Consider the following 72,089-nt stretch of genomic DNA (forward strand, 5'->3'; position numbering starts at 1 on the left):
GCTAATACATACTTTTGTTGTAGTGCACCATCAATCGCGAAACCCCCGTGCACAACCACCCTTCACCACGTTCACCTCCATGGACACCATAAAACCTCCATCTCCATTGCCCAGAAATCTCCCCAAATCGTGTTTCAGTTCATCTCCTTCCACCACCACAGAGACCCAAATCAGAAAACTAAAACCACCCAAACCTTCATCGCGATCTCTTCCATCATTAACCAAATTCGCACAAGAATCGCAAACCTACAAACAGAAACTGGATCGAACCATCATACTCATCGCGCATCATCAACACAGAAACGAAATCACTGAAATCGCCAATCAACCCTTCTCTCTATCGCGAAACCCATGGAACAACAGTTGTGAATCGCATTAGCCATCGCATACCACTGTGTTTTGCCCAGGGAAAAAGAAAGGCAACTAACGTCAAGGAGAAGCTGACGTTTGCATTTAAAAAATCCAACGTGGTAAACGATAGAAAGAAAAGATGTCAACACATGGCCAGACGTTAGGCACGTCAGCTTTTTTTTTTAACGCCGTTAGTTTTGGAGGACCAAAATTAAGCTTTCCTTAAGGAGGAGGACTAAAATGTATCTTACTTTAAAAGAGGGACTAAAAACAAATTCGCTTGACAGTTAAGAAACTAAAAACATATTTAACCCTATAAATTATAAATCATTTTAAATAAAAAAAATTGAAAAAGTGGAAGTCTGTGGAGATGCACGACTTCAAAAAAAGAAGTCATTGTTTTTTTATTAATTTAAATGGTTTATATTTAATATTTTTGTTAATTTAAATTTATAATAAAAAAAATTGTTATTAATTAATTATAATTTGTAAAAAAGTATACTATAATAATAAAAATTCAAAAAAATAGAAATATAAATTTTTTGAATTTTTAATTAGATAATTACAATAATTATAGTTATAAATTATTTAATTGAAATTATTTTATAAGAAATTTAATTTAATTATAAAAAATAATTAAAATCATAAAATTTATTTATTTAATAATATTAAAAAAAAATTAATTATTAATTAAATAAAATTAATAAAAGAAATTAAAAATTAAAAAGAGTAAAGATGTGTGGGGTGTACGACTTCTCTTAAGTCGTCAATCTCCTACGATTTCAAATTTTTTATATTCTTTTTATGAAAAAAAGAATGGTAATCAATTATCATGTCCTAAAATCGATTTTTAAGTGTACGATTTTACCTTTGATCACGGTGTCAGAGTGAAGTTGTATACTGAGATACAACTTCTTCCGTATGAGCTCTCACTACTTATCTATTTTTCGTAATTCAAAATTTTTTTTGCCTAACCGATAATTTATATTATAATTTTACCTAATTTCGTGCAAAAACAACTTGCAAGACAGAGATAAACAAAAACGTGCATGAGAAACGAGAGATAAATAAATAGATACAACATCAGATTGACCTAAACTAGATCGTAAGACTTTTACGCTCGCACAGTTCGCGGCATTAATTTGTACGGTTTAAGAGTGGGTCATGTCTAAATTAAATCGAATTAAATTGAAATCATTTTTGAGATGTAATTCCTATCAAATTAATTTGATTAGACGGGAAAAGAATAGTTACGTGGAGAGAATTAAATGAAAAGAATTTGGCATTGAGTAATTGTTAATTAATACATAACAGAAATTGATATCGATCTTGAATCCAGTTAAACGAGTGTACCCCATCCTGAAACAGGTCTGGAATGTTATAAATTGTAATTATAATATTAGTGAGGATTGGAACTTGAAATGTTATGATGAAAGCGAAGTGGAAGAAGGCCAACGTCACACAACCTTCCATAACAACGTTGGAAGGTACAATGGTAATGACGCGGAACAAGGTTTGAAGATTCCTAGTCTCATTCTTTTCCAACTTTATCACCCTTTTCATCACTCTGACTTTTTTCTTAGAATATATATTTTTCTAATAAAGAATTATATATGTTTTTTACTGCGTATGAAAGCGAGGGATATGGTTATTGAAGAGAAGAGGGTCTGTGCTGGAGAATGGGTCAGCAATTGGACCTCTCATGGTTACCCTTTGAACTGGTGGATTCCTTCCTATGACCAAAGACTAGTCCGAGTACACAAAATCCACTCCACTTTTCTCAGTCAAACTTTCCTTTTCCTTTCTATTTTCTGCGCTTTCCCACCCTTCAAAAATCCCATATAACTCACCTCATCGCTAACCCTTTTCTCTTATGCTTTTGTTGGGTACATGGACAACATGGACAACATGGGAGACCCAAAGAACATCATACAAGAACTGCTACAAGGTTTGGAGTTGGCAAGGCAGCTACAAGTGCATCTCCACACGCCTTCTTCGTCCCGCGAAACCCGTGACCTCCTCATCCACAACATCATATCCATCTTTGAAAAGGCACTTGAAATGGTAAATTGGAAAGGTCCGGTGCCTGCCGGTGAGTCATCACAACTGCCCCTGGCAGCCGCAATCCGAATGTCAGACTCACCTATCAGCAGTAGTCCCCAAAGTGAAGACTCTGAGAGAGATTTGAAGGACCAAGACAACAATGCTTTCAAGAAAAGGTATATCTAATACCAATGCATATATATCTATCTATGCACCACCTTGCCTTTGCTTTTGTCATTTCATTGACTTCATCAACTTCTTTCCTCACAGAAACACTTTGCCCAGATGGACAAAAAGGATTCGGGTTACACCGGGAATGGGGGTGGAAGGGCCTCTTGATGATGGACATAGTTGGAGAAAGTATGGTCAGAAAGACATCCTTGGAGCCATGTACCCCAGGTAAGAGATCTTTAATATACTGTTATATATATAGTGTTGAACTAGATTTGTATGTATATATATATAACTATGTACTTTGTTCGTTTGCAGGGGCTATTACAGATGTACCCACAGAACTGTGCAAGGTTGCATGGCAACAAAGCAAGTGCAAAGATCTGATGAGGACCCTACAATTTTTGAAATCAATTACCGAGGAAATCACACATGCACGGTGGCCCACAGCACGGGTACTTCTTCAATAATTCCACTAGAAAACCAAGAACCAACTCTGAACAACACAAATCAGCAGCAGAATATCTTGCAGAGCCTTGAGCAGCAACCAAATGATTTACTTTTGAGTCTCCGAGACGGGTTGAGAGTCCAAACACAAAACCTTGATTCCACTGACCCATCATTTTCTCCATTCCGTTTCCCTTTATCAACAAACATGGAAAACGAAGGTCAGGTTTTCCCTCCTCATGTTCTTGAAAATTTCACTTCTCCTTATATGTCACCTGCTACATCCGGAATCAGCCACTTTTCTGTGTCTCCAACTGGGGTGAACAATTTTGGAGGGAACCAAAATTTGTCAACTTTTGAGTCTCATATCAATGACATGATCCCTGCTGTTACTTCTGCTCCAAACTCAGCAGCTGTTGCTTTAGAGTTTCCTTTCGACCAGTTTGGATTTGATGGTCAGAACCTCAGATTCGGTAACCCATGATTTTTCTGCCGAGTATACTCAATCAACTGAAATTGAATGAAAGTCAAAATCTATTATTTTTTTAAAATAATAGAATTAGAAGCATATGATGAAAGTGGAAAGATATCAGCAGGTGCTGTACGGTAACATTCTATAATTATATGACCCTTTTGAAAAAAAAAAGGCTTGTGTGTTTGTGTCGTAGGAATCTGCAATTCTAAAATTGCTTAGTCATTAAGAACTTTCCTTCATAATGTCAAGTTATCACAAACTCTTTTCTAATTTTTTTGGCTTTAATATCAGGATTTAACTTTATTCACAAAGGTACCTATTCAGTGGAAACTGGATGGTGAAAATGGTCATTTTCTCGAGTCAGAGGAAAGGGGAAAAAGATCTAAACCATTGTATTTCCTTCCAATTCTCTACAAATAAAATAAACAATCAGTTTCTACAGAACAGGTTAAGGTATCTTATCTTTGACCGTTGAAACGTTGACGCGGACAAACACAAAAACTAAAAGCTAACAAGATTAATGATATTTTGTTGAACAGTGATTTTAGTTGTGATTTTAGTTGTACAGTAGCGCTTTACACATTAAGTCGTAACTTGGATTGAAAATAAGAAAGGAAAAACTAGGGCTACAAATAAAAAAGTGGGTCTAACATTTATCCAGCAATATTGTCAAGGGAAATTTGAAAATACTTTTCCACAAACTATTATTCTTGAATTTCTGCTGACTATACTATTATGTTGCATGATTTTTCAAACTGAATTTCAAAGTTAATATTTCCTTAAAAATTAAAATGTGTGTGAAGAATTATGGGATATATAAACATTTTAATCTCTGATTTTTCACTTACGGTCAATTTACCTTTTATGTATATCATGAACAAATTCAAATATTACTTTAAACAAATATTCTTTGCTTTTTCACTTAGTGTCGTGAAAAATTAAATGAATTCGATCTCCAAGATTCACCCAAGTTGGATATCTCATGGTCTACAAAATATTTACGAATATACTTCAAATAATTGATCGTTGAAGTTCTGGCATCATTGACAATGAAATCTAAACTCATTTTTGTGAATATATATTTTTAGAGTATTTTTATATACTAAAGTAAAAATAAAAGATAATTATATAGAAATACAAATTTGTCCAGATGCAATTTGTAGTATTCAAATTGTGTGAAATTTAAATATATTTTCTTCACATAAAGAAGTTTGGTAAATATTACCCGGTCAAACAAAATGTTTCCTTGCAGTCCCTAAAAATTGCTTTCCACCACAAATGAGACAGGCCACCACAAATAATTGAGGGTTACTCCCTACACCACCCCACATTACTCTCTGTACCATCATATTTTTTAAAAATTTTAAAATATCCTTTATATTTTAAAATATCGTACACCCCCACATTTTTTCTTCAACGGATGTCGACATCCATTAAGGTTTTAAAATTCATTAATTTTTGAATAAACCTCAGAATCCATAATGAAATTACAGTAGAATAGTCCTATAAGCTTAGCTTTCTATGAATGGAGTGAAATACATGGTAAAATAAAAGTGAAAGGAGTGGTGGATGATTGCTTCCAATGGAGTAGTCTGAGTGAATGAATGAGTTATGATTTTCGTCTCCCATTGGTCTCTTTATATAGTGTTGGGCTTGGACTATGAGTATTTTGTTGATAAGATATTTCCTATTGATATATTTTCATATTAAATCAATTATCTTAAAATTATCAACTGATTTATCTCTTAAATTCCATTCATGTCCTTCTTAAGTTTTCAAAATTACAAAAAAGCCCTTGAAAGTTTCTTTAATTGTCCTTTAGCTCCTTCTGAATTTCTTAAAATTGTACCAAAGCCCCTTAATTGACCATCTTTGACCAAATTCAAACAGTTTTGACCAACTTTGGCTCAGATGGACGTGGCCAATAAGTCCTTGCCACGTGCAGTCCCCTTTCGATCCAAGTTTTTGAAGATTTAGGGGAATGGGAACTCTATGCCGCTGTGGAGAGGATGGAGGCACGACCTGCTTGCGCCACGACGTCACGCGAAGGAAAATGATTTTCATATGAATTCTAAAATATATGAACTGCCAAAACTGGTTTTCTACTTTTATATAAAAAAACACTAAAAGGACGTCAGAAAATGCACTTTCTGATGTCAATTAACCTTAGAAATGGTAATTTCTAACGTCAATTTACTATCAATCCACCCATTGGTCGCCTTCAAGTTTATGAATCTGGACACTACTGACAACTTTGTGAACTTAGTTTAACTTGTATACAACGAAGTCTTCGCATTAGTAGACATCGTTTCATACACATGCGCTTGGACGAAAGATTTTCCACCAACATCATAGATAAAATGTCCTTTAATTTGTTTTCTTCTAGTCAATCTTCCATGATGGAATCCACAACATGTTTAGTTTGAGAGACACTTGGGAAGTCTATTAATTCGCCGTGTCATGTTCATGTTGTATAACTTCAAAGGAAATCATCACAAGTAAGGTATCCCTAATTTCGGTTGCATTCAACTTTCTCCCGTTCAAACAATTTAACAAATACATCTAAACTTCACTTCATCATCACTTCTACCATCATTATATTAAACAAATTGTATAAATTATTCAACTCCTTTCTCATACTCAACATTGATGTGTAGTGAATTAATCAAATCTCAATACATACATATATATTGAAATTTTTTAAACAATTTCAGTAATATTTAAATGAATGATCACCTCGCTTTTGTATCGAACGTGTGACTTGACAACGGGTCGGGTCGGGTCGGACATGGATAATGCCTACCCGCTATTTAATTCGCAACAAAAAAATTCACTTGTTATTCGTCCTATTACTCGTCGGATACCCGTTTAAAAATTATTCGCAGGTATTTTAAAATCCGCAAGTACTCGTCACCCACATATATCTAAAAAAATATATTTTATAAATTTTTAAAATAAAATCTAAATAAAATTACAAAAATAAAATAAAAAATATAATATAGATTATAGATTAAAATTTAATTTTAATGAAATTTAACCTAATTCAAGAAGATTTATTTTTTTGAGTTTATTTGTACATATTGGTTTTGATATTGTTTTTCAGGTTACACGTGATTATAAAAGCACAAATAATATGCATATGAATATCAATACAGATACAATTAGAATTTTAAGATATGTAATATATATATATATATGTAATATATATATATATATACTAGTAAACTATTAAAAGGTGATTAATCTTTTTAAACTCTCTTGAAAAATTCAAGATTTAATAAATATAAATTATTAGTACTATCTCATTTTATATTAACTTTTAGAAAATACAATTTCTTTAAAAAAAATTATTAGAAACACTAAATAATTTTTGTATTAAATCTCAAACGTGAAAACTTAGGCCAGCTCGATACAACAACAATCTTAAATAAAACAAAATAAATCGATATTATTAAGCATATAATGAAACACATATCTAATATAAAAAAATAAATTTTTCATTACCAGCAATAATTATAGGCTTATACTAAAACTAAATTTTCAAGATAATAATACTAAATTTTCAAGATAATAATAGCAACCTCGAGACGTGAACAACAAGGACAATGCAATCTTTGATGCGTTTTAAAAAACTAATCAATTCCACCACAATGTAACAATATCTGGACAACAATGACTCCATAGAAACCGAAACTTTACCAACAAAGAATCAAAGGAATACATGAACTCCACCAATAACATAAAAAATTGATATAAACACTCACGATTTCACTGATTGGATGTTGGGCAGCACAAAGAATGGAAGTGCGAGGTTGAACCGCAACGCAGGAAAGTTTCGTGAAGAAGAATAAATGATGAAGATGAAGAAGAAGAATAGGAAGAAATTGCGAAGAAGAAGAATATGAAATGACAAGGATAAAAAAAAAATCACGAAACAGAAGAAAAAGAAGAAACTGCAATACTTTGGATTATTATGATCACTATGCAACTTTCATGAATATTAACCCTAGATAGAATTTTAAGCTTCAGTTTTAAAATAATCTAAATCTAAAACTCTGCTTTCAATGACAATCTTGAAATTTTGATGAACCTTTAGCTCTCAGTTATTTAGAACTTGAAGTCTAAAAGTTTTTATGCTATAATTTTCTCAATAATAAGGTTTATACCTTTTTCTCAAATAAAATAATTAAGAAAGAGAGAAAATTTTAAAATTTTAACGAAGCTTTAAGTCTCAATTTTTAAACAATCAAAACATAAAATTTGATAAACTTTAACTTTTCAAGAGTCGGAGTCTATAAATTTGCAAAACTTTTAAAATTGTTACCACGTTTTTATATGTGTCGTTTATTATAAGACTGAATGATATAAAGGTTATTTTAAAAGCCAATTGCCCTAGTGAAAATAATTTAAAAAATAGTTAGACCAATTATTTTTTTATTTATTTCATATATCTCTTTCATTTTTTAATTTGTTTCAATCAACTTTTTAAGTTTTATTTAATTTTATCTTTATTTTTTTATTCATTTTTTTGGTGAACATTAGTGTTCCGATAAGAAAAAAGAGGGTAAATAATGTAAAAGTGAAAAGGATAAAGTTAAAAACCAAAAGAATGACTGAGAATGTAATGCTTATATATATTTTGCAGCTCCTTAAATGCAATTAGTTTTGAAAGTAAAGATAAAACGGAGCACACCAAACTCAAATTTAAGCAGCTTAAAGTTGCAGCAATTAGTTGTGGAGGAGTGCTTAAATTTTGGAAATGGAAATATAATTAATTCATAGAAAAATTAAAGCTTGACAGTGGTCAATTACAGGAGAGCAGTCACTATACTAAGAACTACCTAATACTTGTCATGGAATTACACTACCGATTGCTGTAATAAAAATAAATAAGAAAGAAAGAAAGAAAATGATAAAAAGGTTGCAATTAAATCGAGTCTTCCCATCACTTCTCTGTTATTTGTACAGCCACGTACGTACAACACAGTAAGAGAAGAGAGAGAAATGCATGAATGGTGATGTTTGGTGTGGATTCTGGACAGGCATTACTCATCTTTATAGTAATTAGCAGAATGTTTGCTGGATTTGTTGAGCCAATTCTTCTGCACTCAGTTGGCATTCAATTCCAATCTATATACATACACACAAAGACATATCAGTAGTGTTAAAGAAACCACAATATTTAATAGACAACCTAAATTCACCTACTAAATATTCTACACATATGTCCTATCATATGCTGCTATATAAATTCCATACATGAATAATTCTCCAATTTAATAATTTAAATCAAAATCTCAACAATTTATATATTTGTCTTTTTGGCCATACTATGGGGACAAATATGTCGGAATGGAGCCTGGCCTCCCCATTCATGCAGTGAAAAAATATACAGTCAGTGTATCCATTTCTTTTATATCTTGCAATAAAGAACTACACAGTAGATAGCATGCAAGAAAAATAATTGATGTTAAGCAATCATTAAAAAGGAAATATGTTTTTTCATTGAGTAAGTGTGATTTTACACTTCATTGTAAATTAAAATTAAGACGTTGATAAAAACAATTGTCTTCACACTTTATCTTTAAACTTTAGTCATATATATATATATATATATATATATATATATATATATATATATATATATATACACACACACACATATGTGTGTGTGATGTAAATATAAGAACATAAACAATGAAGAAAACAAATGAAACAAACAAATATCTTGTGATAAACAAACAAATGAAAATCCAAGTGTGATAAAAGAAGAATATCTTGTATATGAGTTTATTTGACACTTTTACAACGTCATATATAATAAATATTTAAATATAATATTATTATTTTCATGTCTTATAACAAGAAATGTTTTCACTTAATGATTATACACGCACACAATGCAATGAATTTTAGTTAAATATAAATCTATAAGATAATTTACAGACATTTAATGTTAAAGATATTTCAATATTTCAAGTGGTCTATTTTACTATTTTTCATATATAAAAGGAGAAACTAGGTGAGACATATTTGAAGAGAAAAAAAATCTTAAATAAGAAACTTAATGTTAAAAAATGTTTTTCTTTTTAAAATGAACATTTTAGCCTCTTTTCCTCTTTTCCATTATTTAGGTAATGAATTGAACAATATTAAGAAAACAGAGCTTTTAATTTCAAATGAATTTTTAAGTAAAAACTGACTTATAAAAAAAATCATATTATAAACTTAAATTTTAAAGTGATTTAAAGGTAGGTATCCAGCTGGCATCGAAAGAACAACTAAATTTTACATAAGACAGACTTCACCATTTCCTCCTCATGTGACAAGGTACCATTGAAATTCATCATTGTCAGTCTTCCTTTTCATTTTCCATTTTCCATTTTTCATTTTCAATTCCATTTCCATAACACAAGTACTTAATCAATAATGTTCATATATGTGGTGTTTTACGTCTTTAACGTACGAACCTCATTATTATTAAATCAAGGAACCTATTATGAACATGAACAGAACACAGGGTTATGCATTCCAAGAAATAAGAGGATTATTAGCCGTTAACTTTTGTGTTCCAATTCGAAGTGTACCTTGATAGTGAATGAGTTTAGCATGGTATCATCAGCAGCACAATTAATGTTGACATGGAGGATTTCTAGCGCAAGATCTTCAAGTGCTGTGATTATCTTCAGAGCCTGTCCGGGAATTCGTTGAGACACCGTTTTGAGAAGAACGTGGGGCCCTGAAAACTTGACCTCCACATCAGCAGTGGCGGATTTGGAGTTTGCAACAAGCTCGTTGATGTTGTCGTTGATGGAGGAATTAGCAGAAGAAGTGGGAGAAGGGTCGAGAGAGTTGGACATGGTTGGTGAAATCATGTTGTTGTAGCCTTGTTGCAACCTTGGCCTGTAAGGACTTCCTGGTTGTGGAGTTCTTGGGCTAATGGGCAAGTTTAGTCTCGGGCTCAGAGGTGGTTTCCGAGGACTCAGAGGTGAGGGCCTTGGGCTTGAAACCAGCCTAGGGCTTAGCACTTCACTGTAAACTTTCCTTTGTTTCTTGGCCTCCAGGGCTTGGAGCACTTGCTGCAACTCGTTGATGTAATCAACCACACCTCCGATTATGGATGCTTGATCTCCCTAAAGCATAAACCATTGAAAAGAATTTAATATACTCATACGTTACAAATAATAATGTAATTAAAAGTCAACTAATTCAAGGAAACAAACTTGTGGTAGCTTTACCACAAACATCTATTTATAAGGGATTCAGAAATGCAAGGTGCACTTAATTTAATCTGTAAAGAACACTTTACACTGTAATATGAAACCAGTAACCATATATATTTGAAGTTATGTTTTTGTAAGATAAAACTTTAAACAAATAATGAATAAATACCCTAAATTTTCAATCATCTCGCTTGAAAGATGAAACAAAGTTTTGTTTCAAATTTAAACACGCAAGGCAAGCTATACGCTAAAAAAGACAGCTCACGTGCAACTCTGTACCAATGTGTCACATGAGGAGCTTTTAATGTTGCTCTCCGTTAAGTAATTAGTGTTTTATTTCAGAAATCCGTAGTAACTCTTAAATAAATATTTATTATGCATATTAGTGAGAAAAAAAAATAACGATAATTAAACAACAATACTCAAAACAGTCGAAAAAACGGTATCCTACTTTTCTAAGAAAACCTTTCAAGATAAAACTTGATGGTTGAAGAGATGTAAAAGAAAGTGAATATAAATAAAATAAAGACGTACCCGTTTGACATAAAAGCAAGGCATAAGCGACCTCAATACAGACAAGTGTTCATTCATCTGCTTTCTCCGGTTGCGTTCAACGGTGATGTGAGACATCCTTTGTTGTCCATCCGGGTTTGCTTCCTCTGGCGTGGTAGGAGTAAGCTTCTGTCTCTTGGTTTTTGATGAGGTTTCAAACTCAGTTTCGGAATAATCTAGTGGAGCACTTGACGAGGTAGACTTTTGAGACACCAATCTGGAGACATCCTCGTTCTCTTTGGAGACAGCAACAGTTTCTTCGTTAATGGGAGGGAAATGGGTGAAGTCCGATTCTAGGCTCTCCAAAATGGCGAAGAGATCGTCCCCACCAAAGTGGTCGCTCCCAAACTCTTTGTCGTCGAAAATGTCACATAAGTTGTCGTCCATGTTTGGAGGCTTTAGGAGTTTCCAATTGGATGGATGGATGGAGTCCGGGAAACCTGCGACGGAAGAGCCGGAAAAATGTCTTTGAGTGGGAAAGAGAATGAGAAAGTTTGGAGTGAGAAAGGGACACACAAAATGAGGTTTGTCAAGATCAAGGAAAAGGGTAGCGGAGAGTGAAGACTGAAAAGGAGTAAATATATGAGAGGGGTGCTGATGTGATAGTGACTAAACGATCGCCATCAACTACTACTGCTGATTGATGTTATGGTCCCTTTTTGAAAAGATGTGGTTTAAACCGTTAGATGCCTAGGGATTGATACAATCTCACGGGCTGAAGCCGAAGCAGAACAGAAACAGCAGTATCAGACTGTGCCAGTATTCAAAACTGAAAATTTTTGAGAAGGGAGCTTGAGAACGGAGAATAACTTGCATGTATTCTAAAGTACATAGTAATGATAAAGGTGTTGTGGTCTATAAAACAAGTGATGATATAGTTGCTTTTGGACTGTTAATATAATGCAAGTTTTAGATAGTTATTTGGCTCTTACAAGCACTCTCAGTTGATGTTATGAGCATATATATGGCCAATGAGAGTGTGGTTTTTACTATTAAGGACAGGAAAGAGGGGTCAAGAATCGCTGCGCATCCACGTTAGAATTCCCACTCATTAATATACCTCTACGTTACAATTTCCACTCATAAATACCTCTGCTCTCCTTCATTAATATGTCACTGAATTGTTTTAAAATTTGGGAAGGAACAGTGAATTATTTAAACTTGAATTGATGTCCATTAAATTTCTGGATGCTTTTTGTAATGAAGTTCAACACCATTTTGCAGGTAAGTACTGTAATTTCTCAGCATTTTATGAATGTCATTTGCATTAAAAATACCGGTCTTTCTGTGTGATATGGATGGTGCCGCTCGTTTACTAGTTTGTAATAAAAACACATCGATAAGGGAGAATTAATTAATTCCGCGTTTGGGTACATAAATATAATGCTATACTAACATAAATATTCTATATTTTTTATATATAAAAAAAAACTTAGAGACAACTGTAAACTTTATCAAAACCGATAAAAAAAATCCTAGATTATGATGGTTAATCGCCTTAATTTGCACTTTCCGCCATGAATTTTAACTTTCATGTAGGATTTGTTTTTATGTTTTTATTCAAAATTGAACTTCTTTTTAGTGAGTTGTGTACTGAGATAGGTTTTTGGAACTTATCATTGAAGATTGATCAGTCATTTGCATATTCCCTTTTCTTAGGAGATTTTTTTTTATTAAGTTATATCATATTGCTGTATCTGAATAATATATTGGAAATAGTTTAGTTTTGGAGCATTATTTTTTTGGTTTTATATAACTAATTTAGTTAATAATGATGAACGGGATATAAATTGATGTTAAACACGTGAACAATTTGTTTGATTTAATAATCTAACGAGGGGAAAAGAATTCTAAATAACTTTGGTAATCTTTGTTTTATTTACTTAGATGTCGAATCTTAGTAAACCTTGTTAGATTACTAGTTTTCTCCATATTTGTAAGACGTTGAAGCCCTTAAAAAATGTCTATATTTGTGTTAGAGTTTTGCATTATAAATTAATCGTGATATCATCATACAAGTATAGTAGTTTTTGTTTAAGACGATATTGAATCTTTTAATATGGATTTTCACGAATCTTGAAATGATAAGACTTTATCTTCTTATAAATAATTCAATTTAATATATGAGTTCGTTGTAAAGTATAAAATATTTGATAAAGGGTAATAATGTATAAAGTTGGTAAAAGTTAAGTTTGATATTGAGAACTTATTAGATGACTTAAGCGATTGACTTCATTTGAATGTAAAGTAAGAACTTGCTAAAAAAATAAGTTAGTATTATAAATATTATTTATTTTGATATTTCAAAACTTAAAAAACGAAAGAGTTAAGTTGTCATTAAATCTCATAAAAGGTAAATGTTATATTATGTCATATAGTATAATGTTTACTTATATTTAAATATAGTTTGTTACGTAATGAAATGAAAACTTACATTTAATATAATTATAGTTTATATAACTACTTGATGTTATGATTCAATGCATAGTATAGTTGGTTTCTTATATTTTATATCATAACTAGACATAATCGTGATGTATAACATGACTAGTTGCTTAGTTTTTTAATAAAACTTCGAGTTATTGTGCGACATATATAAAATAACTTATTACTTATTCTTTTTATTAACTCTAGACTTATACCATATAAAGTGTGATGTTTAGAGGTGAATATCCATTATTACTGAAGGTTTATGCTTAATAAACATACAATATTTACCTTTTTTAATTTATGCAATACAGTATCTTATAAAAAATGAATTGTTAGAAACACAAGATAGCTAAAAATAATATAGGTGTGTGAGGTCGAGTTTAAAGTCCTAAAAAATGAGTTACAAATACTCAAAGCTGAAGTCAAATATAACTTTATATTTAAAGTCAAGCTAAACACAATGAAACTAAGTTAAATATACTCTAGTCTTGTAGTAAATTAAACATATTCAATGTGTAAAGTAAAGCTAAGAATAATTTAAACTTTGAACTGAATAAAAATGTTCGTGTATAACAATTATGTTTTTTTTTTAAATAAAGAAAATACAAAAGAAATGCAAAAGGTAACTAGGACGTGAACCTCTTTATGGGGAATGGAGTTGCAAGGAATGGCTAAAACGGTTATTTATGCAAATTCAAAAGTGAAGAATATTCAGCATGAATGAAATCCAGTTCTCAGTGAGAGATGCACATAAAGTGTGGATACTGTCCTTCCGAGTTCCACGCAACCTTTCTTTTCTGTCTGAAAAAGCCTGCACATGTAAAGCTGAGACTTTGTGACTTGCAGAAAGTCACACCTTCTAAACATCGACAACATTAATTTCCATTACCATTATTTGGTCAAAAATGTCATCAATCCCTCAACACTATTTATCAATCAAACAAGACACTCCATGACTTATAAAATAACTTTATTTTCTTTAATTATTTGTAATTGTATTATCTATTTATAAAATTAGACCTAATTATATTAATTTATTAATTTTTGACATTAAATTGAAGAAATTGTTTATCACAATAACATGTCATTCATAACCACAACAAAATCCTAACTAAATTCCACGATCAAATACTTCTCCTACTAAATATAGATTTTCACGTATAAACTCTTTAGTAATGTTACATCATTAATTAAAGATAAAATTAATATACAACATATAATTGGTTATAAATTTTATTTTACAAGTTAATTTTGTAAGATTAAATTAAATTTAAAATTTATTTTTTAATATAATATTAGTGAGTAAAAATTTATGAAGAAGATATAGTGGAATTTCTAAATTAATAAATAATAAAATCAATTTACAATGGAGGTAAACCTTTCTTTATAGGATGATTCAATTTGAAAAGAGGTAAAATTTAGTATATATTTTTTTAATCTATTTTAATTCTTTATCTTTGTTATTTATTTTGTATATTTCCTCAGCCAAACATTTTTAACTTTCATTTTATTTTCCACCTATTTTTTTTGCTTGTTCTTATCATCATGCACTAGTTTTTGTTCTTTATATACCAATGAAATATACATATTTATAGTATTTTTAATATAGTGTATATTGTTTTAGTTTTTAACCAATGACATAATAGAACATTGATCCTTATTTAATTTGGTCAACTTCTGCTTTGAGCTGACTTTGTGCTGTAGGTTGAACTACATTTAAAAATTATTTCACAAATTAACAACAATTTGTAGGTATTAATCAACTAAAAACTAATTACATTTACTAAACCAATAACAATGTGCATAGCTATCCAAATTTCCTTTCAGCACCTCTTTGTATTTGGTGTCTCCTCCTCCTCCAGAACAATAGTTCTGAGTTTTTTTTTCTCCTTTGAAATAAATAGATTTTATCAACACCGTCTTACAATAAAAACTCAAATAAAATGTTATGAAGACCCATTGCTAATATCCATTGTATACCTGACATATTTGTGTTATGTTCAAGAATAACTTATAACTTATGGATTTTAATCAATTAAAAATTAGTATTATTTAAATCAATAATATGTATATATCTTCTGAGGGAGTAACAGGAAACTGGATAAAATATTTATCATGGAAATGTTACTGAGTTATACATCCATTTTGTTAATATAATAGTGCAATTTACTCTATGCTTTTATAGAGAGAGAGATGTCTTATATATTATGGGTTGATAGTTTAAAATTAAATTAGTTGATCAATACTAGGATATGCTATGATAGGATGCTGTATAAGAATAAATTATATTGATAGGATTATTAATAGAGATTTGTCACTATTTTTTTAAAATATATAAATATGAATAATATTTAATTTTTTATATTAAATATTATAATGTGATCACCTTATTCTTCTATCTGTCTACATTTATTAAAACACATTTACATTTTTAAGCAACTTAAAAGACTTATTTTCATCTTTTTTTTTCTTTTGTTTATGTTGTTTGAATAACCTTTCTTTTGTTATATATTTTTCATTCTCTTTTTTCATTATTCTATTTATTCAATATTCATCAAATTTATGAAAGTATTTCCTTCCTTATCACAGCTTATATTACACTATTCTCTTAATGTATTTTTCTTAAAAAAAATATTAAATCATTTATATGACACACATTATATATTTTTATTTACTTTTAATATTTTTATTTATTTATTTTTTATAACATAATAATCTTTAACTATCAATTTCAAATGTTTAATGGTGTAATTGCTTAATTTATTAGATAACCTTTTTTTTTCTCTTTAGTTACAAATTTTATTTCATTTGAAAAAAAAAATTGCATAACATTTCATTTTCTCTCTCAACATTTACCTCCTTTGATATATACCCATATTATTTAAATAATTGAACTTTTTTTCTTCAATATTTTACAAAAGTAATACATGTAGTAGTTATTATAAAATTTTGATTATTTACTACTATTTTTTTAAAAAAATTATTTAATTAATATTTCAAATAGACAGGAATAAGTATGAATGAGAGTACATATACTTATATTATTTGATATATATTATTTAATACGAAGATACAAATTTCATATAAAAAAAGGGGACAAGAGTGAATATGAATTCTTGAAAGAACATATATTTTTATATTATTTATAACTACTATAATATGTGTAGCTTTTTTAAGCGTTACAGGGTTTACGGTAAAACTTTCGCAAATGAAAATTTATTTTCACTTTTAAAATATTATATTTTCCTAGATACATTATCTATAATAATAGCATATAAACGTGATTATATTTTTTTTATCGTACATATTTAGTATTTTTTATTTTATTTTTAATTAAATTAAAAATTAAAATAAATCATCTAAGTATTGGAAGTAAATATAGACACGCTTGCAGAGACTAATAGTTTTATATTTTTTATTTAATTATTATTTTAATATTTTTTTTCTTAAACAATTAAAAATTAAATTGATTGAATATAGAGAGTAATTCTTCCAACCCTTTTACAAACTAAAACGAATTGATCCTTTAACATGTTTAACTGATAATATATATATACATATATATGTATATATATACATATATATGTATATATATACATATATATGTATATATATACATATATATGTATATATATATATACATATATATATAGTGATAGTTCTACTTACGTTCTTTTATGTATAAAAGAAAGGTTTAATAGGTTCGGAAGTTCCTATATTTGCGGGTTAGTTTTAATTGGGTCCTTCAATTTTGGAAGTGATCAATTGAGTCCCTGTTTTGGTAAAATTGAATCAATAATGTCCTTGCCGTTAATTTTAGTAAACGGTGTTAAATTTCTAGCGAGGTGGCATGCTGAGGTGGCTTTTAATTAGCACGTGGCACGTTGTGTGGAAACCTTCTCCCCTTCCTCTTCCCCTTTCCCGAAACCTTCTCCCCTTCCCCTTCTCGAAACCTTCTCCCCTTCCCTTTCCCCTTCCCGAAACCTTCTCCCCTTCCCCTTCCCCTTCCCGAAACCTTCTCCCCTTCCCCTTTCCCTTCCCGAAACCTTCTCCCCTTCCCCTTCCCCTTCTCGAAACCTTCTCCCCTTCCCCTTCCCCTTCCCGAAACCTTCTCCCCTTCCCCTTCCCCTTCCCGAAACCTTCTCCCCTTCCCCTTCCCCTTCTCCTTCCCCTTCCCCTTCCCCTTCCCCTTCCCCTCCAACTTCACCTTCTCCCATCTTTGGGAAACTTTCTTCTCGCCCTCCCACACCCACGCCATCTCCCTGTCACCGTCGCGCCCCTCCTCCGCCACCTCTACCTCGGCGACAACTTTTTCTCCGGCCAGATTCCTCCTGAATATGGCACTTGGCAGCACCTCCATATTATTTTTATTTTTCTCAAATCACTGTCAGACATTACAACAAATAACACCAACATTGCATATATGCGATTCCAACATAAAAAGAAATTGAAAAAAGAAAGGAGTTGCTGCAAATGTTTGGACTGGTCAGGAATATTGCTGCAAATGTCTGTCACGAACCTGAACCGTAGACATTGGTGCGCCACCGCAACTCCGAAACAACGGCGGAGGGCGAAGTAGAGGTTGAGGGGGTTGTGGAGGAGTGCGGCAGTAATGAGACTGCGAGCGACGATGAGAGATGTGGAGGCAAGGGAGGTGCGCTTGACGGTTGGATTGGGGGATGGGCGTGAATGTAGATGTTGAAGAGGTGGGTGTGGGAGGGCGAGAAGAAAGTTTCCCAAAGATGGGAGAAGGTGAGGTTGGAGTTGGAGAGGAAGGGGAAGGGGAAGGGGAGAAGGTTTCGGGAAAGGGGAAGGGGAAGGGGAGAAGGTTTCGAGAAAGGGAAAGGGGAGAAGGTTTCCACACAACGTGCCACGTGCTAATTAAAAGCCACCTCAGCATGCCACCTCGCTAGAAAGTTAACACCGTTTACTAAGATTAACGGCAAGGACATTATTGATTCAATTTTACCAAAACAGGGACTCAATTGATCACTTCCAAAATTGGAGGACCCAATTGAAACTAACCCGCAAATATAGGGACTTCCGAACCTATTAAACCTAAAAGAAATGTCACGTTTCCTCTTTAAGATGTCTGCCTTTACATCTAGATTCCTTTTAATAAGAGTTCTATATATTAATTAGTTGGAAATTACATAATATAAAAATAATCTCTTAACTTAAAATACACTCAATATAGATAAAAGTATTTATGAAATTCAATGAGGTTGAAAACTTCAAGGCTTATTTTCATAAATATTCAACAAAATTATTATGAAGAAAACTTGTATAATTTTACTAAAAAAGAAGTAACAAACCTTTTCTAGAAAAATTGCAAACCCACTTCATATAACTATTTAAGTCCACATAAACTCATGATACATATGCACGGACTTATTAATGATGATTATCTTTTATCAGTGTTAATATTTAGTGTCTTCTAGAATAAAAATTCGTTGTCGACAACTTTTATATCATTGTTATTAATAAGTCATCAATATTTAAGGAAAATTCATCACCAACATCACCTTAGTCAAGTCAAAAGTAACCACACATACATCAAAGAAGTCATTACACATGAAGAATAACAAAGACTAATCTCTTTAAAAGTATAACATACAAGATTGACTTTGGTCTACATGGCTCATCTTCCTCCTCTCCTTTTTATCAACAAAGAATAAATAAATAAAAATGTAGGTGGAATACTCTAACCCTTTTATAAAAATTATTCATGTTAGTTATGTAGATAAGATGTATAAAGAGTCCAAAAGAGAAGCTGCTTCAAACAAAAACTTCACACATTAGCAAGGTCGACATTATACCTAATTATGATTCAAAATACAAACCATGCTCATGATTCAATACTGACCAAAGATACAAGAATGCAAAAAGGTACCTAGTATGCACCTCAGCAAACAAAACAAAATCCAAGTTTTGCTTCCCACGTCAAACGAACGTCCCCTCATCTGTCGACACCTGCTTTCCACTAACTGATTTCCGGATCCTCTTCGCTTGACACCTGGCGTCCGTCATCTGAGTGTCGAGCCCCCCTCTTGACATGTGAACTCCACTAAAACGATACGTGCGTGGATTTTACTGGTTCTGACATGAGAGCTTTTCATCTAAATTAAAAATATATATAAAATGAGTTAATTAACTTAGCAATATATATATATATATATATATATATATATATATATATAATATCTTGGTTTATGTTCACTAGGAATATATGAGATTAATGAGACATAATAATGACTGATTTTAAGTTCAAACCTTAAGAAAATGAGTCTATGAGTCTTCACTTTTATATGGTGTTCTACTTTCTCTTTTATATCCAATGTAGAACTTACTCATACTTGAATTTTTAACAAAAGTCATTTCACATTGGTACATTCTCTTTCAAGTAGAAATATTCCAAATTATGAGTACTCCCTTTTTGTACCGTCATTCTTCTTAATGGGGGGCATACTTACGTGAAATTCTTGTTAGGAAAACTTTCAACACAGGAACCATTGTACTCATTTGAGTTGGTCACCAAGACTAAGCATGAACTTTAATTACCACTCTTGAGTTTATTAAAAAAAAAGATTTACTGGAGAGATACAAAAGAAATCAAACCTAGGTCAAACCACACAATGGATTGACATCACTCTTAGTCTAAAACCTTAAGATAATGAGTTTATGAATTTTCATTTTTATCTTTATATATAGTGTTCAACTTTTTTATTTCTATCTAAGATAAAATTTAGACTCAAATTTAAATTTCCAACGGAGTAAAAATATCTATTTTTTGAGTTAACATAAAATGACTTTTACCACTAAAAAATAAAAATAAAAACAAAAAATATTATATTCTATTTGAAATTAACTATATTGTGAGATATATTAAATGATATATAACTAAATTTCGACACTCCAACGTTAAAACCACAAACGCGCTCGTATGGGACATCGAAAAAAGATAGTAATGTAGGCTTTAAATGAAGGCGCCAATTTTGAAACTTCGAAAGAGACTTATTTTATTCACCTCTTCACAAGATGATTTATACTGCAAAGAAATTTCAGTAAAAGGAATAATCTTTTATTTAAATATTTAATATCTATATGTATAATAATTCATCACTGTTTATAAATAATTATAGAAGGTAATGATTGATATTTCAATATATTTATGACCATAGTCTAACACATGTTATGTATGGGATATGTATTTTATTACTGACCAGCAAAATATTTCATATATTTTTTAATGTGTAACACTTTTTAAATGATTTAAATATTTTATAGTTTGAAATGATAAATAATTAATTTATTTTAAGCTATGCTGTACAAAAATATTTTTATTATTATTCTAAATGATTTATAACATACAACCGTTTAAATTAAATGTGAACAATTAAAATTCAAATATTACTTAAATTTTATTTTAATCACTATCAGGTAATTTATATTTTATCAGTCCTGAGATCAATTGTAGATACTTAGTGTAATACTAGTGTTTTTACTAATTATTAAATTTTCTTATAGTTCTTGTTTCTTAAGATAAGCATTTAATATTTTGTAATCATGGAAAAATATATTAGTTGTAATAAATACGGAAAATATAGAGACATTATGTGAAAATAATTTAATCAAATTTTATTAGGATTTAAAATTATGTTATTTGATACTACATGTTGTAAATGTATTCAAATTAATATTAATTAATATGATATATAATTAAGTATCAAATTAAGGCATTGCAATTTACAATAAAATTATTCATTTCAAAGAAAAAAAAACGCAAATAATTTGAAAATTCATATAAATAAATTTTATTTATTTATTTTAATTATTCGAAATGTTACATATTTGTCTTATATAGTGAAAATGATTATTCACAGACCAATTATATTAATTGCGTATAGTAAATATTCATACAATTATAAATATACAATATATACCTTCATTAATATATTCAATGAAAATATATTTGTATTTAACAGATAAAATGTTTAGTTTCAAATATTCTCACTCTACAAATCGGTGATGAATATGCAAATTTTAACGATAAAAATTTTAAAATTGAACATAATAAAACTATAAATTTAAATATTGTAAATAATACAATTTTAGTTGAATTTCTAATTGTTACAAATGTTAGTTATCAAATAATTAAAATTAAAATACTATTACAATTTAAAAATGTTAATTTGTAAAATAATTCAATTATTTTATTTCAATTAAAGATAAATAGGTGTTTTCTATATAGATAAATATATTGAGAGAAGAAGATGTAATTTATTTATTAAAAAGCCATCATTTTCATCTCAATAATTTTTAATTTAATAATTTAAAAATATTCATCATTAATTATTAAAGTGCAATAAAATAAATAAAAGGATAAATATAATTATTTTTAAAGTTACTTTTTGAAAAGCTTTATTTCTCATTGATAAGTTAATCTCTATTTATCGATAAGAGAATCGAGTTCTCTGAAAAAGAAATACAGAACCACGGTACTTTCAAAAGTAGCTTCTTCTTTTTTTAATATAATGACGGAAAAAAAATATTTAACCTCTACTGGTTAGATTAAAAAGGAATAATTTGTTGAAATAGATTGGTAATTTATTCTTTCAACAATAGTAACAACGATAACTAGTTTTATTCTCTGAAATAACTGACTATTTTAGATTTGTATGAACGACATTTCTTTGACATGTATTGGGTATGTCCATTATTATAAATAAGAATATAAATACATAGAACAACACGTTAACTTTTTTTATTCTCTCATTTAACATTTTGATTATCCTCACTCTTTTTGTAAGTATTGAATAGCATGAGTGGTCCATCCAATATACACAGATGAAGTAACTAAAAATTTGTCGCATCTTCGCAGCTATGAAATCATTCTACTGTTGTTTCATGAACAGTAGACCCATGGCTCTGTGTTGGGTCAAGCTCAACAACGTTCAATCAACATATGCTCCTCAAAACTTCAATGTCACTTCTTCACAGTGTAATCTAATGGATGCAACGGCTCTAACAAAGTTTTCTTCCACGAGTTATTTCTTTTCACGGTAGACTAATTGTCATGAGATGTCATATATTTTAATTTTTTTAATATGAATATCTTTCCATGCTAAAGTGATCATCTAACATGAATTATTTGGTTATTCGTATTTACTTTAGGTGTTTTACTCAGTCACGAAATTCTATTCCTTTAACTAGAAACTCTCAATAACATCGCACGTTCATGTAGCTTCACATTTACATCTAGCAAAAATCTTTCCTAAAACATTATGTTTAAAGTTATAATCTGTAAACAAAATTTTGTCGTGTACTTGTATAGTATCATGTGCATGTAGTATATGTTACGTATGTAAATATATTTTGTAACTTTATGAATCGTCCGTGCCTCAACATGATCGCAAAGAAAAAGTGCAACTGGAACCAGGAATTTTGATGAGAAAGTGGAATGAATAACCACAGCAATTTGCCTTGCCCCACAAGGGCATATATTAATTTCAGAGAAGGAAAATAGTGATTCAGAAACGAATCTACTTTAAGAACTTGGTCAGTTATTTTTGTTTAACTTCCTTCTGATTGTTTCAGACCACTGATCTATGCATAGATACGAAAACAAGATGACATATCTGATGAGTTCTGAACATAGATTCATGATATTAGAGGTAGCAATTACGAAGATCACAGGCATATGTGCTAATAAAGAGATGATGTCACGGAGGACAAAGCGGAGAAATAATAGATGGCGGAAATTAATAAATAAGGATGGTGGCAGGAAAACGCATGTTGCAGATGGTAGTGATGACATGTAGTAGAGAGGCAAATATCTGCAACTTGTCTCGTCTACGATGTTCTATATTGGAATAATTATTACAATGATGGTAGGTTTCAATGTTTAGACACGGCATCTCCGTGTCTACGATGAACCGTTTGCAACTTTGAAGCACCGTTCACTGTCTCTCTCTCTCTCTCTCTCTCTTCTTCTCTTCTCTTCTCTGCTATGCGGGGTCACTGTGTTCTGTGGCAGGGTGGCTGGTACCACCTTTGTGACAAATAGGCAGCAGTAATTGCTAGTGAAGCATGGGAGTGCGTTTCATTAAAGTAAATTGCAGGCTACAATTTTTTTGTTTTATTACATTTACTTTCCTCCAAATGCGTCCATATTTTGGTATCATACATCAATTTTCACATTTACCACCCTCAACAACCCGCCATTTCCCTCTTTTTCTCTTTCTCGCTCTCAGTTTCAGATGACGCCAAACCGCTCTCAATTTCATCGCTATTCACTGATGATAAGACCAAATTGCATGCTGTCACTCTTTTCTCGTCTTGAATTGTGTGATGATGTGTTGATTAATAAAGAACATCACTTTTTAGAATGACATGTAATCACAAAACCTTAGCCGGGTTTTTTGGTAGTTTCAAAAATTTGCTTCAGATTCTAATACGAGTGCATGGGTAAATGCGCGAGTTTACTCTTACCTTGAGTTGAAATTCGCATTTCTATTAGAGAAACTGGGTGGAAAAGTTCCAGTTTAAAATAATTTAATGAAAGATCAGAAATTAATGATTTAATATCTAACAGAAAGTTCGCAGAAAAAAACTGATCTTTGCAACTATGTGATGGAACTGTTCTTACGTATACGTGTTGGCCTGTATACATTGACTTAATGCAGAGGTTTCCTTGTATGCAAGGTAACAATATTACAATATCATTTATCACAAACAAAAATGTGCCAAATTTATGATGCTCCGAGAGGTCAAATGGTAACGTTAGCTAATAACACGCCTGAATTGTTACATTCGCATAGTGTTAAACCATTTGCATTATCAAACAAATAAGCTAGGGCTTTGCTGTTCTTCGAAAAAAAAACTAGGGTTGTTATAGAAAAGCACTTAAGCTAAACCAAATGAAACTATCTATAAAAACTAAAATAATTTTGTCAAAAAGATTCATTTGAAGTGTTTTGTTTAGCTTAACTAAATTGTTTTAAGAACTAAATTAAAACAAACTACAAAAACTGATTAGCTCTAGAGAGGTGAATAAATTCTTCTACCTACAATATATACGAGTAAAAAAACATACAATTCACTAGTGCAAGCGTATAACCTCGTGCGTATAAAATCCAACCACTGAATTAGAAACATTAAAAGTGATCGGTGACATTTTTGTAAATAAATGAAATTATTAGACGTCATTTAGAATTGTAATTCGACGTCAATTTGTTATATTAGGTAAATTTTGCGAAAATACTTGACGCGAAGGTTAAAATGTATTTATCTATGACGTTGAATTTCCTATAATTAGATGTCAAAAGGATATAAAATGTCAAATTTTCTAGCGTTAGACGTTAAAAGGTTAGTGAATTCAATAAAAATTTGAGTGGGAGATTGAAATTTCATTCACTTTATCTTACTGCGCGATACCCTCTTCTCTGCTCAAACTCTTTTGGAACAAAGTTTGACGACCATCACATATAATATTTCTTTCATTTGTTACAAATGCATGTTAATTAACTACTTTAGGTTATTCGTTTGTTTTAACCGATTATTTTCGTGTTCTTGTCCTTCATAGGCGCATTCTACTTTCTCTCTCATTGGTGGTAACACTTTTATTTCGACAAAACCCACCTTTTGAAGGTTAATTTTCGTTTTCGTTTTGAGGAACTTATTTGTTGAACTTTGTTGTTTTTTTTGTTGAATTGTTTGTTGTTATTGTTTGGTTGAACCTGTTTGTGGTTGTTGTTTGGTTGAACTTCTTTATTGTTTGTTATTGTTGTTTGTTGTTTTATAGTTCATGCTTTATAAAATACCAAAAACTGAAATTTACTGTTTTTCTGTTTTTCAGGTTTCGTAAAATTGTAAAAAAAGATCATAATTAATTAACAAAACAAAAAAAATTATTAACATCGAATATTGACAAATTTTAACGTTAATTTTTTTACTATGAATGTCAAATTGTTTTAACTTCTTCCGATATGACGTCGACTTCAAATTCAACGTGAAATATCAAAAAACACCTATGTTATTCGGTGTTTTTGTACGAGTGATTTAACCGGAGAAAACAGTTGCCAACCGAAAAGCACTCCGATTTGGACAGACTATTTTCTAAACAAGCTTATTTCAGTTAGGTTTAGGTCTTACACAGTTTAGTTTATTCAACTTTTTAAAATTACGTGTTAAGACGTAGTAAGTATAAGATTCTGGTATAATACGTACATTGATTAGTTGCAACAAAATATGATTTGAGTAGGATAAAAGTATTAAATAAAATATGGCATAAGATAGTTGGTAGCCAGCAAGTATTGTGAAGCAGAATGACATTTTTAATGGTGTTATTTTGTTTCATTTCCATGGTTAGAGATTTGGTAGGCTTACGCGGATCTAGATAAGCCAGTGAGCATCTTTGTACATACCCACTTAAATTCAAGCATATAACTATCTCGATCATTTATGGGCCTGCAACACAACATAAATGGGAAAGTGGGACAAAATTTGAAAACATGAATTGAAATATATACATATAAATTGAAAAGAAGTTAATAGGCCGGGTCCTTTCTAAGAAAACTTCATTCATTTCCCAATCTGAGAGCACATTGATGACCACCCACGAAATGTATGAGCAAAACATTACTGCTTTTTCACCTAAACCTCTCATCTTTCTCTCTCTCTTTCTTTCTCTCCGGTTTTTATTCATAGTGGGGTGATGAAAATCAAATAAATTGTTAGGGTTCTTGGTAATTGTGCATTCATAATGATGGATGTTTGAGGCCAAAATGAGTCCCACAGGTTTGATTCTCTGTTAGATTTCCATACCCCATCCTAGATGCCATGTCTCCATCCCCTTCCCTTTGACTATTGGAGCCTATATTCGATGCAACTCTCCTTCCCATGTTTATTAATTTCCCGACATATGATTGTCGGGAGATATTAATGTAATACTAATACAAAACCATTTTCTTCTCATATTAACCACTCACTTCATCTCTGTAAAACCTCATTTCACGTCTACGTTTTATCAACTTCTGCTATCTATTAACAGTACTAAACTTAGATAATGAAATGAATGCCCATTTATCAGAAAATAATACGATACCGTCCATGGTGTTTAATGATTGATATTAATGTATACGGTGCATGTCAAAAACTGCAGGTTAGTATATGTGCAAGGTGTTATGTTGAGTGAGTACAAGAGTTTATGTAAATTCATAAATCATAGAAATATCATTAATCCGCGAGGATCAAATCACCTACATGAAATTCTCTATATGAAATTTTTGAAAAATGCAGTGTCCTTTTCGAAAGACATTACAATTACGTACACAATTGTACTTATGAACTTTAATTCTAAATCTAGAATGCATGAATACGAGTTTTAGGGGAAAGAACCGTAAAGAGGTGAAGAGGATAATCTTTTGTCCTTATTATAAACAAATAATAACAGAGTAATTTTTTTTTTCTGGCAACAGTAACAATGAACATTTGACATGCTTATTTATGGCTGATCAACAGTGGTGCAACTATCAACAACAGTTACATAAGAAAAAGTAGTCAGAAGAAGTCATTAGAACAGCCTAGAAGTAGAAGAAGAGAAAAAGTGCATTAGAACAGCCTAGAAGTAGAAGAAGAGAAAAAGTATGCATCCGTGTGTTTTATATTGTCTATTAGTGGCTACATAAATCAATAATCTCTCAGCCCCGTCTTCAAAAGGAAAAAGGAGCCTGCCATTTTCACGTGCCACCTTCCACTTAATAGAACAATATTGTTCTACATAGTTAACAAAGACGAGACAAAATGGGTGGACCTCGCCACTTTTTCCTAATCAGTACATGTTTCTTACATGGTAGTAGTGATAGAGTAAATGTGTGGCCCAACGTTGTTTGAGCTTCCAGCTCAATTATTTTTGAGACTAAAAGAAATCAAAATCTTACACTACTTTGGTTAGAATAAAACAGTAAAGTGTTTGTTGGGTTACATATTTTTTACTTTTGTATTACTCTATAAAATGGTGTAAAACTGGTATGATTAAGTTTTTCCTGTGTGAAAATGTGTAACTCTAGTTTGAAAGCAATTGATGGCAAACATGGCTTCCAAATCAAACAAAAAACATTGCATTATATCTTTCTCTTTTTGTGAAAGCGACTACTGAAATAACTGCCGTTTTGCTTGTTTAGATTAGCCATCGAATGTTTCAAACCTAAGGGTTCTTTCACTGTTTTCATCCTTTTCCCTTGTTTCTTGAATACCCTTCTTAGAACTTTCTCTTTTATTATCGAGTTAACAACTTTGGAAATCATTTGCAAATGGGCATATCGGTGGATAAAGTAGATTTCTCAGACAGAGGTGAATGTTTTTGTAACATTATATTTATGTTTATATACACAGAGATATTGTCATATCCTGTGGAGATATATTGTAGAAAATATAATGTAATGGAACTGATTCTGCTGTGTAAAAATTGTTTCATATAGCGTAAATTTTACAATAAAATTGAAACTTTCACTTTCAATTCTCAAGTGGACAAACGCGTAGACAGTGTGGGTCCTCTAACTTTTTCTTCTGTACTATGTACGTAGGTCCTCTAAATTTGTATATGTTTCGAGACAGCAATGGTTTTTAATAGAAAGACATGCTTCTTGCAAACTAACAAATCTGAGACCTGGACCTCACTCTTATCTATTTATTTATTTGTTGTTCTCAAACATATATGGAGAAATAGGATTTACCTTTCTCAAATTTAATATCAAATCACATAAGAAATCCTAGCTTTAAAATATTTTTTTAATAAAATGATCATACTTTATCTAATTTTTAGATATACATTCACATATTTTATATTTTTAATAAATTAACTCTTATTTCCTCTAAAAGTTTTAAAATATAAAATAATTATAAATAAAATAAAGAATATATACGTAACATAATATTTTTTAACCAAAAAAAATGAATGTTATTTACTGAGATATAATAAAGGTATATGTCTAATTAAAAATTATATTAGAATATTATAAAGACGTATCTATTTAAAAATTATACAGAATATAATTTTCATTATTACAAATAATACATATATTTCAAACTAGTAAATATCATAATTTAATAAAAGAGATTGATACTATTTTTCTAACTATTACCCCAATCACCATTTGAAAACCTAATACTATTTCACTACCTTGATTGAAGTAGTAAGTTTTCTAACATATCTCAATGAGGAATTGTTTGAGTCTACTGGATTAATGTTGAAATAGAGAAGAGAAAATTAATACGATGGATGCTTAGCAAAGAAGATGACCAAAAAGGTGTGAAGGATTCACCTTTGATTAACTCATTCCTTATTTTAAAATTTATCTTATATTTAATTAATATACAATTTTTATCTCAAGAATGAGTATGTATTTCTTTAACAGCAGTTTCAAATAGTAATTAAATATTTTTTTTAAAAATAATTTAATTTTTGTTTTTATGTCATATTCTACTCAATTATTTATTTAAAATTTTGATTTTGGTTCATATTTTATTTTATTTTATTTTATATTATTTAAATGTAATTTTTTATAATTTGAAGAAATACATATCAAATAATAAAAGTAAAAGTGAAAGTAAATATTTATATATATATATATATATATATATATATATATATATATATATATATATATATATATATATATATATATATATATATGTATTAAAAGAAATAAAAGGAGGTCAAGATTCCTCAAACATAGTGAAACTATGCCACTATACTGAGTATCTATATTTGAGAAGTCATAATTTAATATAATCCTGAACGAACTGCAAGAGTCATAATGAATCCAATGAAATTATTATCTAGTAGGTAATATTTGATTTGGAACTAAGATATTCGTATGTCAAACTTAAAATATTAAATATGTATTCTTTTTTCTTTAAATCGACAAATAAATGATATTTTTGAGAAAAAATAATTATAATTATACCAATGTTTTTTGTGATAAATACTTAATTATTTAATTACTTCTAAAAATAACTTTAAATGGATCAGAAAAAATGAAATATGATTTCATATATATGATAAAATGTATAGATTCAATCTTAGGTCCCAAAAATTTTATTATATGTTGAATTTATTAAAATTTATATTTAAGAAAACATGCTCACAAAGAATTGTTTGATAAATTTTCTTATTGAAAATATTTCGTAGAGAACTTATTTCAATATCCTTAAAAGATATTAAATTTATAGATTTTCTATTTTAACGTTCTATTCTAGCATAGAACTCTTAATATTTTATAAAATATTTTTTTTATAATTAATATGAATAATTACAAAAATGTAAAATAATATTATTATTATTACTTATATATAATGTTCTTTTAATGAAAATCTTATTAAAAAATCATTTAAAGTTTTTAATTAAATGATAATTGTTTATATAATAATTGAAACTTCGTTTGACCATTTTAGTAGACAAAAATATAGAAGGAAAAAAATAAAATGAGTAATACTATGGTTCTAAAGTTTTAATTATTAGTAAAATAAAAATTCAATTAACTATTACTATTATCATTATTTTACTTTAGTAATAATTTAAAAACATACAAATATGTTTCATAATCGATTAATGATTTCATCCGGAATGGTTTGTCATCTCCAACAAACTAAATATTAATGATAATGCATACATAGTACGTATATGAGGGAAAGGGATGTTCATATGTATGCATCCAACAATTCTTAGTATTTATTTCTATAATAATGGGTAAATAATTAAATTGTTAGATTTAGATGGCTTTTAAACGTAAATATGAAAAAAAAAACGTTCAGATATATTTCTCAAATAATATTTGTTTTTATTAATGATGACATCTCATGTGTTGGTGTTATCAAATCAACCATAATTTTGAAGTGATATGGAATTTATAATTGTGTAAATGTGTTTGGTTTTATGTGCACTTACCAGAAGCATGGTCCATCATAAATTTATCTGAGCATCTCAATAGTGTTGGATTTAAATTTGATGCATCCGTACCAATACGGAAATAAAATTAAAACGGATAATTGTAGTTTTCATATATTGATTAACACGTAACACCCAAATCATTCGAATTTAAATTTGAATAAAATTAATTTTATGTAATTATTCATATTATATATATATATATATATATATATATATATATATATATATATATATATATATATATAAATTTACGTAGTATCTTTTGATGTAATTTGTATGAGTTAGAGGTTTTGAAACTTGCTTTTATCTAATGAAATTTTGAAAGGGGTTCTTTAGTTGGAACTCGCCCTTACCATAAGGTTTTAGCTTGATAAGAAGAGATTTTTTAGTTAGAACTCGCCCTTACTCATAGTTGGAATTCGTCTATACTCGAAGGTTTTAGCCCAATCATGAGACAATGAGATTTTGCATATCAAGGGATTGACTTGTAATAAGAAAACTTATGCTCATTCTTTTGCACGATCAGGGCTTAAGTAAACTTCTGGGTTGACATTAGTATATTGATGGAAAGGATGTGAGTTTTTATATGCATGAGTGAAGTCGGTGAAATATAACCCAAATAATATCAATCCATATCCATACAATTTCTAATATTTTTTCATTCCTAAGTGTCTTTAACTTTCAAAGTTCATCTCTATTGTATATTTATAATTAATTTACTTTATTTCACATAATTTCAAATCATAGAACTATTTTTTAATTAGTCTAGAATAGTTATTAATGGTATGATTATTTGGTATTACACGAGTTTTTTAGAAGACAATATCCAATCTTATCGATTACTGTTTGAACAATTTGGTATGCTTGTTAAAAATTAACAATAATGAAGTAAATTTAATCCGCATCAATTAATTTCTTGCCAATTTGATGATCTAATATGATGAACCTATACCAATAGATACAAGTAATAAAAATTAATTAGCATTAGTGTTTCATATTAGACTTTACCAACTTTTACGTCTTTTAGACTTTCTATATTTTCCTATGTGCTTTCATCTTTTGTTGTATACTAGCGTGTCATTATAAGAACATATTTTAATTGAAATAAAATATATGAGTAGTTCTTTAATCAATCAATCTATATAATATCATATATCACTATAACATTTGTTTATATTGCATGAGACTCTTTTATAGATATTTGATAGGATTTTAAAATATTAATACACTTTTTTTAAAAAAAATTATAGAAATTTATAAAAATATATTACAAAAATATGAAATTGTTTATAGTAATGTAATACTTATTTCTGGAAGGGGATTTTTATTGCCGCTCTGCTTATTGATACGGTAATGTAAAACATAGTTTTATAAGATTAGTTATTAACTTGAAAAATATACTTTTGGGTTGATAATAAAAATAACAATTAAAAAAGTAAAATTTAACTGGGCCGAAGGATCAGCAACTCAATCAGGGATAATTTTCCTGCACCTCCGTGATTCCAATTTACACCTCATAGAGTTAATGAAATGTCCAATTTATTCTTAATGAAGAAATGGTTCGTATGGTGTTGAAAGATGAGGATGACGATGGTGTTGGAGAAGTGCTAGAGCGGTGGTGTGCATGATGCGTATGTCCTTGGTGCAGTCTAAAGATGGTGGTGATGGAGTGGTGAAAAATGAGAGTGTTGGTGAAGTTTATATGACGGGTTGCAGGATGAATGTTGGAGAAAATGAAGAAGATGGGTGATTTCAGACAGTGTCGGTGTATTCGGACAGCGTTGCAGATTACATAATAAGCTTCCATCTCCAATAAATAATTTCCAGATTACAGAATTCATTTTTGAATCGGATTACAGACTGTAGTTTGATTCGTGGAATCTTAAATCACATTTCATAATTCAGGCCGTACACCACATTACAAAATCTGAGTTTATCCTCCACGAGATTATGAAATTTAGTTTGATTGTGGACCATATTACAAAATTTGTTTTTGATTATGCACCCGATTATAAAATTCGATTTGATTCGAGTTGTGCATCGGATAACAAAATTCTATTTAATATAGGTTATACATAGATTCTCCAATACGATAGTTAGACTCATCAAAAGAATTTGTCAAATTTCTTGTTTCAGTTTACGTCACGTAAACTACAAACTCAGTCTAACGAACAAATATTTATGAAGTATGTAAATAAAAGATCTCTCAAGAAGAAAATCTAGAGAATAACTTAAGAGAAAATTTTAAGAAAGAAGAACTTACAACGATATATCCATCTTGAAGAGAAAAAGAGAGTTCAAGAAAAAGAATACATCTGAGTTGAAGAAAAGAGAAGAGAAAAAGAGAAAGAGATATTGTCGAGCTTCATTGTCAAATATCTTACTACTGTAAGAAAGAAGAGAAAAACACTTGTGAGTGTTTAGACTGCATTGTATTGTATTCAAATCCTCTCGTTTAGAAATATAGTCTAAACTACTTGTAACCAACACATGTAATAGGGGAGCTAACCTTCAGGTTTCCTTACCATCTCTCAATATTTCAATTGCTCACATTCACACCCATTACAGAGGCAAAAATCAGATCCTCTCACTCATAATGTTTTCTTCCTCATGGTCTCCCTCAATATCATGCTTTAGAACCCCCATTGCCCAACCTCCATTAGTCATCTTCATTCATCATTCATCCTCAATAGCATAATAGAATTTAGATGACCTCACTCACACACCGTTCTAGCACCATTAGTAACATTAAAAACATGTTATATGTTGTTGGAAGTTTCACACCGACTGGAGATAAGGTCAATTTAGAGTATATAAGTCGGTGAAAACCTCACCTTACTAACTAGTTTTGTGAGATTAAGTTAGGTTTAAAGTCCACTTCTTAACATAATTTATCATGGGGCACCAAAATTAGTCACTCACTCAGGAAGTGATGGATCCAGATTAATGGCCATACGTGTTCCAACAACCACATAGGACTTTCAAAAGCTACCACCGCCACAAGCTTTTAAATTCACTTGAAGCATAGTTGTTTCGTAGAGCATGGTTGCACAAGGATCTTAGAGCATTATGTTCCTTTGAATGTTTTTCTAACATGGAAAATCCATTATGGAGGTGTTGAAGTCAATGACATTAGATTAAGAACAATTTATAAATAAATAATAAACAATAAACCTTTTTTAATAGAGTAATTCTTAAAATCCTTAGAATAATGAGCATACTTGATTAATTATTGAGAATATAAGTGGGGTAAACTTCACCTTACTAGCCAATTTTGTGAGGAGTTAGACTTAAACTCCACTTCTTAACATAATTAATCATAGGGCACCAAAATTAGTCATTAACTGAGGAAGTGATGGATCCAGATTGGTGGTCATGCATGTTCCAACACCCACGGATGACCTTCGACAACTACCATCACCGCGAGCTTTTAAATTCACTTGGAAGCATGGTTGCATGGTGGATTATAACTGCATGGGGCACTTGCAACATTGTGCTCTTCCAGATGTTTTTTAACATGAAAAATCCATTTTGAAGGAGCTTTTGAAGTTAGTCACGTTAGATTAAGAATCATTTATGAATAAATAATAAACAATAAACCTTTTTTGACAGAGAAATTCTTAAATTTCTCAAAATAATAAGCGTACTTAATTGATCATTAAAAATAATGTAGATTAACTATTATTTGATTTTTCAATTGTAGAACACCTTAAGTTTTTTCTTAATTTTCTCTTATAGGGATGAATAGAAAAAAATTGTACATGATTATAAATGGGGATCATGCCCCATATAACTTCTCACGGTTACTTTTTCTTAAATTTCAATATTCTAATTTATTTTTTCAACATATTAAAATATTACTTATAGTTTACATAATAAATTTTTCATAACATATCTTTAACCATAATATATATATATATATATATATATATATATATATATATATATAGTTAATCTTAAGTCTTATATAAAATCACTAAGCTAGTATGGGGTGCTCCAGGAATCCATGCTTGGCTTAACTACGTATACATGTTATCAATAAAATGCATAGTGTTGCCACAATAAAATGCACAGTTGTAAGATGAGCATTAATGTGAAACAAGGTGATGATGAATAGAGATAAGAGACGCAAAGATGGTGATGACAAAAGTGTTTGGCTCCCCTTAACATGCCAAGCTCCATGCCCTTCATGTATGTTAGTTTGGCTCACCCATTAGATCAAGAACTAGTGATCAAGGTTGGTGTCGGAGGACAGAAACAAACTAAAAAAACTACAACAGAGAACCCACCTCAAGCGAACATATAAAGGTGTTAAGTTTTGTATCTCAGATTTTGATATCAGATTGTATGATTATTGTTAGAAAGGTAGAGAGAAAGATTTGAGAGAGTTGCGCGACCTAGACCGATCGGTGTGAGAGAGCAACCGAGTGGCGTGACCGATCGGTATCAGAGCACAACCAGACGGTGTGAACGAAATGAAACCAAACAAAGTGAGAGAAAACTAAAACTAAATATTATTGTGTTTTATCACCTTAAGTTTACACAAGAGGTGTGATGTATTTATACACATCATGTGAAGGTAAAATACAAACATAATTAACAGAATTTACAAATCCTAACTATCGAAAGCTTGAGTTATATTTTCCTAACACTTTCCCTTAATTCAAGCCTTAAGAGATATAACCCCGATCTCCTTTCTCAAATATCTTCAATGCTTTTGTGAAAAGATCTGCCCACTGTCGTTCGGTCTTGCAGTAGGTTAACTCTATCTTCCCTTTGTTCACCATGTCCCTCAAGAAGTGATACTTCACTCTATGTGTTTATTCCTGCCATGACTTACAGGGTCTTGCTAAATTTATGGCAGATGTGTTATCCATTCTCAATTGTATTGGACTCTCCCTAAGTAACTTTAATTCCTTCAATAGTTCCATAAGCCAAACTCCTTTGCATGCGGCATAACATTGAGCTATGTATTCAACTTCATAGCTTGACAAGGCAACAACCGGTTGCTTTTTGGAGCACCATGAGATAGGTGCTTCATTTATGAAGAAGATGTACCCAGACGTACTTTTCCTTTCCACTAGATCCCCACCATAGTCTGAGTCAGCATAACCAACGAGCTTCAACTCATCTTTTTGTCTTCCAACTTGAAACAATATTCCATAATCGGATGTCCCTTTGATATACCTCATTCGTTTGGCAGCAAGCATGTGACTCTTCTTTGGTTGACTCATGAATCTGCTGATCAGTCAAACGCTGAACACCAAATCAGGTCTGTTGTTGCACATAAACCGTAGTGATCCAACTATCTGCTTTTACGTTGTCTCATTCACCTCCTCTTCGGCCTCATCTTTTCTTAACTTGGCGTTGACCTCTAAAGGACTTTTAACCGAGTTGCATGAAGTCATTTTAAATCGTTTGAGAAGCTCTCCCACATACTTCTGCTGATGCATGACAAGACGACAGCAATTTGAGTAAACTCCATTCCCAGAAAGTATTTTAGCTTTCCAAGGTCGGTCATCTCGAACTCGGCTTCCATCATCCACTTGAACTCATCTATCTCTTCCATGTTTGATCCTGTTATCAATAGATCATCAACATATAAATAGACTATCATTAGGTCTTTACCTGGACTACCTTTCACGTACAATCCATGTTCTACAACACATCTTTCAAAACTGTGTTTGATGAAGAAGGCATCAATTCTCTTGTTTCAAGCTCTCGGTGCTTGTCTTAAGCCGTACAGGGCCTTTTAGAGTCTATACACCTTATGCTCCTTACCTTTTTCATTAAAACTTAGAGGCTGCTGAACGTAAATTTCCTCCTCCAAGGGTTCGTGTAAGAATGTTGATTTGACATCAAGTTGAAACAATGGTCATTCCCTTGTGCAGGCCACTGCTACACTAACCAAACGGTCTCCAACCTTGTAACTGGTGCGAAAACCTCATCAAAGTCTACTCCTCGCCCTTAAAGAAACCCTTTAGCCACAAGTCTCGCCTTGTGTTTTGAGATTGTGCCGTCCGGATTCATCTTCCTTTTGAAGATCCACTTTACCCCAATGCAGTGCTTTCCAGCTGGAAGATTAACCAGTCTCCACGTTTCATTCTTTTCTATGGATCTGAGCTCTTCTATCATAACATTCTTTCAAACAGGTTGCTGTAGAACCTCTTCTTCGTTCACTGGTTCTGCCTCGACCATCAATGCTATGTGGACAAGATCTCCCTCATCATTAATTCCTGCATTAGAGTAAATTTAATAATCTGCAAACCTTGGTGGTATCGTAGTTTGTCTGCGTGGCCTCTGAGCTGTTGCTGAAACAACATTGCTCCTAGTGATATATGAGGTTTCACCGCTAGTCCATTATGTTGGGGTGTGTACGGCGCTGTCACCTAATGTGCAATTCCACTACTCTGGCAGTATTCTTCGAATGCATGTGAAGTGTATTCTCCTCCTCTATCAGTTCTGAGGACTTTTACCTACTTTCCACTTTCTCATTCTACACAGGCTTTAAACTTCTTGAACACTTATAAAGCTTCAGTCTTCATCTTGATGATGTATACCCATATCATCCTACTGTATTCATCAACAAACGTGAGAAAGTACCTGTTTCCAGCCAATGAGGGCACACCAAACGGTCCACATAAATCCGAATGCACAACTTCTAGGCATTCTTTTGATCTCATATGCACTTGTGATTGTAATGGTCATTGGGTCTGTTTTCCTATTAACAAGATTCACAAGCATTATTAGGAAGTGAGTCATTCGGTATACCTATCACCAAGGCCTTTTCTCCAAGTTGCTGAAGATCTCTAAAGTTCAGGTGACGAACCATAGGTTCCACTTCCAGCTTTCTTCATCCTTCACGATAGTCAAACATCGCAAATTCTATACTACATCCAGGTTGACTTGGAACGTTCGGTTCTTTGAGATCTTGCTTGTCAAGATCAACTTCCTTTTGTTGTCGAACAATTCAACTCGGTCATGATTCTCCATCATCACCGTGTACCCTTTATCTATCAATTGTCTAATACTGAGTAGGTTTCACTTCATTGTTGGGACCAATAGCACATTGGCGATGATAGCATGTGATCCATTCTTCCGTTTGATGATCACATCTCCCACTCTTTCAACCTTCAGAGCACTATCATCTGCAAATTTCACTTTGCTTTTCTTTGTTTCATCAAGGTTTATTAGCCATTCTTTATTACATGTCATATGATTGGAACAACCATAATCTAGGTACCAAGACTTAACCTGAGACCGTGCGGATTCAACAGTGGTCGTTACTATTAACGTTAAAGGTTCTGAGTCTGAGTCTTCCGAGGCTAGATATGCTTCCTTATTCTGATACTTCTTCTTCTGCTTTCCTTTGCTAGAAAGACATTCATACGAATAATGTCCCAGTTTGTGGCAATTAAAACATTCAATGTTTTTCTTGTCTTTCTTCTTCATATGTTTCTCAGATCTGCCATTTTCTTCCACTGAATCAGACTTCTCATCTTGGTCATCGGCATTGTGATCATTCTTCCACTTCCCTTTTGCTGATTTCCCCTTCCATTTCTTGAATTTCTTCTTACCTTCATTTCTGGAATGATGTACCTTCAACGCTTGATCATCATTCCTAACGGGGTTTCTATCCAGCATTCTCATCTCATGCGCTTCCAAAGAACTTTGAAGTTCCTCAATCTTCAGTTTTTCAAGATCTCTGGACTCCTCAATTGCCACGACAATGTAATCAAATCTTTGAGGTAGTGATCTGATAATATTCTCAATTACCATGAGATCACTGATGGCTTCACCACACCCTTTAATTTGGTTAGTAATCGATAAAATCTTATTGAAATACTCACTTACCTTATCATTGTCGTCCATCTGCATGAGTTCATATTGCCTTCTCAGCGTTTGAAGTTTCACCTTCTTGATCCTTTCACCTCCAACATGGCATCACACCAATATGTTCCAGGCTTCTCTCGCTATTCCAGCATTTTGAATCTTCTCAAAGTGCATGTCATTCACACACTGATGGATGATGAACAGTGCTTTATTTTCCTTCTTTCTGAATGCTGCCTTCTGCTCCTCTGAGTCACCATCATCAGGCTCATATCCCTTTTCTTCAACAATGTCGTTGATGTCTTGAAACTGAAACAAGACCCTCATCTGCGTAGTCCACCTGCTCTAGTTCTTGTCTGTGAGAACAGGTAAACTTGTTGTGGGAATATCAGCCATGACTCAACTCTTCTTTCTCGCTCAAGAACTGAACTCTTGACTGCCTTGTTGCTTCAATCACTCATTCCAGCCACCGGAATGTTGACGTGATTTCAAAAGCAAGCATTTGAACCCGACGCTCTGGATACCACTGTTAGAAAGTTAGAGAGAAAGATTTGAGAGAGCTGCGCGACCTAGACCAATCAGTGTGAGAGAGCGACTGAGTGGCGTGACCGATCGGTATCAGAGCACAACCGAATGGTGTGAACAAAATGAAACCAAACAAAGTGAGAGAAAACTAAAACTAAATATTATTGCGTTGTATCACCTTAACTTTACACAAAAGATGTGATGTATTTATACACATCATGTGAAGGTAAAATACAAACAAAATTAAGAGAATTTTAAAATCCTAACTACTAGAGGCTTGAGTTATATTCTCCTAACAATTATGAGATTGTGATATCTCTTTTTGAATCTAACGAGTGTTTATTGGATTTTAAAATCTAGATACATAAAATTGTATGTGTTTACTAGATTTTAAAATCCGATTATATTTATGTGTAACAAATTTCAAAATTATTCAGTAATGTGAAGTTGTGTACCAAATTTTAAATATGAATTTTGAAATTTGATAATGTGAAGTTGTATGTGGTGACCGTATTTTTAAATCCAATTTTATTTATGTGTATATCAAATTTCAAAATTATATTTATTCAATTATTTAATGTATTATTTGTTGTGGGAACAAAATGAGAAGGGCAGTTGAGGTTACAGGAAGACAATGGGATGCAGAAGAAGAAACCCATTCTTTCATCTTTCGCAACCCCATCCTCTTCTTTTTCAGAGTTGCTGCACGTTCACCTACCTCGCTCAACATTTTTTTTTTCTAGCCGTGCATTTTCTATTACAATATTCACATGAAATATACAATCCAACTAAATTAAATTTTTTCTTCATACAGAATTTGGGTTTCATATGTACAATTTTCCTCAAATAATGAACTTGTGCTTGTAATATATAAGAAAGTGCAACTAATACATGCCTAGTAAAATGAAAAACAATATCTTTCAAGCAGTGTATCTGCACCATTTATTTAATCTAATAGTTACTGGAATGCAAAATTGAATACCGAATTACAGAATCTATAACATAAGTTTTTTTTCTTATATCAAAGATTGTATAATCTCAAAATATAAATTTTTTATTTCAAGTTAAACACTACATTTTTTAGTTGACATGGTATATTTTAAAATATTCATTTTATATTTTAAATTATACATTCCAAAATATAATTTTTATTTTGTATTTTAGATTGTATAATTTAAGATTATTTTTATTTTGTATTCTGAAATATACAATTTAGAATATAACATTTTTCTTTCAAATTATACATTCTTTTGGCGCCCACCGTGGGGCCGAGCGGCAAACCCAAATGGTGACCACGAGGAGCATGGAGGAAGAACAACAGACCAGAGATTTGATAGCTCAGATGCAGGCGCAAATACAGGCACAAGCCAGAACCATACAAGCACAAACGCACGCACAGCAAGAGATGCAACGAAGGCACGCAGAAGAAATTGCAATGTTGAGAGCAGAGCGCGGTCGTGCCGAATAGTCCGCGCAGCACTCGGAGTCTACAGCCGATCGGGGTAACAACCAACACAATGATAACGCTGGAAGTCGTACTCAGCAGCCATCTCGGCATACTGACCCGAACGATCGGGGAAGAAGGGAACCATCCCCCTTACGAACCGATCGGCCCTCCAGTCTGCTCCCTTTCACTGCGGTCATCATGCAAACTCCAATGCCAGAAAGGAACCCTCCTGTATTGGATAAGTATGATGGCTCGACAAATCCCGACAATCATCTCAGGATTTTCACCAATGCAATGGTGTTCTACACGGACAGTGATCCGGTTATGTGCAGAGCCTTCTCCTTATCACTCAAGGACGAAGCATTAGAGTGGTATAACACTCTTCCCCCAAACACAGTGGATTGCTTCGCCACTGTGGAAAACCTTTTTAAAAGGCAATACGCCTCCAATCGTAATCAGGAGGTAACGCCAGCGGAATTGGTAAATACTAAACAGGAAAAGGGAGAAACTTTGAAGGCCTTTATGAAAAGGTATATGGAAACTGCACGACGAGTCAAAGAGGTAAGTCAATCTTTTATCATCACCAATTTGCCTTCCTGTCTAAAACCAGGGTACTTTGCTGAGAAATTGTATGCACGACCGCCAAAAACAATGGAGGAGCTCCAAGAACGGATAGCCGAATTCATCCGCATGGAGGACATGCGAATTTCACAACGAAAGCGACAGCAAGAAACTGAGGCAAGTGGAGGGAGAAAGGACGGTAAACGACCGTTCGGCAATAATGGTAAAAGCGGGGAGCTTTCCCGAACATTTAAATTTAATCACTATACACCCCTCAACACACCTAGGGCAAAAGTTCTTGAAGAAGCTCTAAACGCTGAACTTCTCACACTCCAAACGAAGCCATCTCCAAGATACGCAGATGAAAGGAAGAGTTGTCATTTCCATCAGAATCGGGGGCATACCACAGAAGAATGCATTACGCTGAAAAACGAAATAGAACGTCTCATTCGGGCAGGACACCTCCGTAATTACATACAAGAAACAAGAAGAAGTCCCGAACGAGCGTATCGGAAGAACGAACGCAGGCGAGATTATAGTCGCAGTCCTGCTCGTCATCGTGAACGATCGGTTTGCGGAGTTATAAACTGAAGATAGCAATCCAAATCTCTATTTAATGTCATCTTTAAATTTTTGATTTAGACTTTTGTTATTAAACTTTCGTTATTAAACTTTCGTTGTGCAATGAATAAAACCGAGCACTTCACGCTCGATCATCGGTTACCAATGTCGATCAAGAATTTCAGCCAACAGAGGTAAAACCCTCTCAAAGCCGAACGGTACAGCCCGTTCCCTAGGAAGCACTCCTAGGTCGAAGACCGAGCGGTAAATCCCCCTCGGAAGAGAGGTAAATCCCTCTCAACGATGAACGGTAAATTTCGTTCACTAGGAAGCACTCCTAGCTCAAAGCAGAGGTAAAACCCTCTCAAAGCCGAACGGTAAAGCCCGTTCCCTAGGCAGCACTCCTAGGTCGAAGACCGAGCGGTAAATCCCCCTCGGGAGAGAGGTAAAGCCCTCTCAACGACGAACGGTAAATTCCGTTCACTAGGCAGCACTCCTAGCTTAAAGCAGAGGCAAAACCCTCTCCAAGCCGAACGGTAAAGCCCGTTCCCTAGGAAGCACTCCTAGGTCGAAGACCGAGCGGTAAATCCCCCTCGGGAGAGAGGTAAAGCCCTCTCAACGACGAACGGTAAATTCCGTTCACTAGGAAGCACTCCTAGCTCAAAGCAGAGGTAAAACCCTCTCAAAGCCGAACGGTAAAGCCCGTTCCCTCGGCAGCACTCCTAGGTCGAAGACCGAGCGGTAAATCCCCCTCGGGAGAGAGGTAAAGCCCTCTCAACGACGAACGGTAAATTTCGTTCACTAGGCAGCACTCCTAGCTCAAAGCAGAGGTAAAACCCTCTCCAAGCCGAACGGTAAAGCCCGTTCCCTAGGAAGCACTCCTAGGTCGAAGACCGAGCGGTAAATCCCCCTCGGGAAAGAGGTAAAGCCCTCTCAACGACGAACGGTAAATTCCGTTCACTAGGAAGCACTCCTAGCTCAAAGCAGAGGTAAAACCCTCTCAAAGCCGAACGGTAAAGCCCGTTCACTAGGCAGCACTCCTAGGTCGAAGACCGAGCGGTAAATCCCCCTCGGGAGAGAGGTAAAGCCCTCTCAACGACGAACGGTAAATTCCGTTCACTAGGCAGCACTCCTAGCTCAAAGCAGAGGTAAAACCCTCTCCAAGCCGAACGGTAAAGCCCGTTCCCTAGGAAGCACTCCTAGGTCGAAGACCGAGCGGTAAATCCCCCTCGGGAGAGAGGTAAAGCCCTCTCAACGACGAACGGTAAATTCCGTTCACTAGGAAGCACTCCTAGCTCAAAGCAGAGGTAAAACCCTCTCAAAGCCGAACGGTAAAGCCCGTTCCCTAGGAAGCACTCCTAGGTCGAAGACCGAGCGGTAAATCCCCCTCGGGAGAGAGGTAAAGCCCTCTCAACGACGAACGGTAAATCCCGTTCACTAGGCAACACTCCTAGCTCAAAGTAGAGGTAAACCCCTCTCGGTTAAAGACGAAGGTCGAGAGGTAAACCCCTCTCGATTAAAGTCGAAGGTCGAGAGGTAAACCCCTCTCGATTAAAGTCGAAGGTCGAGAGGTAAATCCCTCTCGGTTAAAGTAGAAGGTCGAGAGGTAAAGCCCTCTCGGTTAATGTTGAAGGTCGAGAGGTAAATCCCTCTCGGTTAATGTGGAAGGTCGAGAGGTAAATCCCTCTCGGTTAATGTCGAAGGTCGAGAAGTAAACCCCTCTCGGTTAAAGTCGAAGGTCGAGAGGTAAACCCCTCTCGGTTAAAGTCGAAGGTCGAGAGGTAAACCCCTCTCGATTAAAGTCGAAGGTCGAGAGGTAAATCCCTCTCGGTTAAAGTAGAAGGTTGAGAGGTAAAGCCCTCTCGGTTAATGTTGAAGCTCGAGAGGTAAATCCCTCTCGGTTAATGTGGAAGGTCGAGAGGTAAATCCCTCTCGGTTAATGTCGAAGGTCGAGAAGTAAACCCCTCTCGGTTAAAGTCGAAGGTCGAGAGGTAAACCCCTCTCGGTTAAAGTCGAAGGTCGAGAGGTAAACCCCTCTCGATTAAAGTCGAAGGTCGAGAGGTAAATCCCTCTCGGTTAAAGTAGAAGGTTGAGAGGTAAAGCCCTCTCGGTTAATGTGGAAGGTCGAGAGGTAAATCCCTCTCGGTTAATGTCGAAGGTCGAGAGGTAAACCCCTCTCGATTAAAGTCGAAGGTCGAGAGGTAAATCCCTCTCGGTTAAAGTAGAAGGTCGAGAGGTAAAGCCCTCTCGGTTAATGTCGAAGGTCGAGAGGTAAACCCCTCTCGGTTAAAGACGAAGGTCGAGAGGTAAACCCCTCTCGATTAAAGTCGAAGGTCGAGAGGTAAAGCCCTCTCGATTAAAGTCGAAGGTCGAGAGGTAAATCCCTCTCGGTTAAAGTAGAAGGTCGAGAGGTAAAACCCTCTCGGTTAATGTCGAAGGTCGAGAGGTAAACCCCTCTCGGTTAAAGACGAAGGTCGAGAGGTAAACCCCTCTCGATTAAAGTCGAAGGTCGAGAGGTAAATCCCTCTCGGTTAAAGTAGAAGGTCGAGAGGTAAAGCCCTCTCGGTTAATGTCGAAGACCGAGAGGTAAACTCCTCTCGGTTCCTGTTGAAGGACGAGCTGTAAATCCAACTCGGTTAGTGTCGATCGTTGATCGTCGAGCGTCGATCGTCGAGCGGTAAAACCCGCTCGCTTATTGTCGAAGACCGAGAGGTAAACTCTTCTCGGTTCCTGTTGAAGGACGAGCTGTAAATCCAGCTCGGTTAGTGTCGATCGTCTAGCGTCGATCGTCGAGCGGTAAAACCCGCTCGCTTATTGTCGAAGACCGAGAGGTAAACTCCTCTCGGTACCTGTTGAAGGACGAGCTGTAAATCCAGCTCGGTTAGTGTCGATCGTCAAGCGGTAAAACGCCAACGGTCTGTCTTTACATGGAAAAAGTTCTAAAAAGAACTCTCTTCAACCATCGACAAGAGCGGCAGAAGCTCACCAATACAACACACACACCCTCCCTCAAACTCATAAGTCCTATAGTTAACCACGGCTAAAGCCAAACGCTTAACTCGGACTTGGGGGGCATAATGTATAGTATGAAATATTAACCTAGCGGTTACAAACAACCAACCGGATATTTAGGTAATCTGTTTATATCTTATTCTGTTTATATTTTATTGGGCTTGTATTAGCTCAAGATCCATGAGGAAAATAATAAATACAAAGCCAGGGCCAAAAGCCAGGTACGTTCCACTTACTCTACATGACTCTCAAATACTCAATAGTGATAATCATTCACTAAATATTCAACCAAGAGCTGAGGCTCTTCAAATCACACGCCTAACTTGGGCGTCGGAGTACCTTTTGCAGGTACATCCCCCTCGTCAAGAAGGAGACCGATCGGTTTGCGCCAACACCGATCGGCCAACAGGAGGAGTTTGGAAGCGAGCGAGCGGCCCAGACGCGTCAGCAGGTTAGTCTCTCGGTCCCAAAAATATCCACCGAAACACATTCTAAAATATCTTTAAAGTATGTATTCCGAACTCAAAATTAAATAAAAGAAGGTAAAATTAGAATTTTAAGTATATGTAGGTTCGGGAAAATATTATGGAGGTGTAAGAAGAAGTTGCCCCAACCCAATTACAATGTTGGATAGTGGGCCTGAGATCCGTTGAGATGCTACAAAAGTCATGTGTACGGTTACCGCGCGAAAGTTTAAGTTTCCTTCTTCTCACAGACGTTTCTTTGTTCTTTATACTCGGTTTGTCTGATTCACACGTTAATGTTAGTCGAATGCTTCTAAATAGGGCAAATGAATCCCCACAAACCCTAACTTTATTCATTTCACTAACACACTCAGTCCCTAAATTTCCCAGCTTTATCTCACCAAGCACGCTCTTACGTAAGTTCACTGCAGTTATTCCAATTTACTTTTTTTCATATATATATTTTTTTTCATTTTCCTTTTGGTAAAAAGAAAATTGAACCCAGGATGGAAGTCACTGTTTCTTTGTTCAGGTAGCTTACTTTCATATAGTTTTACTATAATACGTGAAGAAAATAGAGGTATTTGCTTTGGTTCATGTCTGTGGTTCGTTTACTAGTATGACTCGATACTAGCATGAACATGAGATGTGGACTCTTTTAGAAAAAAACAAAAAAACAAAAAATGAACTACGAAAAAATGAAATTGGATTGGAACCCGATTTTTTTAAAGGCAAATTATGGTTTAACTAGAGAGAAAAGCATTTGATTTGTTTTTGTTCTTGTGTTTTTGGAAGCGCGCTTTGTAGGTTTTAGAAGTTACATTTTGTCTCTCTTCTGAGCATGCTATAAAAGGATTTTTCAATTTCTAATTATTATATTTTTTGGATTTTATCATGTTAAAAATTACGAACGCAGGGTTTCTGAGACAGGCATGTAGGTCTTCTTTAACGAAAATATTGCAAAACCCTTTTGATAGGTTGTTAGAGAGAGACTGAAAGAAGATAAAGAAATGTCAAACCTCAATGTTGTCAGCAGTAACATGTCAGAAAGTTGTAGGTGTGATGAATTGGTAGAGAGAAGCAAGAAAGATGAAATGAGGTGTGCCGAGTTAGAATTTAAGCTTAAGAAGAAAGATGAGCAATGTGAAGCACTTGAGGCTAAACTCAGGGCACTTGAAGGTGAGGTGGAAGTTTTGAGGGTGTCTAGTGAAGGGCGTAAGGAGAAAAAAGTTGGCAATGTAAAAGATGGAGAAGTGAACACGGTTATTGATTTGACAGATGATAGTGAGATTGAACAACTATTGATTGAAAACAGTGTTTTGGAATGTGAGAAGAAAAAGTATAAGAGTGAGGCTGAGGTCTGGAAAGACAGGTACTGGAAACTGGAATCATGGGCCTCACAGTTGAAGCCGGAAAGTGGCTGTTATTACCATGAAGAAAATGGAAAGAAGGAGGAAAGTGGTGTGATTAGGACTGGTGGTAGTTCGCATCTAGAACCAATTATGGATTCTAGAGTGCTAAGTGTTGGGAGAGTTAAAAGGAAAATGACATTTGAGATTGAAGAGAGACCCAGCAAAACGATGGCTCTATCTGCACCCTTTGTTGCAAAATCTGCTTCTGTTTTTGCAACTGATATCCTTGACAGTGATGATGAACCCAATATTCCCCAACACCCTTTCCTAGATAGTGAGGGTAGCGGAGATACTTTTGTAACATCGTGTTTTCCTGGAGAAAATGAGAAGATTTCTAGCAGTTATGCCAAAAACAATGAGGAAGATAGGAATTCTGGTGAAGATTTACCTTTTGTGGTAACACCTAAGAGGAAACGAAATTGTAATGTTGTCTCAAGTGAGTCAGAAAATGACAATGATGATGTGCCGATTAGTAAATTAAAGAGGATGCATATTCAGGAAGTAAGACCTAATGAAGTCAGATGTGACACAAATAACTTTGTAGCTGCTTCTGCTTCAGCAGTCGACAAGGTTATCGGGACTGTAACACCTAGGCAGCGTATAATGCCACTCAGAAAATTGGCCAAAAAAAGTCAAGAAGGTAGAACAGCGTATACATCTAGTAGGGCCAAACATCAACAATGTAATCTGAAAAATGCTGCTGCTGATGATGATGAGTCACAAGAGGATTTGTCTGACTGTGAAGATGAATGCATGAGTGATTTTATTGTTGACGATTTTGATGAGTTGTCTTCTGGTGATGCATCAAGCAAATCACAAGATGCATCTGATGGGGATGTGAACTCTGATTCCTGTAACTCACAAGATGTACCAGATAATCACACGAGTGATACAAGAGATGTATCTGATGAGGACATAGACTTCAGTAAGATATTATCACAAATTCAGAGGAAGAAAGATCACATGGAGTGGGAATTTGAGGCTGATATGCTTGCAGATTTTGGCAAAGATTCTGAATTGTGTATGAAGGCTGTGTGTGCTCTCTATCAACAGCAAACTTCTGAGGAACAGATGAGCAGGGGAACATTGTATACTAACCAGCGAGGATTCAGCAAGTTTGATGCTAACAGGTAGAGGCACAAATAATAACTTTGGCTATGCTGCACTTATTTAACGTGGTATGGTTCCTAAAGGTTCATCCTTTTTCTACGCTTGCTAGAGACATCTACAACATAAAAATATTATGTTTGTTTTAGAGTAGGAGTGGAACGGGGTGAATTGATGGAGGATCTTATGTCTCTTAGTTGGAACTCTGTTTTGGAGGGAATTGGCGGTTGAGAAGATAAGATTCTCTATAACAAGAGATTCACATAACCCGAATAACCGCCAACCAGTCCAAGTTTAAAATTCTCCTCAGGTCTTAAAGACTGGACAACACAATTTTAAATACTCTAGTCATAGATTACCATTAGATCTTCATTGGAGATTTTCTGAGTCCGGGAGCACAACTAAAAACTATTGTTTTTTAAATAATAAAATGAAAAGAGGTTTAGAATTTAGTTAAAAATTAATTACGTTCTATTGGGACTTGTTTTGAAAATTGCATTGACACACCAAAAACTAAGAACTTGCCACAACTACGAAGGCTATTTCAAGTGTGACAAAAACTTAGTTTTTTAGGGTGAGATCGTTACTTCAGAGTGATTGTTGGTGACGTTGAGAGCTGCAAATAAAAAAAAAAAACTTAGAGGTTTGCTTACGTTAAAATGTAAGGCATTTTAATTTGTATGAGAGTAATATTTCAAGAGAGAATATGTTTGGTGTAATTTTAGAAGCTTTCAATAGAGGAGATTGAAATTTAACCTTTTTATGAATTCAGCATCATAACAGGGTTAAGCCATTTCTTTGAAAATTGATCTGATAGCAACTGATATTAATGAGAGAAACAATATTGCTTAATGAACACAAAAGATAGTGCATCAGAAGGCATACGCAGATTCTGCCCTCCCTCTGCTTTGCAATCTCATCTCAAAGTCAAATAATATATCTTTTAGGGAGAAAAAACTAGCAATTTTAGTTAGTGAGCTCAAAGTCACTTGTATATCAGTATCTTTCTCGTGTTTTCTTGCTTTTACAGAGGGAGCACTTTGGCCGAGTACCTCACTCATGGAGATCCTCGTGGTGGTTTGAAGAAGTCTCTCAAGGAATTGCAAGAACATGACCCCAAAGCAGTTGAACTATGCAGAACCTTTGCCATTCGCTACTCAAAGCAGCTATACCATATCTACATAAACAAAGAGAACCCTTTCTTTCCTTAATTACGTTTCAGTCTTAGGTTGAAACAAACACCAACTAGATTATATAATTATGTTTCAATTTAAATATTATGGTGCCTATATGTGTATGCATATGCTGTCCACTGTTACTCTTTTAATTAGTTATAATCGTATTTTTAGTAATTATGGCATTTTTTATTTTCTCTCGATATGAAATCATACTTTGTCTTCTCTGTTTAGAATTAAGGGCAATAATTTGGTACGCGTAGCAAATAAATGGAACTGCCAACTTTGTGACACCGCTGTCTTATTTAAAGGAGAAAACTGCAAAAACCAGCTAAACTACTTTCATTTGTTGTTTAAAATTATGAAAATATAGTCCATGCACTCATAATATATTTATTTGTCATTTATTAACAATTATAATAAATGATAAATTTATTAAATTTTATAGTAATTATTTTGAAATCCATATTCTAACTAGTTAATATGGCCAATCTTTTTACATTTCCAATACTTACCAAATCAGTGAAAGGGATTGTTTTAAGGTAAAGCAAAGGTATATTAAGTAAATGAGTTGGTTTGGCGAAAGGATGTTAGTAACAATATTGAACGAAAGAAAAGGAAAAGTGAAAATAGTAGGAGTTATCCTGAAAGTGCGGTGCACCCTTCATTGGAGATCTGAAAAGAGGTGGTGAGATTGAAGCATTGGCATTATAAAAGGGAGCTGATAGGGGTTTTGAATCTCACCACCCCAACATCTTTCTTACACAAACTTAGCTACTTTGCCTTCTCTCTCCTTTCTTTCTCTCTTAAGTTTGAGAGATCAAGAGAAAGGAAGGAGAGAGAGAGAAAAGGAAATCAATAAGAAGAAAGACATATTAGCTGTAAAGAGAAACATGGCCGTTTCCAGTGCTTCATTCAGGGTGGTTACCTTCCTTATCCTCATCATTGCAGCTCTCATGACTGTGGCTTCTTCACAAGTCACTGCTCCAGCTCCTGCCCCAACAAGCGATGGTATTTCTCTCTATTCTTCTTTCATTGCTTTTTCTATCAACAAATTTCAATACTTAAATAGCTAATTTCTTCTGAAGATTTTTAAAGGGGCACATGCATATAGGTAATAAATTGTTCGTATTCTGCAGGCACCACAATTGACCAAGCAGTTGCATATGTTCTAATGCTTTTGGCCTTGGTGCTGACCTATATCATGCATTGAGCCATCAGTGGGCTACTGCTTTATTTATAAATTGATGGATGGTCATTTGGCAAAGAGAGAGAGAGAGGCATTGGAGGACTGGGGAGGGTTAAATTTTATTCGAATTCGGATCTTATTGTAATATCTTAAGAATTCAATAGTATCTCCTATTTCTTACTTCTTTCTATCTTAAGTAAAATGTGGATTGCGTAGGAGATCAAAATTGGTTTTAATCCAAAAAGATAATGACAGCATTACATACGCTTTAAGGTTACAGGATAATTTTTTTATATAATTTTTTTAAAATTATATATATATATATATATATATATATATATATATATATATATATATATATATATATACACACACATACATATATATATATATATATATATATATTATAATTTAAAATTATTTTTTTAATGTTTATTTTTATTTTTTTAATGCTTTCTTCTATTTTTGAAACTGGGAAAATTATATATATCAACTAAAAGATCAATCACATAATTAATAAAATTAATTTTATAATAAATGATAAAGAAAATGTAATAAATATTTCATGTTATTCTTACAAATTCTAAAAAAAAATTAAAATAACTTACTCATTATTTTTAATGATTTAACATATTTTAATTCTTTTTATCTTAAAACATATTTATTATAATTATTATAATATATAAATCATTATGAATATTATTATTATCATAATTTTTATCGCCAAAATTCATTCACATTTAATCATTGAAAAAAATCACGGATTTGGAATGTAAAAATAATTTTATATTATTAATGCATCACCGTTAAAAAAAATTTATACACAAAACAACTTTTCAAAAATATAATAAAACAATACGTAACATCCCAAAAATACAGTATAAACTATATAATAGAATAATTACATTTAATAATAGTCAAGATCAGTCTTCCACTAAGATAAAAAACGTTTATGGCCGAACGGTTTTACATATAAGTTTCAATTAAAATTGTACAGGATAAGTGAAACATGACCGATCGGTTTACAAAAGAAACTACCGAACCGTAACTACTATCCGAACGTTCTACTGTTCGGTCTTCACTTCTACTTCTACAGAATTTTCTTCTTCCAGCGCCTCTTCCAGCAGCGCGTCTCCTTCTGCTCACATCCACACGGATGATCATTGCAACGACAAGACGGACGCACAAGACGAGACAACACAAGGAAAACACAGGGTAAGCTTATGTAATTTAATTCATGCATCAACATATAAGTTAAACAATCCAACACACAAGAGCATTTCAACGTAGGTATCATACAAAGCCTATCACTAGACTGACCGTCCGGACTGTATGAAATCTGTGTAGCTACAGGTGTTCGTGCACCCGGGTGATGTAGTAACTGGGATACACTCAACAGCTGCCACCCGAGGTTAGTCCTATCTGTCCAAAGTACCCCTAAGGACTAGGACCTCCTGCCGTTCCCACACATGACCTACCCTCCTCTACGTGAAGACGAGTACTCACGGAACATCAGGATGAAAGGCCAGCTTAGCATACCCACAGTCATACTTTACCAATTCCAATATTCATACATGAGTCGTTCCTCCCCGGAACACTCACCCATAATCCACAACATTTCTAAATCACATTTTCTTCATCTTTCATTAATAAATATCTCAGTGAACTATCTCGAACAAAGATTCCAATAAACTCTAAAATGACGAACGTTCAACCCGAACTGAGAACAAGATCGAACACGTGGAATGAAAATGAGAGATAACGAGTACAATATTATATTCCAAGGACGAATGGGACGAATGTCAATTTTAACCTTTAGTCAATTAGATGAACTGACTCTTGAGAACTCACTCAGAACATTAAAAGAAAACCGAACCAAGGACGTGGACTCTAGTGTGCAAACAATGAATAAGGATATTTCTAGGTATTCAAAAACTAGTACTCAGAGTGATTCACATGAAGAAAACTGAACGTTGGGGTTTAATTGAGTTTAGTATCAAGGAATCCAAAATGTCAGTCAAAGACTGAACGCTATAGAGAGCAAACCCTAGAGGGCTTAAACGAACGCTCGTATATAAAAATTTAGCTTACGGAAATGGAACGAGTGCCTGGTATAAGACCAAACATTTTATTAGGACGAACACTTGATATAAAACCAGGTGTTACTAACAGGATATCAAGACAGAACTATGCTTGGTCGAACGCTCAAGCACAGTCTTTCGAAGTGAAGATGTTCGTCCTCAACTAGGATTCTTCCCAAATGAAAGAATCCACTACAAATTCAAATTCACTAGAAAACCGAACGGTTAAGGACCGTTCAGTAACGTACGTACTCTTTCTTAGGGAAATTTCATATTAAAATTCATATATATTCAAACTCATTTCTTAACATATAACTTCATAACTTTCCACATTCATATCATAATTACTTTCATATTTCATAACATCCAAACATAGAGATTTCATATATTTCATGCATCAGAACATAACACAGACATAGTTCATTTGCAGTCATCTAATCAACGAACGTTCATACAGCACAGTAAACATCCAGATTAAATTAAATAAGCTTCCCTTACCTCTTAAGATATCCGAACGTTCACAGATACAGACTAGGGTTCTCCTTCTACCAGAAGCCTTAACGTTCTACAACACGTTCTAAGAGCTATAACCAACATAAAAACCAACGAGATACTCAGAATGATAGGATCAACTCATGCAACCAGGAATCTGGTTTTGCATGTTACAGAAAACACACGAATGGAGGAAAGATGAACTTACCAGTTTAGAATCCTAAGCTGATTGGTTCAAACGATCGTCCTCTACGCCGGAAGAGTAGAATGGGTGCCTGAGGGTTGATCAGAGAAGAGGAGAGGTGAGAATTTGTAGAGAGAAGGGAAACGTTTTAGAGAGAAGGAAGAGAAAGTGAAAATTTCAGAGTTTGGGGAAGAGGGTGCATGCAGAAGAGAGTGACGCGGATTTCAGAAAAATCAATTTTTGTTTCAAACGAATGTCCGCTCTCCCGCTGACACCTGCATTCCACTATCTGATTTTAGGATCCTCGTTTCTTGACACCTGGCGCCGTTCAGAGGGTTTTTGGTGCGTTTTAAATGATCATGACAGGAGGGGTTTTGGATGCGTATTTACGAGGTCTGACACAATCTATCTTAAGTACAAAATTAAATAAATACTAAATTTATTATTTGTATAATATAAGAAGATATCTTATCTAAGAATAAGTTCTTTTATTTTTGTTATTTTTTTTCTTCTTCGTTGTTCCATATGATCCTTATTATTCTTTGTAAATTGCTTTTACTCAAATTCTTTCTATTTTAAATTTTGACTCTACAAGTATTTCCAAGCTTTTATAGTTTTATTAGACAAAAACATGTTATTATTTTAACTAATTAGTTCTGTCATTTGTGTCAAGCTTTATTTTGGTAATGTTTTATTAGGTTTTGGTGTATTTTTAACTTTTTTTTAGTATTGTTTAAGATCAAACAATAAAATGAGAAACTATTTTGAATTAAAAATAAATTTAATTTTGATTCACTGACACAAAAAAGGGCTATAAAGTCATCAATGCAATGAAGTCAATGTAAAAGATGAGACATAACATTTTTTATAAAATAAAATGACAACTTTTGACGTCGATCCCTCTACTAAAAAAACATTTATTGGTTATTTGACGTTAGCCCCTTTATCCAACATCCAAAAATATCGGTCCTTCACTTATCTAACGTTTAAATGGTTTTAAAACATTAAAAAATCTAGCATGAAGACCATTTCTCTACACTGTTTCTTCGCGCTTTATCTTCCTAAGCGAAATCAGCATTTGCGAGGACGCAAGACGATGCCCAAAGTTGAGTTTTGCTTCATTTTACTCAAATGCATGTTCCTATGTTGTCTCAATTGTGATTTTTTGTTCATTTTAACCAACTGTTTTCATGCATGGAGAGCGTTTTGAACATTTTTGAGTGGTGAGGAGTTATCCATTTCCCATCGTCAGCGACTTCTCCTCCTCCACTGTCCAACGTCGGTTTTGAAAACACATCCTCCAATTTTGATTACCAAAGCTTGGATACACAGTTAGTTTGACTTATAGCTTGCATTTCATTCTGGTTCCCATTATTTTATTTATCTTGATCAAATTGTTTTAGTAATTTGAGAAAAAAAATTGAAGAAGTTTTTTTAAGTGTTTAGTATTAAATATTTACTTTTTATATTAGTTTTATCTTAGTTTTAATATGAATATTTAATTTTATTAGTTTTATATTAGTACGTGAGTTTTAATTAGTATTATGATATATAGGGTGTTAATTATTAAATTTAATTGTTAGTTTTTATTGTTATCTAATTGATTTTAAATTTATTAGATGTTGAAGGTTTATATAATTTAGATTTATTAGATGTGTTCAAAACTTGATTTGATACCGTTTAAAGGTCATTGTGCATGGTAAGAGTCTTTGGCAACTAATGATCATCATTATAAGACAATGCATAGTTGTATGATTTTGTTCCACATAAGAAGATAAAAAATGATTTGAACTTCATGTTACAAACGTCAGTGTTATTTTTTTTCATATCATCTACTTAATTATATTAATACTAACCTATGTTTCGAATTTAACTAGAGTTGTGGGTAAGCCTAGAGAACAACAAATTCAAGCATATATCCACAAGTTGAAACTCATTCATAAATTATTAATTTCTACATGTAATTTATGACATTGATTTGTGATTATTTTCTTTGTCATGTTTAATGTAAGAAGCTAAAAGACTCATGATAATAGGGTTATTATGTCATGTTGGATAAAAGTGGACATTGTGATATTTTTATAATAAATAAGAAAACTTTTTATACTCGTTCTAATTATAACCACTATAGAAAGTGAACATAGTGGTATGTTTGTAATAAATAAGAAAATTTTTTATACAAGTTCTAATCATAACCGGTATAAGATGTAATTTCTTATTTTCCTAAAATTAGGATACACTTAAACCCTAAACTTTCTAAATCTTATTGGCCACATAGCACAAGCACATTTTTCCTCCATTCAGACTCCTTACACTATTAATTCACACATTTGCAGACCTTTAAGCATCGTCGTTGTTGGAACGACTACAACCATGACCATTAGTGAGATTGCAACCATGGATATGTACTGTCAGTGAGCCTTTCCCTCTTGTGGGAGGCTTGCTCTTCTTGTTCTCTAATTCACGGTTTAGCTTCTTCGATATCGCATCTTTTTCTCAGAAAGCCATAATTGAAAACATAGTTCTCCGCAATGTTGTTCGTGCCCGTCAACAGAAGCTAGAGGCGCCATGCTCTTTGAACTCTCTCATCTCTTGAAAATCACCATAGTCAATGGTTCCATTCTAGAACGTTTTAAAATCGCTTGTACAACACTTGTTGTGTTTTCAGCACTGATGGAAAGTTACTTGCCAAGCACCATTACCCAAGGTTGTCACTCCCACCGCCACCATCGCATCGAGCAAATTTTGAAGAGACTTTTTCTATACCAGTTGTACCTTTAACTTATATAAAAAGTGACACTTTATAAACCGACTCTGAAACCGATAAAAAAGTAAATATTTTCTATACCTTGCTTTTATATCAATTTTAGAACCGATATAAAAAGTCATTTTTAAATGATATAAAAAGACTTTTCTACACTAGTGTTGATATAGGTTAGATGAATTGCATGAATATGGTTATTTCTATGAAGAAATGACCATATTATAAAGCGTAGTGTATACATTGATATAGGGTGTTCCTGTGTTCTCATACTCATATAGAGAATAAGGTTTAGGTGGTGAAAGTCGAAGGATGTTATCAAAATCTTGTGAGATCATGTGATACGAATATATTATGATTGTGAGAATTTTATTAATATGATCACTCGTAAATAGAAGTGTCATATTCAATAAGGTATGGTTACATTGAGTTTGAATCCAAAGAGTGAAGTTATCTTGATTCTACTAAACTCTCATATTCATATAGAGAATGTGGTTTAGGTGGTAAAAGTTAAAAGAGGTTCTCAGGTTGCAGAATCAATATTAAATAATATCGTGACTTAAAGGATGGAAAAGAATTAACCTTGTCGTGGTTTGGGATAAGAATGATGAGTTTTGTATAAGGATAATGTTGTTGTTGATGTTAAATTTAATGTGGAAAAATTCATGACAAGTGCATGGATAGAATGAGTATTTGTAACATCCCAAAATACAGTAATTACCATAAGTCAGAATTAATTACAATTAACGGTAACTCAATGTAGTCTTTAATATAAACAGAGATTTAAAAGCCGAACGGCTTAGAGTGCAGAGTTACAATATACAAAACGAAAACAATGAAAGCTAATAACGAACGGTCTTACAAAATAAAATAACCGAACGTATAAACCAAAAGCGGACGTCCTAAACTAGAAGGAAAAGACGGACGTCCTACTGCTCCGCTTTCACTTCCACTTCAACTAAATTTTCCTCCTCGATAACGTCTTCCAGAGTTGTCTCGCCTTCTGCTCACATCCACACGGATGATCATTGCAAGACAGGACGAACGTACATAGACAAATGGACAACACAAGGAAAAACGAAAGGGTAAGCTTATATAATTTAAGATATACATTAACACATACAGTGAACATATCATTCCACACAATCACATAGTTTAGCATATAACATCATGTAACCTTATATATATATATATATATATATATATATATATATATATATATATATATATATATATATATATATATATATATATATATATATATATATATATATATATATATATATATATATATATATTTATAAGACGACTGTCCGGACTGTATGAAACCATGTAGCTACAGGCGTCCTCGCACCCGAGTGGTGTAGTAGCCGGGATATACCTAATCAGCTGCCACTCGAGGTTAGTCCGTTCTTACGTCGCCCATGTTAACTTATGGACTAAGGACCTCCTGCCATTCCCACACATGAACTACTCCCCTCTACGTGAAGATGAGTGTCACGGAATATCAGGATGGACCAAGCCTGGCTTAGCTTATCCACAGTCATACTTTACCAAATTTAATATTCAATTATATATAAGAGACGTTCCTCCATGGAACGCTCGTTCAAATCCCATACTCATAGAATCACTCAATATAGTGTTCGCGTGGTAATATCTTATAATTTATCATCATTCTCATATTTAACTTTAAGAGCATAAAAGGATGAACGTTCAGTCCTTTGAAGAATTTAGGACGAACGTTCAATTAAAGTAATGGATGGACGAACGTGACTCTCTGTTTGGTTAGTTAAATGTACTGACTCTATTGAATGTAATGATACTTAGAAATTTCATAATAAAGAAGATATTGGACCAGATTCAATGTACCAAGGATGGTCAATAATACTTAGAATTTTCTTTGTAAAATTTTATATATAAAGAACCGATGTCAGTAATTGAACGAACGTAAGAGGATGAATACTGTAATATTTGAACGAACGCTATTTACATTCGTTAATGAATCAAAGATAAGGACAAGCGTTCAATCTAAGACCGAACACTTCATTAAAACGAACCCTTAGGTAGATGACCAAGAATCAATCATGACGAACGCTTAGAATAAGTCCGAGCGCTCTTTAGGACGAACGCTTGATTTAACACCAAACGTTGTTTAGGACGAACGTTCGGTATCAGACCGAACGCTATTAAGGACGAACGTTCGATATAAGACCGATCGTTACTTATTTTAGTATTGTTTAATTTAAGGCGTGCGATAACTTTATGCTGAGCCGAACGCTCAAACATAGTAATTCAAATAAGGACGCTCGTTCTCAAACCGAATTCTTCCCAAATGAAAGAATTCTACTCTAAGTCTTTTTCAGGGAAAAACCGAACGGTATAAGACCGTACGACTGACGAACGTAATTTATCATAGGGAGAGTTTATCATATCCAGATTTTCCAACTTTCTTAACTTTAACATTTTTCATACGATTCATACTTTATAAATTCATATCCACATTAATTTACATACTATACAGATTTCATTACATTAATAAATCCAACTATACTATAGTCATACACCTTTCATACGAATCCAATTCAACATGCATTTCAACCAATAGAAGACATATTCAAACAGCACAACAGGGTTCGTTCATGCAGATCCAGAATAGCACATATACATATATTTCATACAGACAACCCATATCATGCCTTCATATAATCATACAAGTATAAATTAAATATATAAGCTTCCCTTACCTGGATAGCAGTGTACGCCCTAATGCAAAAGTTGGGTTTGTCTCTTACAGCGTTCTACCCTCAGTTTCACTAGACACTTTCACTTGATCTAAATACCAAAATCATAGATTACTCAAATACCGTCCATGCATGAACCGAGAGCATGGTTTCGTATGAAACCCTAAATGGACAACTACTAGAGAGGGGAACTTACCAGCTTAGATTTCAATTCTGTTCGGTCCAAAAGGAAGATCACAGCTGGACGAACGTTCCTACGGTTCTGAAATGGAATTCGGAGAAAAGCTTGGTGAGTTACAGTAGAGAGAAGTTTGGGAGGTTCTAGAGAGAAGTTGGAGAAGATGAAGGGTTGAGTTTCGTGAGGTAGAAGATGAGTGGTGCAGGTGAGAGAGAGTTTTCAAAAATCTAGTTTTGTTAAACTCACGTTCGTTTGAACGAACGTCTCCCAAGCCGACACCTGCACACCAAACTCTGAATTGGAAGCTTCTCCCGCGACAGGTGGCGTGTGTGCATGTGGTGCAAAGTGCGTTTTTAATGCTTTCGGAGGAATGATGTGGCTCGGTTTTCAGCGCACAGCAGAGTAATGTATCAGATTTGGGAGTGGGTTTTAATGAAATAAGTATTGATTGTGGTGTGTATTAATTTGATGTGACAGGAAATTATTACTGCTAATTATTTAGGGTCTCACAGTATTTAACTAGATCATGTTAAAGTTTTAATAAATGATTACAATTGTATCAATGATATGATGTGATTTATTGACCGATAAAACTCAATTATCTTAAATAATGGTGTTTTGTTGTTCACATGCAATGATTGTATCTATATATGTTCAAATTGTATACGAAAACAGAGAATCAGACAAATGTCTTTGTAGAAGATACTATAGATGATGGTGATGAACAGATGTGAAACTTTAAATATGATTATGAGAAATTAAAATATGTGTATACTTTAAAAAAATTATAATTTTTTTAAGGATTGAATATACATTATTTTTTGTATTAATCAAAGAATCAAATTTGAAGTCGTTACAAAAAGTATTGTAGACTCTAACAACTTGAAATAATTTATTTTCTGTATATTTAGCTGTGATTTTGATTGAATTTAAAGGTGTTAGGCTTTCAAAATTTTGTTTGAAATTAATGTTATAATATTTGTGTTGCATGATCTAATTTATTAAAAACAATGTTAAATTTCCAAGAATGTGTTTGTAAAATAATGTGCATTCCACTGCTTTTGCTGGATTTTACATAATTCTTTCGATGATAGTTTTCCTAATGAATGTAAATTCAAGAATAATGAATTTACTTTTACTAAAAAAAAAGTGTTATTGGTTCGTAAATTCCACACTTTAGTATAAGAGAAGTTAAAAAATAAAAAATTGACTAATATATGTCTTTAAATAAAAAATGGACTAACTTTAGCAAGTAAAAAATAACAAGTTACTAATGTAAACAAGTTAGGCAAACCGATATGTTACTAGAATTGTAAAGTGTGTTAAGACATGTTTGTGATATGATTATCATGGAGTTTGATGAAAGGATTTAACTTAAGTTTGAAATACAGAAAACTACAAAAATAAGTGTGGAGAAAATCACAAATTTATCGATTTAACAAGAGAAAATATTAAAGACAAAATCACGCTTTTAACAAAAAAATAATTTTGATTTGTATACTTGATTAAAGTTTGTAAATTAGGTTCGGGTTAACATTGTAATAAATCTAAGTTTGCATTAAAATTAAGTTTGCACACTTGTTTGTACAAAAACTAAGTTTTCAAGAAAAATTTTAATATTAAAGGTATTTTTTTTAAAGACAATCACGCACATCATAAAACTGAGTTTTCAAATTTAACACATGTTTTTCTTAAACCACAAATATTCTTTTATACAAAGAAAATGTTTTCGAATAAAAACATGTAGAACATGTAAGACACTTTTTACAAAGGTCTATGCATTTTGAATTCGACATTTTTACTCAAACGAAATTATAAATGCAATATGTGAATCAATCACAACTTGATTTATCAATTACTTTACAAACTAAAATTGAGTGCTTTGGTAGTCATGGTTAACATGTAAAGAGTTATCATATTGCATTTTATTTATAGAAGTAATTTTTTTCCTTATGCATGATGGACCTATATGTTTCTCTGAAATAGTATTCCAGTCAATTCTTCAAGCACCCTATAAAAAGGATATTCCAAAGTGTATTTTTTACATTTTATTATAGTAAAGAAGAAAACTATGCTAAGATTTGATTTTTCACATTTGGAGATTTTTGAGAGGAACAAAAAAGTTTCAATCAGTTCATATTGAACTTAAATCAATTTTTTCTTCTAAGTAGAATGTCAACTGAAACAAAACTTCTGCTTGTCAAAATCAATTTACAAGGATAAAAAAAAAACTCAAAAAACCTAAGAGTTTGTCCTATGCCGATCATTTTCCTATTGAATTGTGTTCCAAAATGTTAATATTGCTGAATCTCCAAAACTTTGGATAAAAAATTGGTTTTGCAGCAAGAAAGTTGGGAAAATAAGAAGGATCCAATCATGATGATGTGTTGTAGTGATGAAGACCAAACTTGACAACTTCGTAAAACGAAATCACTAATCCAACAGAAGGCCCTAATCGACAAACTCGTGGACCAAAACCTGCAAACAATCCTTTGAAGCCTCCATCTCTGAAAATTTTGTTTAAATTAAACATATCAGTAATAATTTATATCAACACATTCATAAATTCAAACAATGTTCTCAACACTTGGAATCCAAACTATGGCATACCTCCACACATCCATTAATGTTTGTCTCGTAGTCATTTTCAATGCCTTCATATGATCCTTCTACAATTTTATTTTGAAAATATTACACAAGAATAAGATCAACTTATCAAACATATATATGAAACGTTATCTCATTAATACAAATAAATGTTTAAGAAAATGGAGCACAAACGAGGTAAACAAACCTCTATCTGTCTTCGAGTCTTTGCAACATCTAAAGGACATGTAACTCCAGCTGCTAAAGTTCCAGCAACAAAGCCAGCTCCGAAATTTGCTCCAAGAACACTAAACACATTAGCCTCATCGTGTCTAACAAAACTAAGAAGTTTCCTTCTAGTCTGCAATGCAAGAGTAATTGGCATTACAAAACAAAGCTAAAGAATAACAGATGATTCATGAAAGAAACTCACTGGTTCAAGTGTGGACCAACAAATGGCAGAGAAGGGTACATCACGAGCAAGTTGAGCTCCCATGCCAGTCCACAAAAGACGATAACCTCTCACTGTCACATTATCTAATAAATCTCTTAGCATTTTACCTTATTAATTTTTATATTTTTATAGCCTTGTTATCTTTAAGAAAAAATATATTTTAACATAGACTTTTTTGATAATATTTTGATATAGTACATTACATGTGTTATTTTTCTACTAACGTGTGTGATGTCTTAAAATCTTGTCAACATCATTGTGTAACTTTGATGAGAGTTTGCCGAGAAAACTTAAGGACTTACAATTACTTTGTGGATTATTTGTGCTTTTGACATGCGACATAACACCAAGCAGGGTCTGAAACACTCCAGGAGGCTTTTTATCAATTTCAGTCACTTTAAATGCCTATATCCAAACTCAATAAATGAAAACCCCATTATTCTCCAAACAAAAACAACGAGAACCCAGAGAGTTTGTGGAATAGATTATATAACTTGATGTTCAACATAATAAGCATTATGCATAAGAAAAGATTCCAGAGTCTAAAATAAAACTTAGAACACTATTAACTTTTGAAAAAATTAAAATATATAATAGAACATACAGAATGAATTAAATTCTGAAACAATTGTTACAATAGAATAATACATTTTAGTCCATGTTTGGATTTTTGAAAATATGAAACCTGACATGGTAGAAAGGACTGCAACACAATACAATGAAAGGGACTATAGAACATAATAAAACAAAGACATGATTGTATTATTTATTTTATAATAAATTGGAACCAAAATTCCTATTCCATCTTTTGAATGACAATGGAATGACATTAATCGTAAAGTTATTAAAAAGATTTGGCAGAACAAGACAGATTGGATAGTGAAAGCACGTACTGGCCTTCTCAATAGGCCAACCACAACTAAGAAAGTAGAAGGTTGAATGATCACGAAAAAAATTGACAAGCAAAAGAATCATTATTACTAAAACCATAATTTTTTATTAAATTGTAGAGATAATTAAATAACATGAAATCGGTTCCATTAGGTTTTATATATCCTAATTTTTCAATCCAAACAACATTGAAATAAGATGTCACTCTAGTCCACTAACTTTTCATCGATCCAAACATTGTAAGACTGTGTATATAAACAAATAAATAAATAATTAGACACAATGAAAATTTAGGATAAATGTCATTAGAAATTGGAATTGGCCAATGATAAACCATGACAACATTGACTCAGCATAATGACAATGAAATACATAAAAAGTAAATTCTGCATTATTGACATGTATACCTTCTCACTGACAAATATAGCAGTAACTGTGACTCAAACAAACACTTGATGAATATAAAAACTCAAAAAAGCCACAACCTTCCCACATTGGGTGCAAAAATATATGTTGTAAATACCTGCATACGAGTTCTAGCAAGTTCAATAGGATAGCAAGTTGCACAGGCTAGAGAGCGCGCCAATGAACCAGCCGCTAATGGTACATAAGGAACTGTAGTTGGAGCATTTTTTTCTGTGAAATCCTCCAACCAATTGCGTAATATATCATAGCAAGGAAGGTAAATTCCTACCTGATTTGAGCACACAAAAGTTATGTCAGTCATTTTCTTTGTATTAACACATCAATAAATCTCCGTTGATTGAAAATGTAAACCTACAGTTGGTACTGCAAGAGCCAGGCCAGCATTTGTGCCTCTCCACAGCTTAGCAACTCCCTCCTGCAATACCAAATTGGCATTGAATAATATGTATCTATATTTGTAAAAATAAATATGGAGTGAACATAACATAAATGAAAACTTCAAGCACACAATACACGCATATGATGATGACTCAACCCATGAAATAAACCACCAACCTGATGTATAATTTTGTAGATGACATCCAATGTTCCTTTGTAGCGAAAACACTCAGGAGGACAGATGGACACTGTTCCTTGGATTCCAGCCCGGTGGCACGATGGAGAACACCTTAAATCAGCAAACATCTAAGAATAACATTGATGATACCAAATTAATTCTACAAGTCTATTGAGGAAAATGTTATATATATATTTTTTTTTATTTTAGCAAAGTAAACAACTAAGTTGGATTTAAAGCCAAGAAAAATCATTCAACCAGACAACCTCTAAAGAAAATGAAACATTAATTGCAGTAGTTTGTTTTGTAGATAGACAAAACAGCAAAAATATATTTTCCTTGCGTACCATATTTGGGCCAAAACAAGCCATTCTACTAGTCATATTACTGAGTGGATGAGAATATGGAACCCCTGCTGCTTGTGCTTGCAACCTTGTCTGATACATGGGAAAAACAAATCATAGTACACCAATAATTGGAAGTAATGAAACTTAAACACTACTGTATATCATCAATCATCTGATAGCACCTACAATTTTTCTTTGCTCTCTTTCTATTATATTATATAATTTACCCTATTTTCCCGTTTCTTGGTGTCCATGACTGATTTCCGAATAATTAATCCGAACACACGAAAAGAAAGAAAAAGAAATCATAAAGCTATAAGACACCAGGAAAAACCACCTTACGAAATGGCACGTACAAGGTATCGACACAAACCGAACATAACTAAACAATTTTGAAGACTATCAAAACTACAATTCATCAAGGGTTACGAAGAAGAAATGATAGAGAAAAAAGTACGCAGGAGAGATTTCGCTTTGTAACAATAAAATTGAAAAGCACCTTGGCAACATCGAGAGGATTGGCAATGATGACTGAAAAGAAGGCGGCGCCTCCAGCAGAGAATGTTCGTTCTGTGATTCCCAAATTTTGAGTTTTGAATGCTTTTTGCAATGGAGGAAGAGAAGAACGTTCCCTCAAATTTGTATCCTCATTGTTCATTTCAATTGCAGTTCGCTCGATTTTCTCCGAAGCCATCCCGACAAATTTTGGATTCGCTTTGAATCCTTATTCTACTACTTTTTTTTCTCTTTATGATTCAATGGTAAATGATGACTCAAATGGCTATGTATTTTTTTATTAATAGTAATTAGTGAAATTATGCACTCCAAAAATAAACATTGTTTTGTGTGCTATTTTAGTTGGAAGAAAATCAACGTAAAAATATTAAAAAGTTGTTGAATATAGAGCAGAAGAGTGAGAGGGATTACGTGAAGGGCCAATATACTTGTTGAAAAGCTTGGATACGTCCTTTTATAGACAGAATAAACCCTAGAAAATGGTTGTGCTATGTAAATATTAAAACTGTCTCCACCTTTAGGTTTTGGAGTGCTGTGTTGCCGTGCAACTAACCACAACCAGTACAGTCTGCAATACATTCTTAAACTTCTCCACTGCATCAAGGTGTAACTTTAGGTCTGAATTGTTTAGGTCTGTACATATTAGGAAGGAGGTGTTTATTTTGCATTTTGAGAATTGTGAATTTGGAAATATTTATTTCATATTCATTATAAAGTAATACAAAATGTTATACATTTTATTTTTGGAAATTATATATATATATAGGGGTTTGCTAACGCGCGTACGCGTGTTTTTCAGTTGGTACATTTTAGCAATGTGTACCGGGTTTTAGTAGACAAAAATATCCTTATATATCATGGATTTTAAGTTTTAAGGTTAAGGGTATTTTAATAATTTTCATTCTCAAAACTTAAAAAAAAAAAAAAGAAACCCCCAAACCCTTGCTCACCTCTCTCATTCCTCTCAATCATTTCTCTTTCATCTCTCTCACTCTAACCTTTTCTCTGTCATCCCTGCTGTAGTCCCAATTGAAAAAATCAGAAACACCCTACTGTCTCTGTCATCCTACTGGAGTCTCAATTGAAAAAATCAGAAACACCCTACTGTAGCCCCAATTGAAAAAATCAGAAACACTTGCAGTTAAACAATCTTACAAAAAAATGATTTTATAATGAGTTTTGATCTTATAATTTTTGTCTCATCTAATTTTATCCAATTTTCACAAGCATAAAGGAATTGGTATTGACCTGGAAAAAATCAGAAATACTTGTTAAACAATTTCTTACAAAAAATGATTTTATAATGAGTTTTTATTTTATAATTTTTGTCTTATCTAATTTTATCTAATTTTCACAAGCATAATGACATTAGAGGAATTGGTAATTGGCCTGGAAAAAATCAGAAACGCTCGTTGTTAAACAATTTCTTACAAAAAATGACTTTATAATGAGTTTTCATTTTATAATTTTTGTCGTATATAATTTTATCTAATTTTCACAAGCATAATTGACATCCGAAAGAATTGGTAATTGGCCTGGAGGGTTTTTTTTAGAGATGATGATTCAACATATGGAGATGATGAAATTAGAGAAATTAGTGAAGATGGTGAAATTGAAGAGATCTTGAATGAACCTTTGCCTGAAGGTGAATATGTCAATGACTCAACTCTTTACAAAGGCAAATTGTTTAAAGGCAAGTGTTTCTGATATACATTGCTAAAATGTACCAACTGAAAAACAGGCGTACGCGCGTTAGCAAACCCCATATATATATATATATATATATATATATATATATATATATATATATATATATATATATATATATATATATATATATATATATATATTCTTATGTTATCTTCTAATTGTTGTTACTATATAATTTCAATTTGTTTAGTCATTAGATGAATTATAGGACTAACAAATATTTGGTCACTAGAGAATCAAGATATTTTTGGAATGGCTGTTATGCATGTTTTAATTATTTTTATTCAATATTTATGTAAAAGATAATTATTCTTGAATTTTTTTTGGTAATTTAAATTGAAGAAATTGATAATAGTTATTACCTTTAATGCGATATAAAACAAAGATGCTTATTAAGGAAGCTAAGTCGTTGAAATGGAAGGATAAGTTATGAGAAAAAAACATTTAGATAATGTACAACGTTAAAAGTGTTTAATGAAGGATAGTTTAAGATACCTAATCATCAATACAAGTTGATTTTCAATCGTAGAATATTGGCTTAATACCTCTTTTTGTCTCTCTTTATAAGGGAAATGTTCAATTTCGTCCTACCTTTTTCAAAAAGTTCAATGTGGTCCCACGTTGTGAAAAAAGTGTCTAATTTAATCCTTTTTGGTCACGGCGTTAAATATTTAACGATCCTGCTGACAGCGTGGACTGATGTGTGCAACGTGGCTTTTTACCTTCGTAACGTGGCAGTGACAGTGTTTTTCATTAACTGAGAACGTGGCAGTGGGCAGTGATTAAAATTGTGAGTGTTAGGGTTTGGTTTGGGTAATTCGAAATCGCGATTTGGGGATAAGCATTTTGAAATCGCGATTTCACCTTCAAGATCTCTTTACCAAGAAAGTCTGCAAATGAGTTGCAATAGTGTTACAACGACTCCCAGTTCAGAAAAGTCTGAAGGAACGAAATTATTTTCTGAGGGTTGTGTTGTAGAGGGTAAGGATCGCTTCCAAGGTGTTGCTTCTTCGAAATTCAATTCAAAAGCTGGACATTTATCAAGAATGCATGTCCCCTCTTGTTGTAAATCCCTTCACATGAAGTTCCCCAAGAATTTCAACCTTCCATCCAAGGAAGAGTTACTAAAAAAGTTTAGTGTAGTTGGTTCGGTAGATTCCTCTAAAACAAGAGTCTTTTTCTACTGTGGCTCGGCTCAGGTGTGCTTTTTACAAGAAGGTGTTGCAGTTGCTGCATATAAATATGCAAAAAGGAAGGCCTTGTTTGGTATGGCTAAAGTCCAGTTTTGGCTTGACCCTTTTGAGCCCAAAAGAAGAGGGTTCCAACGTTCTGCTCACGTGCCCTTACTGAAATCATGTCTGAAAAAATCCAATACATTGAGAAAGGAAAGCCGAAAGAAAGAACGCAGAGTAAGATTTGAGTGATGTGCTCATGTGCCCCCATTAGCTAGTAAACAAACAGGACCGCCACTGAAATCATGTCTGAAAAATTCCAGTACCATTGATCTCAACAGTCAAAGTATTTCTCTAATTTCATCATCTGCATATGTTGAATCATCATCTCTAAAAAAACCCTCCAGGCCAATTACCAATTCTTTCGGATGTCATTATGCTTGTGAAAATTAGATAAAATTAGATAAGACAAAAATTATAAAATAAAAACTCATTATAAAATCATTTTTTGTAAGAAATTGTTTAACAACAAGTATTTCTGATTTTTTGCAGGTCAATTACCAATTCCTTTATGCTTGTGAAAATTGGATAAAATTAGATAAGACAAAAATTATAAGATCAAAATTCATTATAAAATCATTTTTTTGTAAGATTGTTTAATGAGAAGTGTTTCTGATTTTTTCAATTGGGGCTACAGTAGGGTGTTTCTGATTTTTTCAATTGGGGCTAAGTAGGGATGACAGAGAAAAGATTGGAGTGAGAAAGATGAAAGAGAAAGGGTTGAGAGGAATGAGAGAGGTGAGTAAGGGTTTGGGGGTTTCTTTTTTTTTTTTTTTAGTTTTGAGAATGAAAATTATTAAAATACCCTTAACCTTATAACTTAGAATCCATGGTATATAAGGATATTTTTGTCTACTAAAACCCGATACACATTGCTAAAATGTACCAACTGAAAAACAGGCCTACGCGCGTTAGCAAACCCTATATATATATATATATATATATTCTTTAAAACAAGGACTGAAAAAATGTAAAAAAATCATTTTAATACTTCCAACAAATAATGATCACGAGCAATTATAATTAAATAACATCACTTTATGGAATAAAAGTATTCCAAATATAAAAAAATCTAAAATCATATTTAAATCATTAGTATAATATAATATTAGTTTACAAATTAAAATAAATGTAAAGTGAGAGAAAATAATTTATTGCAACTTAAAACTAAAATGTGCCATACTAATGAAACCAATTATATAAAATACGAGTTGGTTTATTTCAGATTAATCAATTGCGCAAATGTAAAATAAAACATTTTAGGAAAATAAAATACACAATTTTTATCTAAAAAAATCATATGCAATTATATAATTGAAAAATGTAAATTACATATTTTTTTATAACTAATTTACATCATCTAAATAACAGATAATTTCAAAAAAATCATGATTTTATCATAATACTCCATGCAGAATAATTAATAAGAAAAAAGTACATCATTGAGTGGGTTTAGGAGTGTCTCTCAGACTAATCAACTTAATTAAGGCTAGGCTGAATTAGGTTAAGAGTCTTAAACGATGACTACTTGAACTTGAATTTTCGGATTCATTCAAATTAGTTAAGTAAATGAAGATGAAGTGAATTGAAAATAAATGACAACAAATTGCGGAAAATTAAGTGGACGTATTAAATGAAATATTTAATTGACAAAGAATTTAAATGTATAAAGTAAATTGTTGAAATGAAATGGATGAATTTAAATTAAGTGGTAAAAAAACATAGTAACTTTAAACAAAAACAAGTGATTGAAATCGAAAAATTATAATTGATTTTGTAAACATAACAAAAACTTGCTTCGTACGCAATTAACTCTTTAATATGTGATGAATGTTTGAGATCTTACACAAGTGTGAAGTTTCAACTCTTGTTATACTACATATGTATTTATAGACAGTCAATTACTAACTATTAATAATAACGTTAAGAAATTTAATATAACTTTCAACAATTATTTCTATTGATAACTTTTATCTGTATGTTTCAAGACCCACCATTCTCCAAATGGTTCAGTCTGAGTTTTATTTTTGACAAAAAAAAATAGAGAGAAGGTGTAAAATATCCATATTTCGATAAAGTAATTTCAAAATTGTCAAATCCATTTTCATGTAAAAAAGATATTAAAATAAATATGAAAAAGAGAGAATGAAAGCATACCCAATAATTTAGATTTCAAACCAATTTGGTTCTTCACTATAAGAACTTTTGAGTGTTACTCCCTACACCACCACACACCACACATTGTGTAACATCCCAAAATATAGTAATTACCATAAATTAGAACTAATCACATTTACATGATTAAACAGTGCAGTCTTAACTAAATCAGCTATCAAAGCCGAACGTTAATTAAATACAAGGTTCAGAAAAAAAAAATTAATACAGCAACAACCAAGGTCCGATGACGAACGGTTTACAAAAGCTAATAACCGAACGTCCAAAATTTTAAGTAAACTAAGCCTACTGAACGATCTAAGTCTCGGCCTTCACTTCAACTTCCACCAGGTTTTCTTCTTCAACAACTTCCTCCAAAAGGGTATCGCCATCTGCTCACATCCACACGGATGATCATTGCATTGACAGGACGGACGTACATAAACAGCAGACAACACAAGGAAACGCAAGGGTAAGCTTAGGTAATTTAATTCATACAATTAACATACAATTTAACATATGCAAATCAACATACAATACACACAACAACAATATATATATCAGTATAGAATTAATCATCCAAACTCTTACAAGACCGACCGTCCCGACTGTATGAATCCATGTATCTACAGGCGTTCGTGCACTCGGGTGATGTGATAACTGGAAACACTCAACAGCTGCCACCCGAGGTTAGCCCTATCAGTCCAAAGTACTCATTAGGACTAGGACCTCATGCCATTCCCACACATGACCTACTCCCCTCTACATGAGGACGAGCACTCACGGAATATCAAGATGAACAGCCATCAGCAGCTTTACCATGGTCATACTACACCACTTCCCACATTCAAATCATAGAGACGTTCCTCCTTGGAACGCTCGTTCAAATTCCATAATCATAGTTTCATCTCTTACACTGTTCGCACATTATAATCTTTTCTCTAAAACACATTTTCATTCTTAGTTTCACTTTCATAAAATGACGAGCGTTCAATCCTCTTCATAATGAGGACGAACGTTAGAAGCGAGGCCAAAAAGGTTCTCTTTTCCGAAAGAATAACGCTGACACACTTTTCATGACGAGCGACATGACAATTTGAATCAGTTAAATGAACTGACTCTAGAATGATTCGATTTATACTTAGAATAAATTAAGTATCAAGATTCAAGGTCAAAACCCACTGGATAGAAATGCAAAAGACTAGTATTAAATGTACCAAGAGCAAATTTATTTAGAGTAGATCGACTGTCGGTCAATGACCGAACGTCATTTATACAATTTTGGACGAACGCTATTTACATCCGTTTAGAAATCAAAGGTAACGACGAGCGTTCAGTATAAAACCGAACACTACTTAGGACGAACGCTAGGTAGATGACCGAGCACCAATTTGAACGAACGCTCGGTATAAGACCGATAGCTCATTTGGACGAACGCTTAGTATAAGACTAAGCGCTACCTATAACGAACGCTGGATATAAAACCGAGCGTTACGATTATAACTTCAATTAATTACAATCGTTGGGTACCACTAGGCTGTGCCGAACGCTCAAACCTAGCTTTTCACAAGAGGACGCTCGTTCTCAAGCAGAGTTCCTTCCAAATGAAAGAATTCCATTCTAAGTTATTTTCAGGGAAACCGAACGGTATAAGACCGTTCGATGACGAGCGTGCATTATCAAGGTAAGAAATATCATATTTTCCAGATTTTTCATCTACATTAACTCCACATTTTTCATACGATTCATATCTTATAATTTTATCTCCATCATAAATCACATACTTTATAGAATTCATATTATCATCTCATACTCTACATAACTTATCCATTTTTTTCCAATTCATACATTTCATCATCAACATTAGTTCAAACAATATCACCCATATTCAATCAAAAACAGTGTTCGTTCATGCATCATTACAAAACATATTACTCCTATATCCAGTTCACATCATCACATCATGCTTTCACTTTGCATACAAGTATCAATTAAATTACTAAGCTTCCCTTACCTGGTTCAGTAGTGAAAATCCAATTGTAAGGGTTCAGTTCGTCCTCTTACAGTGTTCTTCCCTCAGATTCACTCAACAACTTTCACTTAATCTAAAACAAAAAAAAAATCAGAAACAACTTAGACCTATAACCCATGCATGCAACCAGAACTTGGTTCGCATGAACTAAATGGACGAACGATCAGAGACGTGAACTTACCAGCTCAGATCCCAGTTCTGTTCGGTCCAGAACGACGCTCACGTCTCAGGGAACGTTTCCACGGTCTCTGAAAGTTGATCGGAGAAGAAGACGATGAGTTACAGTAGAGAGAAGATGAAAGGGTTCTAGAGAGAAGGAGGAGAAAAATGCAAGGTTTGATTCAGAGGAAGAAGAAAGGTGTATGCGGGAATGAGGAGAAGGTTTTTCAGAAAATCAGCTTTCTTCCCAATCCAAACGAACACTCTCTCCCCTACCGACACCTGGCTTCCAATACTGACTTCAGAACCTTCCACCGTGACACTTGGCAAGGAGACATAGAGAATGAAAATGCGTTTTTAATGCACTGCAGATGGGTTTTCGGGATTCATTAAGGGATGTGACTGGTAATTATGGGTGTGCACTTTCCGAGGTCTCACACATTGCTCTCTGAATCCGTTTAGTTTTTTCTTTTTTTAAGTTTTTAGTTTTTTAAGTTTTTAAATTAATATATAAATATTATTTAATTTTTTTTAAAATTATTACTTAATTATTTATAAATTAATTTTATTTTATTTAATAAAATAATTATTACTAATTTAAGTTATATATTATTATTTAAATAATAATCAAAATAGTTTTAAAAATTTTATTAAAACGGATGT

The 72,089-nt window shown here is 33.0% G+C and overlaps 8 protein-coding genes across 9 annotated transcripts; 4 read left to right on the forward strand and 4 right to left on the reverse strand.

Annotated features, from left to right (window-relative positions):
• Positions 1 to 2,197: 2,197 nt before the first annotated feature.
• On the forward strand, positions 2,198 to 3,920 carry LOC124820330 (putative WRKY transcription factor 53). The gene is made up of 3 exons (XM_047292000.2): positions 2,198 to 2,570; positions 2,665 to 2,793; positions 2,884 to 3,920. The coding sequence occupies exons 1-3, from the start codon at positions 2,242 to 2,244 to the stop codon at positions 3,494 to 3,496; spliced, it is 1,071 nt and encodes a 356-aa protein (XP_047147956.2). The 5' UTR covers positions 2,198 to 2,241; the 3' UTR covers positions 3,497 to 3,920.
• Positions 3,921 to 8,239: 4,319 nt separating this feature from the next.
• Positions 8,240 to 12,176, reverse strand: LOC124820329 (transcription factor SPEECHLESS-like). The gene is made up of 3 exons (XM_088107968.1): positions 11,245 to 12,176; positions 10,075 to 10,620; positions 8,240 to 8,617 (listed from the first exon to the last, which is right to left on the reverse strand). Exons 1-3 carry the CDS (start codon positions 11,647 to 11,649, stop codon positions 8,552 to 8,554), a joined length of 1,017 nt encoding a protein of 338 aa, XP_087964094.1. The 5' UTR covers positions 11,650 to 12,176; the 3' UTR covers positions 8,240 to 8,551.
• A 23,287-nt stretch (positions 12,177 to 35,463) lies between these two features.
• On the reverse strand, positions 35,464 to 35,877 carry LOC124828068 (secreted RxLR effector protein 161-like). The gene has a single exon (XM_047301308.1). The coding sequence runs from the start codon at positions 35,875 to 35,877 to the stop codon at positions 35,464 to 35,466; it is 414 nt and encodes a 137-aa protein (XP_047157264.1).
• Positions 35,878 to 37,684: 1,807 nt separating this feature from the next.
• Positions 37,685 to 38,800, reverse strand: LOC148203945 (uncharacterized). The gene is made up of 2 exons (XM_088107816.1): positions 38,594 to 38,800; positions 37,685 to 38,515 (listed from the first exon to the last, which is right to left on the reverse strand). The coding sequence occupies exons 1-2, from the start codon at positions 38,798 to 38,800 to the stop codon at positions 37,685 to 37,687; spliced, it is 1,038 nt and encodes a 345-aa protein (XP_087963942.1).
• Positions 38,801 to 40,655: 1,855 nt separating this feature from the next.
• Positions 40,656 to 41,597, forward strand: LOC148203946 (uncharacterized). Its single transcript, XM_088107817.1, has one exon. It carries the CDS (start codon positions 40,656 to 40,658, stop codon positions 41,595 to 41,597), a length of 942 nt encoding a protein of 313 aa, XP_087963943.1.
• Positions 41,598 to 45,295: 3,698 nt separating this feature from the next.
• On the forward strand, positions 45,296 to 48,924 carry LOC124827979 (uncharacterized). 2 transcript variants are annotated; one of them, XM_088106732.1, is made up of 3 exons: positions 45,296 to 45,459; positions 45,960 to 47,585; positions 48,593 to 48,924. In XM_088106732.1, exons 2-3 carry the CDS (start codon positions 46,054 to 46,056, stop codon positions 48,771 to 48,773), a joined length of 1,713 nt encoding a protein of 570 aa, XP_087962858.1. In that variant the 5' UTR covers positions 45,296 to 45,459; positions 45,960 to 46,053; the 3' UTR covers positions 48,774 to 48,924. The 2 variants fall into 2 exon arrangements, with proteins under 2 accessions (XP_087962858.1, XP_087962859.1); XM_088106733.1 differs by having other exon boundaries at positions 46,021 to 47,585.
• A 543-nt stretch (positions 48,925 to 49,467) lies between these two features.
• On the forward strand, positions 49,468 to 50,110 carry AGP22 (arabinogalactan protein 22). Its single transcript, XM_047301516.2, has 2 exons — positions 49,468 to 49,748; positions 49,877 to 50,110. Exons 1-2 carry the CDS (start codon positions 49,631 to 49,633, stop codon positions 49,948 to 49,950), a joined length of 192 nt encoding a protein of 63 aa, XP_047157472.1. The 5' UTR covers positions 49,468 to 49,630; the 3' UTR covers positions 49,951 to 50,110.
• Positions 50,111 to 60,508: 10,398 nt separating this feature from the next.
• Positions 60,509 to 64,409, reverse strand: MTM1 (manganese tracking factor for mitochondrial SOD2). The gene is made up of 10 exons (XM_088107969.1): positions 64,123 to 64,409; positions 63,624 to 63,713; positions 63,276 to 63,404; positions 63,072 to 63,135; positions 62,818 to 62,984; positions 61,706 to 61,808; positions 61,383 to 61,474; positions 61,158 to 61,310; positions 60,974 to 61,032; positions 60,509 to 60,870 (listed from the first exon to the last, which is right to left on the reverse strand). Exons 1-10 carry the CDS (start codon positions 64,315 to 64,317, stop codon positions 60,738 to 60,740), a joined length of 1,185 nt encoding a protein of 394 aa, XP_087964095.1. The 5' UTR covers positions 64,318 to 64,409; the 3' UTR covers positions 60,509 to 60,737.
• Positions 64,410 to 72,089: the final 7,680 nt, after the last annotated feature.

Source organism: Vigna umbellata, chromosome 2 (genome assembly GCF_029865625.1).
Source record: "Vigna umbellata cultivar VRB3 chromosome 2, Vumbellata_1.0, whole genome shotgun sequence".
Lineage (NCBI taxonomy): Eukaryota > Viridiplantae > Streptophyta > Magnoliopsida > Fabales > Fabaceae > Vigna > Vigna umbellata.

What these genes read in the sequence shown, in the direction of transcription:
- LOC124820330 (XM_047292000.2), top strand. Translation starts at nt 2,242, where the DNA reads ATGGACAACATGGACAACATGGGAGACCCAAAGAACATCATACAAGAA. An exon ending in AACAATGCTTTCAAGAAAAG is followed by an intron (nt 2,571 to 2,664) that starts GTATATCTAATA and finishes CTTTCCTCACAG; the next exon opens with AAACACTTTGCCCAGATGGA. An exon ending in CTTGGAGCCATGTACCCCAG is followed by an intron (nt 2,794 to 2,883) that starts GTAAGAGATCTT and finishes GTTCGTTTGCAG; the next exon opens with GGGCTATTACAGATGTACCC.
- LOC124820329 (XM_088107968.1), bottom strand. Translation starts at nt 11,649, where the DNA reads ATGGACGACAACTTATGTGACATTTTCGACGACAAAGAGTTTGGGAGC. An exon ending in CTTGCTTTTATGTCAAACGG is followed by an intron (nt 10,621 to 11,244) that starts GTACGTCTTTAT and finishes TTTATGCTTTAG; the next exon opens with GGAGATCAAGCATCCATAAT. An exon ending in TAAACTCATTCACTATCAAG is followed by an intron (nt 8,618 to 10,074) that starts GTACACTTCGAA and finishes GTATGTATATAG; the next exon opens with ATTGGAATTGAATGCCAACT.
- LOC124828068 (XM_047301308.1), bottom strand. Translation starts at nt 35,877, where the DNA reads ATGAGTCAACCAAAGAAGAGTCACATGCTTGCTGCCAAACGAATGAGG.
- LOC148203945 (XM_088107816.1), bottom strand. Translation starts at nt 38,800, where the DNA reads ATGAGGGTCTTGTTTCAGTTTCAAGACATCAACGACATTGTTGAAGAA. An exon ending in GAGAAGCCTGGAACATATTG is followed by an intron (nt 38,516 to 38,593) that starts GTGTGATGCCAT and finishes GAACTCATGCAG; the next exon opens with ATGGACGACAATGATAAGGT.
- LOC148203946 (XM_088107817.1), top strand. Translation starts at nt 40,656, where the DNA reads ATGCCAGAAAGGAACCCTCCTGTATTGGATAAGTATGATGGCTCGACA.
- LOC124827979 (XM_088106732.1), top strand. Translation starts at nt 46,054, where the DNA reads ATGTCAAACCTCAATGTTGTCAGCAGTAACATGTCAGAAAGTTGTAGG. An exon ending in AGCAAGTTTGATGCTAACAG is followed by an intron (nt 47,586 to 48,592) that starts GTAGAGGCACAA and finishes TTGCTTTTACAG; the next exon opens with AGGGAGCACTTTGGCCGAGT.
- AGP22 (XM_047301516.2), top strand. Translation starts at nt 49,631, where the DNA reads ATGGCCGTTTCCAGTGCTTCATTCAGGGTGGTTACCTTCCTTATCCTC. An exon ending in TCCTGCCCCAACAAGCGATG is followed by an intron (nt 49,749 to 49,876) that starts GTATTTCTCTCT and finishes CGTATTCTGCAG; the next exon opens with GCACCACAATTGACCAAGCA.
- MTM1 (XM_088107969.1), bottom strand. Translation starts at nt 64,317, where the DNA reads ATGGCTTCGGAGAAAATCGAGCGAACTGCAATTGAAATGAACAATGAG. An exon ending in AAATAATCCACAAAGTAATT is followed by an intron (nt 61,475 to 61,705) that starts GTAAGTCCTTAA and finishes ATAATGTGACAG; the next exon opens with TGAGAGGTTATCGTCTTTTG. An exon ending in GTTGGTCCACACTTGAACCA is followed by an intron (nt 61,311 to 61,382) that starts GTGAGTTTCTTT and finishes CTTGCATTGCAG; the next exon opens with ACTAGAAGGAAACTTCTTAG.